At 44.7% G+C, this 72,089-nt stretch overlaps 1 protein-coding gene across 18 annotated transcripts; it reads right to left on the bottom strand.

Moving 5' to 3' along the window:
* Nucleotides 1-27,905: 27,905 nt before the first annotated feature.
* LOC123072814 (disease resistance protein RGA5) lies at nucleotides 27,906-46,562 on the bottom strand. 18 transcript variants are annotated; one of them, XM_044496465.1, is made up of 13 exons: nucleotides 46,403-46,562; nucleotides 45,855-45,995; nucleotides 45,357-45,446; nucleotides 38,208-38,376; nucleotides 37,800-38,067; nucleotides 37,193-37,409; nucleotides 36,970-37,093; nucleotides 36,098-36,120; nucleotides 35,926-36,016; nucleotides 34,352-34,777; nucleotides 34,184-34,270; nucleotides 33,160-34,100; nucleotides 27,906-30,066 (listed from the first exon to the last, which is right to left on the bottom strand). In XM_044496465.1, the coding sequence occupies exons 4-13, from the start codon at nucleotides 38,349-38,351 to the stop codon at nucleotides 28,101-28,103; spliced, it is 4,287 nt and encodes a 1,428-aa protein (XP_044352400.1). In that variant the 5' UTR covers nucleotides 38,352-38,376; nucleotides 45,357-45,446; nucleotides 45,855-45,995; nucleotides 46,403-46,562; the 3' UTR covers nucleotides 27,906-28,100. The 18 variants fall into 18 exon arrangements, with proteins under 18 accessions (XP_044352400.1, XP_044352402.1, XP_044352401.1 ...); XM_044496467.1 differs by having other exon boundaries at nucleotides 34,184-34,267; nucleotides 34,352-34,443; nucleotides 34,537-34,777; nucleotides 35,926-36,120; XM_044496466.1 differs by having other exon boundaries at nucleotides 34,352-34,443; nucleotides 34,537-34,777; nucleotides 35,926-36,120.
* Between the last annotated feature and the right edge of the window lie 25,527 nt (nucleotides 46,563-72,089).

Here is a 72,089-nt window from a genome sequence, read left to right on the forward strand (position 1 = left end):
GCTTGGCCTGCCGGGCGCGGCGAGGGTAGCTTGGCGCGTAGCTGAGAGAAGGGGAGCGCGTGGCGTGATGCTGCCGTGTGGGCCAAAGCCAGGGGGCTAGCGTGTCGGCTCGGGCGCGTGGCTGCAATATGCGTGCTCTGGGCGCGCCCAGTGCACGCACGGGACGTGCTCGACGAAATGCTATGGCATGTTAGGGGGCTCCAAACCACAAGAAAGTTAACAGGGTGGGGTTATAGTTTAAGGCAAAACCATTGGACATGCTGGTCTGGCCAGGGGATTAAGTCCATAGTGCAAACAAGGACTCATGTCAAAACTGATCATGCCCGAAAGGTGTTTGACAAAATGCCAAGGGCACTTAGGCATTTCTTGGAGTGGCGAAAAACTCCAGATCAGTGTCTCGGTGGATGAAAGAGAGAGTGGTGAGGTTATTTGGCTAAAAGCAGAAACTTGTTAGTGCAAGTTTACAAAACTTCAATTCTGGACAGGAAATAAATGACATTATTTCATGAACCAAAAATGATCCAAAAGGTGCATGCTCCTGGACTTAAGGGTTTAACATGGGGGACTACAAGTAGGAGAAATAATCAAGGGTTAAAGAGCAAGTAAAAACATGGTTGCTGTACAAACCATCAAGTTGGTCCAGAATGAAGATGAGGTTGATTCACTCAAATTTTTCAAAGGACATAAATAGGTTTTTGCACAAAGTGGAATAATAGGCTCCTACTGACCTCCCTTAATTTTGGTAGAAGTTTTAAAGAAATATTTAAATAGGTTGTAGTGCAAAATGCACTCTGGACCAGAGAAGAAAAATTGAGTGTAGGGCTCAAAATATTTCATGAATGAAATATATTTTAGCATAAAAGTGATTTAAAAACATCACATGACATCTCCAAATTTTTGTGGGAATTTTAAGTGAATTTATCAAATGGTTGTAGTTCAAATAAGGCCATTTAACCTTAAAAAACCATTTTCAAGAAAACAATGATCAAGCAACTAAATTAGTTAATTAGTTATACTGGATAAAGGAAAGTTTTCTTGAGAGGTTAAACAAGTCCAAAAACACATTTGAAAAGTTTTCTCTATGGGAAAAGCTCATAATAACAGGGAAGGAAATGATGAAAAAAATCAAAATGGAGCTCAAAAATTCAAAGTTTTAAATCCTGGCAAAATTTTATTCCCTTAAAACAAGGCCAAATTTTTGGGGTGTCACAGCGCGGCCCCCCTTTCCTTCTCCCTCTTCCCCTTTCCCCTTTTCCCTCTCCGTTGGTTGGAGGGGGCGAATCCTACTTGGACTAGGAATCCAAGTAGGATTCCCCCTTTCGGCATACCGAGGCGGGGGCACCCCAAAGGCACACCAAGAATTCTGTTAGCTGTTTGTGGTGCCCCCTCCACAGTTTAATCCTCCGATCATAGCGTCGCAGTGCTTAGGCGAAGCCCTGCGCGGATCACGTCATCAACACCGCGGCCTTGCCGCCGTGCTGACGGAGCTCTCCCTCGACCCTCTACTGGATAAAGAGTTCGAGGGACGTCATTGAGCTGAACGTGTGTTGAACACGGAGGTGCCATACGTTCGGTACTTGGATCGGTTGGATCATGAAGATGTTCAACTACATCAACCACGTTAACTAAACATCTGTTTTCGGTCTACGAAGTTACGTGGACACACTCGCCCCTCTCGTTCTATGCATCTCCTAGATAGATCTTGCGTGATCTTAGAGATTTTTTTGAAATTGCATGCTACGTTCCCCAACAATGGCATCCAAGCCAGGTCTATGCATAGATGATATGCACGAGTAGAACACAAAGAGTCGTGGGCGATAATAGTCATACTGCTTACCACCAATGTCTTACTTTGATTTAGCGGTATTGTTGGATGAAGCGGCTCAGACCAACATTACATGACCGCGTTCATCAGACTGGTTCTACCGACGTTCTTTGCACATAGGTGGCTGGCGGGTGTCTGTTTCTCCAACTTTAGTTGAATCGAGTTTGACTACGGCCGGTCCTTGTGGAAGGTTAAAACAGCACACTTGACGAAAAATCGTTGTGGTTTTGATGTGTAGGTAAGAACGGTTCTTGCTAGAAACCCATAGCAGCCACCTAAAACTTGCAAAAACAAAGTAGATGACGTCTAACTTGTTTTTGCAGGGCTTGTTGTGATGTGATATGGTCAAGACATGATGTAATATAAATTGTTCTATGAGATGATCATGTTTTGTAACAGAGTTATCGGCAACTGGCAGGAGCCATATGGTTGTCGCTTTATTGTATGAAATGCAATCGCCATGTAATTGCTTTACTTTATCACTAAGCGATAGCGATAGTCATAGTAGCAATAGTTGGCAAGATGACAACGATGCTATGACGGAGATCAAGGTGTCAAGCCGGTGACGATGGAGATCATGATAGTGCTTTGGAGATGGAGATCAAAGTCACAAGATGATGATGGCCATATCATGTCACATATTTTGATTGCATGTGATGTTTATCTTTTGTGCATCTTATTTTGCTTAGTATGGTGGTAGCATTATAAGATGATCCCTCACTAAATTTCAAGGTATAAGTGTTCTCCCTGAGTATGCACCGTTGCTACAATTCGTCGTGCCGAGACACCACGTGATGATCGGGTGTGATAAGCTCTATGTTCACATACAATGGGTGCAAGCCAGTTTTGCACGTGCATAATACTCGAGTTAAACTTGACGAGCCTAGCATATGCAGATATGGCCTCGGAACACTGAGACTGAAAGGTCGAACATGAATCATATAGTAGATATGATCAACATAGAGATGTTCACCATTGAACACTACTCCATCTCACATGATGATCGGACATGGTTTAGTTGATTTGGATCACGCGATCATTTAGATGACTAGAGGGATGTCTATCTAAGTGGGAGTTCTTTAGTAATATGATTAATTGAACTTTAATTTGTCATGAACTTAGTCCTGATAGTTTTTTGCATATCTATGTTGTTGTAGATCAATGGCCCGTGCTACCGTTCCCTTGAATTTTAATGCATTCCTAGAGAAAGCTAAGTTGAAAGATGATGGTAGCAATTACACGGACTGGTCCGTAACTTGAGGATTATCCTCATTGTTGCACAGAAGAATTACGTCCTGGAAGGACCGCTAGGTGCAAGGCCTGCTGCAGGAGCAGATGCTGACGTTATGAACGTCCGCAGACACGATCTGATGACTACTCGATAGTTCAGTGTGCCATGATTTACGGCTTAGAATCGAGACTTCTAAGACGTTTCGAACGTCATGGAGCATATGAGCTGTTCCAAGAGTTGAAGTTAATATTTCAAGCAAATGCCCGAGTTGAGAGATATGATGTCTCCAACAAGTTCTATAGCTGCAAAATGGAGGAGAATAATTCTGTCAGTGAACACATACTCAGAATGTCTGGGTACCATAACCACTTGACTCAGCTGGGAGTTAATCTTCCTGCTGATAGTGTCATTGACAGAGTTCTTCAATCACTGCCACCAAGCTATATATAAAGGCTTCATGATGAACTATAATATGCAAGGGATGCAAAAGACTATTCCCGAGCTCTTCGCAATGCTAAAGGCTGCGGGGGTAGAAATCAAGAAGGAGCATCAAGTGATGGTTAACAAGACCACTAGTTTCAAGAAAAAGGGCAAAGGGAAGAAGGGGAACTTCAAGAAGAATAGAAAGCAAGTTGCTACTACCGGGAAGAAGCCCAAGTCTGAACCTAAGCCTAAAACTGAGTGCTTCTACTGCAAAGGGACTGGTCACAGGAAGCGGAACTGCACCAAGTATTTTGCAGATAAGAAGGATGGCAAAGTGAAAGATATATTTGATATACATGTTGATGTGTACCTTACTAATGCTCGTAATAGGCTTGGGTATTTGATACTGGTTCTATTGCTCATATTTGCAACTCGAAACAGGGGCTACAGATTAAACGAAAATTGGCTAAGGACGAGGTGACGATGCGTGTCAGAAATTGTTCCAAGGTTGATGTGATTGCCGTCAGCATGCTACCTCTACATCTACCTTCAGGATTAGTTTTAGACCTGAATAATTGTTATTTGGTGCCAGCGTTGAGCATGAACAATATATCTGGATCTTGTTTGATGCGAGACGGTTATTCATTTATGATTATGAAATCTGGCAAATGGACGTCAAAACTGAATTCCTTAGTGGATTTCTTAAAGAAGAGTTGAAGATGATGCAACCAGAAGGTTTTTTCGATTCTAAAGGTTCTAATAGCAAAGTATGCAAGCTCAAGCGATCCATTTATGTACTGGTGCAATCATCTCGGAGTTGGAATATACGCTTTGATGAGGTGATCAAAGCATATGGTTTTATACAGACTTTTGTTGAAGCCTGTATTTACAAGAAAGTAAGTGGGAGCTTTGTAGCATTTCTAATATTATTTGTAGATGACATATTGTGGATTGGAAATGATATAGAATTTCTGGAAAGCATAAAAGGATACTTGAATAAGAGTTTTTCAATGAAAGACCTTGGTGAAGCTGCTTACGTATTGGGCATCAAGATCTATAGAGATAGACAAGACGCTTAATAGGACTTCCACAAAGCACATAATTTGATAAAGTTTTGCAGAAGTTCAAAATGGATTAGACAAAGAAAGGGTTCTTGCCTGTGTTATAAGGTGTGAAGTTGAGTCACACTCAATGCCCGACCACTGCAGAAGATAGAGAAAAAATGAAAGTCATTTCCTATGCCTCAGCTATAGGTTCTATCATGTATGCTATGCTGTGTACCAAACCTGATGTGTGCCTTGCCATAAGTCTGGCCGAGAGGTACCAAAGTAATCCAGGAGTGGATCACTGGACAGCGGTCAAGAACATCTTAAAGTACCTGAAAAAGACCAAGAATATGTGTTGGGGAACGTAGCACAAATTCAAAATTTTCTACGCAACACCAAGATCAATCTATGGAGATTCTAGCAACAAGAGAGGGAGAGGATGAGCATCTTCATACCTTTGAAGATCGCTAAGTGGAAGCGTTACAAGAATGCGGTTGATGGAGTCGTACTCGCGGCAATTCAAATCACGGAAGATCCGATCTAGCGCCGAATGGATGGCGCCTCCGCGTTCAACACACGTACAGCCCGGGGACGTCTCCTCCTTCTTGATCCAGCAAGGGGGGAGGATAAGCTGAGGGAGAACTCCGACAGCACTACGGCGTGGTGGTGGTGGAGCTCGTGGTTCTCCAGCAGGGCTTCGCCAAGCACTATGGAGGAGGATGAAGAGTTGGAGGAGGGAGGGGCTGCGCCAAGGGAAGGGGTGTGGCTGCCCTCCCACCCCCTCATTATATATAGGGGGAAGGGGCGAGGGGGCCGGCCCCTCTAGATGGATAGAGAGGAGGGGCGGCGGCCAGGGGAAACCCCAGATAGGTTTGGGCGCCCCCACCCCCTAGGAAATTTGCCCCCCAAGCCGGGAGGGGCGGCTGCCCTAGGGGTGGCGCCCCCACCTATCCATGTTACGTGAGATGGGGTGGGAGGGGCGCTCAGCCCCTTAGTGGGCTGATGTGCCCCCTCCCCTTGGTCCATCACATCATTCTCCTAATGATGTGATCCCGTTATCAATGACATCCAATGTCCATGGTCAGGAAACCATAACCATCTATTGATCAACGAGCTAGTCAACTAGAGGCTCACTAGGGACATGTTGTGGTCTATGTATTCACACATGTATTATGGTTTCCAGTTAATACAATTATAGCATGAACAATAGACAATTATCATGAACAAGGAAATACAATAATAATCATTTTATTATTGCCTCTAGGGCATATTTCCAACAGTCTCCCACTTGCACTAGAGTCAATAATCTAGTTCACATCACATGTGATTTTAACGAGTCCAACACCCATTGGGTTTGATCATATCTCGCTTGTGACAGAGGTTATTAGTCAATGGGTCTAAATCTTTCAGATCCGTGTGTGCTTTACAAATCTCTATGTCATCTCCTAGATGCAGCTACCACGCTCTATTTGGAGCTATTCCAAATAACTGTTCTACTATACGAATCCGATTTACTATTCAGAATAATCCGGATTAGTGTCAAAGTTTGCATCGGCGTAACCCTTTACGACAAACTCTTTTACCACCTCCATAATCGAGAAAATTCCTTAGCCCACTAGTTACTAAGGATAACTTTGACCGCTGTCTAGTGATCCATTCCTGGATCACTCTTGTACCCCTTGACTGACTCATGGCAAGGCACACTTCAGGTGTGTTACACAGCATAGCATACTGTAGAGCCTACGTCTAAAGCATAGGGACGACCTTCATCCTTTCTCTCTCTTCTGCCGTGGTCAGGTCTTGAGTCTTACCCAATACTCAAACATTATAACACAGCCAAGAACTCCTTCTTTGCCGATCTATTTTGAACTCCTTCAAAATCTTGTCACGGTATGTGTTCATTTGAAAGTACTATTAAGCGTTTTTTATCTATCCTTATAGATCTTTATGCTCAATGTTCAAGTAGCTTAATCCAGGGTTTCCACTGAAAACCACTTTTCAAATAACCATTTATGCTTTCCAGAAATTCTACATCATTTCTGATCAACAATATGTCAACAACATATACTCATCAGAAATGCTATAGTGCTCCCACTCACTTCTTTGGAAATACAAGTTTCTCATAAACTTTGTATAAACCCAAAATCTTTGATCATCTCATCAAAGCGTATATTCCAACTCCAAGATGCTTACTCCAGTCCTTAGAAGGATTGCTGGAGCTTTGCATACTTGTTAGCATCTTTCAGGATTGACAAAACCTTCTGGTTGTATCACATACAACCTTTCCTCAAGAATGTCGTCGAGGAAACAATGTTTTGACATCCTATCTGCAAGATTTCATAAATCATGCAGTAATTGCTAATATAATTCCAACAGACTCTTAGCATCGCTATGAGTGAGAAAGTCTCATCATAGTCAACTCCTTGAACTTGTCAGAAAACATCTTAGCGACAAGTTGAGCTTTCTTAATGGTGACACTTACCATCAGTGTCCATCTTCCCTTTTAAAATCCATCTGTACCCAACAGCCTTACGACCATCAAGTAGTTCTTCCAAAGTCTACACTTTGTTTTATACATGGATCCTCTCTCGGATTTTATGGCCTCGAGCCATTTGTTGGAATCCGGGCCGACCATCGCTTCTCCATAGCTCGTAGGTTCATTGTTGTCTAGCAACATGACCTCCAAGACAGGATTACGTACCACTCTGAAGTAGTGCGCATCCTTGTCGACCTACGAGGTTTGGTAGTGACTTGATCCGAAGTTCCATGATCACTATCATCAGCTTCCACTTCAATTGGTGTAGGCGCCACAGGAACAACTTCCTATGCCCTGCTACACACTAGTTGTAGTGACGGTTTAATAACCATATCAAGTCGCCACTATCCTCCCACTCAATACTTTCGAGAGAAACTTTTCCTCGAGAAAGGACCCGTTTCTAAAAACAATCACTTTTGCTACCGGATCTGAAATAGGAGGTATACCCAACTGTTTTGGGTGTCCTATGAAGATGTATTTATCCGCTTTGGGTTCGAGCTTATCAATATGAAACTTTTTCACATAAGCGTCGCAGCCCCAAACTTTCAAGAAACGACAGCTTAGGTTTCTCTAAACCATAGTTCATACAGTGTCATCTCAACGGAATTACGTGGTGCCCTATTTAAAGTGAATGCGGTTGTCTCTAATGCCTAACCCATGAACGATAGTGGTAATTCGATAAGAGACATCATGGTATGCCCCATATTCAATAGGGTGCATCTATGATGTTCGGACACACCATCACACTATGGTGTTCCAGGTGGTGTTAGATGTGAAACAATTTCCACAATGTCTTAATTGTGTACCAAACTCGCAACTCAGATATTCATCTCTATGATCATATCATAGATATTTTATCCTCTTGTCACGAAGATCTTTAACTTCACTCTAAAATTACTTGAACCTTTCAATAATTCAGACTTGTGTTTCATCAAGTAAATATACTCAGCATCTACTCAAATCATCTGTGAAGTAATAACATAACTATATCCACTCTGTGCCTCAGCACTCATTGGACTGCACACATCAGAATGTATTACTTCCAACAAGTTGCTTTCTTGTTCCATCTTACTGAAAACGAGGCTTTTCAGTCATCTTTCCCATGTGGTATGATTTGCATGTCTCAAGTGATTCAAAATCAAGTGAGTCCAAACGATCCATATCCATGGAGTTTCTTCATGCGTACAAACCAATAGACATGGTTCGCATGTCTCAAACTTTTCAAAAAAACGAGTGAGTCCAAAGATCCATCAACATGGAGCTTCTTCATGCGTTTTATACCAATATGACTTACATGGCAGTGCTGCAAGTAGGTGGTACTATCATTACTATCTTATATCTTTTGGCATGAACATGTGTATCACTACGATTGAGATTCAATAGACCATTCATTTTAGGTGCAAGACCATTGAAGGTATTATTCAAATAAACAGAGTAACCATTATTCTCCTTAAATGAATAACCGTATTGCGATAGACATAATCCAATCATGTCTATGCTCAACACAAACACCAAATAACAATTATTTAGGTTTAACACCGATCCCGATGGTAGAGGGAGCGTGCGATGTTTGATAACATCAACCTTGGAAATACTTCCAACACATATCGTCACCTCACCTCTAGCTAGTCTCTGTTTATTCCGTAGCCTTTTATTTCGATTTACTAACACTTAGCAACCGAAAAGGTATCTATTACCCTGGTGCTACTAGGAGTACTAGTAAAGTACACATTAATATAATGTATATCCAATATACTTCTGTCGACCTTGGCAGCCTTCTCATCTACCAAGTATCTAGGGTAATTCTGCTCTAGTGACCATTCCCCTTATTACAGAAGCACTTAGTCTCGGGTTTGGGTTCAACCTTGGGTTTCTTCACTAGAGCAGCAACGGTTTTGCCGTTTCATGAAGTATCCCTTCTTGCCCTTGCCCTTCTTGAAACTAGTGGTTTCACTAACCATCAAAAATTGATGCTCCTTCTTGATTTCTACTTTTGCGGTGTCAAACATCGCGAATAGCTCAAGGATCATCATATTTATCCCTGATATGTTATAGTTCATCACGAAGCTCTAGTAGCTTGGTGGCAGTGACTTTGGAGAAACATCACTATATCATCTGGAAGATTAACTCCCACTCGATTCAAGTGATTGTAGTACTCGGACAATTTGAGTACATGCTCAACAATTGAGCTTTTCTCCCTTAGTTCGTAGGCTAAGAAACTCGTCAGAGGTCTCATGCCTCTTGACGTGGGCACGAGCCTGAAATCCCAATTTCAGCCATTTGAACATCTCGTATGTTCCGTGACGTTTCAAAATCATCTTCGGTGCCCCAATTCTAAACCTTTAACATTACTGAACTATCACATACTCATCAAAACCTGTATGTCAGATGTTCGCAACATCCACAGACAACGTTTGAGGTTCAGCACACCGAGCGGTGCACTAAGGACATAAGCCTTCTACGCAGTAATGAGGACAATCCCCAGTTTACGGACCCAGTCCGCATAATTGCTACTATCAACTTTCAACTAAATTTTCTCTAGGAACATATCTAAAATAGTAGAAATAAAGTGCGAGCTATGACATAATTTGTAAAGACCTTTTGACTATGTTCATGATAATTAAGTTCGTCTAATCAAATTATTAATGAACTCCCACTCAGATAGACATCCCTCTAGTCATCTAAGTGATACATGATCCGAGTCAACTGGGCCATGTCCGATCATCACGTGAGACAGACTAGTCATCATCGGTGAACATCTTCATGTTGATCGAATCTACTATACGACTCATGTTCGACCTTTCGGTCTCTTGTGTTCCGAGGCCATGTCTGTACATGCTAGGCTCGTCAAGTCAACCTAAGTGTTTTGGATGTGTAAATCAGGCTTACACCCGTTGTATGTGAACGTTAGAATCTATCACACGCGATCATCACGTGGTGCTTCAAAACAACGAACTTTCACAATGGTGCACAGTTAGGGGGGACACTTTCTTGAAATTTTAGTGAGGGATCATCTTATTTATGCTACCGTCGTTCTAAACAAATAAGATGTAAACATGACAAACATCACATGCAAATCATAAAGTGACATGATATGGCCAATATCATCTTGCGCCTTTGATCTCCATCTTTGAGGCGCGACATGATCACCTTCGTCACCTGCATGACACCATGATCTCCATCATCGTGTCTTCATGAAGTTGTCTCGCCAACTATTACTTCTACTACTATGGCTAACGGTTAGCCATAAAGTAAAGTAATTACATGGCGTTTTTAATGACACACAGGTCATACAATAAATGAAGACAACTCCTATGGCTCCTGCCAGTTGTCATACTCATCGACATGCAAGTCGTGATTCCTATTACAAGAACATAATCAATCTCATACATCACATATCATTCATCACATTCTTTTTGCCATATCACATCACATAGCATACCCTGCAAAAACAAGTTAGACGTCCTCTAATTGTTGTTGCCTGTTTTACGTGGTGCTACGGGTTTCTAGCAAGAACGTTTCTTACCTACGCAAAGCCACAATGGTGATATGCCAATTGCTATTTACCCTTCATAAGGACCCTTTTCGTCGAATCTGATCCGACTAAAGTGGGAGAGACTGGCACCCTCTAGCCACCTTATGCAACAAGTGCATGTCAGTCGGTGGAACCTGTCTCACGTAAGTGTATGTGTAAGGTCGGTCCGGTCCGCTTCATCCCACAATACCGTCGAAACAAGATAGGACTAGTAACGGTAAGCATATTGAACAAATCATCGCCGACAACTACTTTTTGTTCTACTGGTGCATAGAATCTACACATAGACCTGGCTCATGATGCCACTGTTGGGGAACGTAGCACAAATTCAAAATTTTCTACGCAACACCAAGATTAATCTATGGAGATTCTAGCAACAAGAGAGGGAGAGGATGAGCATCTTCATACCTTTGAAGATCTCTAAGCGGAAGCGTTACAAGAACGCGGTTGATGGAGTCGTACTCGCGGCGATTCAAAACACGGAAGATCCGATCTAGCGCCGAACGGACGGCGCCTCCGCGTTCAACACACGTACAGCCTGGGGACGTCTCCTCCTTCTTGATCCAGCAAGGGGAGAGGAGAAGTTGAGGGAGAACTTCGACAACACGACGACGTGGTGGTGGTGGAGCTCGTGGTTCTCCAGCAGGGCTTCGCCAAGCACTATGGAGGAGGAGGAAGGGTTGGAGGAGGGAGGGGCTGCGCCAAGGGATGGGGTGTGGCTGCCTCCCACGCCCTCACTATATATAGGGGGAAGGGGAGAGGGGCCGGCCCCTCTAGATGGATCTAGAGGAGGGGCGGCGGCCAGGGGAAACCCTAGATGGGTTTGGGTGCCCCTACCCCCTAGGAAACTTGCCCCACAAGCCGGGAGGGGCGGCTGCCCTTGGGGTGGCGCCCCCACCTCTCCAGGTTACGTGAGATGGGGTGGGAGGGGCGCTCATCCCCTTAGTGGGCTGATGTGCCCCTCCCCTTGGCCCATAAGGCCCCCCCAACGCTTGTCGGGGCCTCCGAAACCCCTTTCGAACACGCTGGTCATCACCTGGTACCCCCGGAATAATTTCGGACTGCAATGCCGTTCGTCCAATATACCGATCTTCACCTCCGGACCATTCCGGAGCTCCTCGTCATGTCCGGGATCTCATCCGGGACTCCAAACAACCTTTGGTAACCACATACTATTTCCCATAAGAACTCTAGCGTCACCGAACCTTAAGTGTGTAGACCCTACGGGTTCGGGAACCATGCAGACATGACCGAGACGTTCTCCGGTGAATAACCAACAATGGGATCTGGATACCCATGTTGGCTCCGACATGTTCCACGATGATCTCATCGGATGAACCATGATGTCGGGGATTCAATCAATCCCGTATACAATTCCCTTTTTCCACCTGTATGTTACTTGCCCGAGATTCGATCGTCAGTATCCCAATACCTCGTTCAATCTCGTTACTGGCAAGTCACTTTACTTGGTCCGTAATGCATGATCCCGTGACTAACTACTTAGTCACATCGAGCTCATTATGATGATGCATCACCGAGTGGGCCCAAAGATACCTCTCCGTCATACGAAGTGACAAATCCCAGTCTCGATTCGTGCCAACCCAACAGACACTTTCGGAGATACCTGTAGTGCACCTTTATAGCCACCCAGTTACGTTGTGACGTTTGGTACACCCAAAGCATTCCTACGGTATCCGGGAGTTGCACAATCTCATGGTCTAAGGAAATGATACTTGACATTAGAAAAGCTCTTAGCAAACGAACTACACGATCTTGTGCTATGCTTAGGATTGGGTCTTGTCCATCACATCATTCTCCTAATGATGTGATCCCGTTATCAATGACATCCAATGTCCATGGTCAGGAAACCATAACCATCTATTGATCAACGAGCTAGTCAACTAGAGGCTCACTAGGGACATGTTGTGGTCTATGTATTCACACATGTATTACGGTTTCCAGTTAATACAATTATAGCATGAACAATAGACAATTATCATGAACAAGGAAATACAATAATAACCATTTTATTATTGCCTCTAGGGCATATTTCCAACAGTCTCCCACTTGCACTAGAGTCAATAATCTAGTTCACATCACTATGTGATTGTAATGAGTCCAACACCCATTGGGTTTGATCATATCTCGCTTGTGAGAGAGATTATTAGTCAACGGGTCTGAATCTTTCAGATCCGTGTGTGCTTTACAAATCTCTATGTCATCTCCTAGATGCAGCTACCACGCTCTATTTGGAGCTATTCCAAATAACTTTTCTACTATACGAATCCGATTTACTACTCAGAATAATCCGGATTAGTGTCAAAGTTTGCATCGGCGTAACCCTTTACGACAAACTCTTTTACCACCTCCATAATCGAAAAAATTCCTTAGCCCACTAGTTACTAAGGATAACTTTGACCGCTGTCGTGTGATCCATTACTGGATCACTCTTGTACCCCTTGACTGACTCATGGCAAGGCACACTTCAGGTGTGGTACACAACATAGCATACTGTAGAGCCTACGTCTAAAGCATAGGGACGACCTTCGTCCTTTCTCTCTCTTCTGCCGTGGTCAGGTCTTGAGTCTTACCCAATACTCACACCTTATAACACAGCCAAGAACTCCTTATTTGCCGATCTATTTTGAACTCCTTCAAAATCTTGTCACGGTATGTGTTCATTTGAAAGTACTATTAAGCGTTTTTGATCTATCCTTATAGATCTTGATGCTCAATGTTCAAGTAGCTTAATCCAGGGTTTCCATTGAAAAACACTTTTCAAATAACCCTTTATGCTTTCCAGAAATTCTACATCATTTCCGATCAACAATATGTCAACAACATATACTCATCAGAAATGCTATAGTGCTCCTACTCACTTCTTTGGAAATACAAGTTTCTCATAAACTTTGTATAAACCCAAAATCTTTGATCATCTCATCAAAGCGTATATTCCAATTCCGAGATGCTTACTCCAGTCCTTAGAAGGATTGCTGGAGCTTTGCATACTTGTTAGCATCTTTCAGGATTGACAAAACCTTCTGGTTGTATCACATACAACCTTTCCTCAAGAATATCGTCGAGGAAACAATGTTTTGACATCCTATCTGCAAGATTTCATAAATCATGCAGTAATTGCTAATATAATTCCAACAGACTCTTAGCATCGCTATGAGTGAGAAAGTCTCATCGTAGTCAACTCCTTGAACTTGTCGGAAAACATCTTAGCGACAAGTCAAGCTTTCTTAATGGTGACACTTACCATCATTGTCCATCTTCCCATTTAAAATCCATCTGTACCCAACAGCCTTACGACCATCAAGTAGTTCTTCCAAAGTCTACACTTTGTTTTATACATGGATCCTCTCTCGGATTTTATGGCCTCGAGCCATTTGTCGGAATCCAGGCCCACCATCGCTTCTCCACAGCTCGTAGGTTCATTGTTGTCTAGCAACATGACCTCCAAGACAGGATTACGTACCACTCTGAAGTAGTACGCATCCTTGTCGACCTACGAGGTTTGGTAGTGACTTGATCCGAATTTCCATGATCACTATCTCAGCTTCCACTTCAATTGGTGTAGGCACCACAGGAACAACTTCCTGTGCCCTGCTACACACTAGTTGTAGTGACGGTTTAATAACCATATCAAGTCTCCACTATCCTCCCACTCAATACTTTCGAGAGAAACTTTTCCTCGAGAAAGGACCCGTTTCTAGAAACAGTCACTTTTGCTTCCGGATCTGAAATAGGAGGTATACCCAACTGTTTTGGGTGTCCTATGAAGATGTATTTATCCGCTTTGGGTTCGAGCTTATCAATATGAAACTTTTTCACATAAGCGTCGCAGCCCCAAACTTTCAAGAAACGACAGCTTAGGTTTCTCTAAACCATAGTTCATACAGTGTCATCTCAACGGAATTACGTGGTGCCCTATTTAAAGTGAATGCGGTTGTCTCTAATGCCTAACCCATGAACGATAGTGGTAATTCGATAAGAGACATCATGGTATGCCCCATATTCAATAGGGTGCATCTATGATGTTCGGACACACCATCACACTATGGTGTTCCAGGCGGTGTTAGATGTGAAACAATTTCCACAATGTCTTAATTGTGTACCAAACTCGCAACTCAGATATTCATCTCTATGATCATATCATAGACATTTTATCCTCTTGTCACGAAGATCTTCAACTTCACTCTGAAATTACTTGAACCTTTCAATAATTCAGACTTGTGTTTCATCAAGTAAATATACTCAGCATCTACTCAAATCATCTGTGAAGTAAGAACATAACGATATCCACTGCGTGCCTCAGCACTCATTGGACTGCACACATCAAATGTATTACTTCCAACAAGTTGCTTTCTTGTTCCATCTTACTGAAAACGAGGCTTTTCAGTCATCTTGCCCATGTGGTATGATTTGCATGTCTCAAGTGATTCAAAATCAAGTGAGTCCAAACGATCCATCTGCATGGAGTTTTTTCATGCGTACATACCAATAGACATGGTTCGCATGTCTCAAACTTTTCAAAAAACGAGTGAGTCCAAAGATCCATCAACATGGAGCTTCTTCATGCGTTTTATACCAATATGACTCAATGGCAGTGCCACAAGTAGGTGGTACTATCATTACTATCTTATATCTTTTGGCATGAACATGTGTATCACTACGATCGAGATTCAATAAACCATTCATTTTAGGTGCAAGACCATTGAAGGTATTATTCAAATAAACAGAGTAACCATTATTCTCCTTAAATGAATAACCGTATTGCGATAGACATAATCCAATCATGTCTATGCTCAACGCAAACACCAAATAACAATTATTTAGGTTTAACACCGATCCCGATGGTAGAGGGAGCGTGCGATGTTTGATAACATCAACCTTGGAAATACTTCCAACACATATCGTCACCTCGCCTTTAGCTAGTCTCCGTTTATTCCGTAGCCTTTTATTTCGAGTTACTAACACTTAGCAACCGAACCGGTATCTATTACCCTGGTGCTACTAGGAGTACTAGTAAAGTACACATTAATATAATGTATATCCAATATACTTCTGTCGACCTTGCCAGCCTTCTCATCTACCAAGTATCTAGGGTAATTCTGCTCTAGTGACCATTCCCCTTATTACAGAAGCACTTAGTCTCGGGTTTGGGTTCAACCTTGGGTTTCTTCACTAGAGCAGCAACGGTTTTGCCGTTTCATGAAGTATCCCTTCTTGCCCTTGCCCTTCTTGAAACTAGTGGTTTCACTAACCATCAAAAATTGATGCTCCTTCTTGATTTCTACTTTCGCGGTGTCAAACATCGCGAATAGCTCAAGGATCATCATATTTATCCCTGATATGTTATAGTTCATCACGAAGCTCTAGTAGCTTGGTGGCAGTGACTTTGGAGAAACATCACTATCTCATCTGGAAGATTAACTCCCACTCGATTCAAGTGATTGTAGTACTCAGACAATCTGAGTACATGCTCAACAATTGAGCTTTTCTCCCTTAGTTTGTAGGCTAAGAAACTCGTCAGAGGTCTCATACCTCTTGACGTGGGCACGAGCCTGAAATCCCAATTTCAGCCTTTGAACATCTCGTATGTTCCGTGACGTTTCAAAATCATCTTCGGTGCCCCAATTCTAAACCTTTAACGTTACTGAACTATCACATACTCATCAAAACATGTATGTCAGATGTTCGCAACATCCACAGACAACGTTTGAGGTTCAGCACACCGAGCGGTGCACTAAGGACATAAGCCTTCTACGCAGTAATGAGGACAATCCCCAGTTTACGGACCTAGTCCACATAATTGCTACTATCAACTTTCAACTAAATTTTCTCTAGGAACATATCTAAAACAGTAGAAATAAAGTGCGAGCTATGACATAATTTTTAAAGACCTTTTGACTATGTTCATGATAATTAAGTTCGTCTAATCAAATTATTAATGAACTCCCACTCAGATAGACATCCCTCTAGTCATCTAAGTGATACATGATCCGAGTCAACTGGGCCGTGTCCGATCATCACGTGAGACAGACTAGTCATCATCGGTGAACATCTTCATGTTGATCGAATCTACTATACGACTCATGTTCGACCTTTCGGTCTCTTGTGTTCCGAGGCCATGTCTGTACATGCTAGGCTCGTCAAGTCAACCTAAGTGTTTTGCATGTGTAAATCTGGCTTACACCCGTTGTATGTGAACGTTAGAATCTATCACACGCGATCATCACGTGGTGCTTCAAAACAACGAACTTTCACAATGGTGCACAGTTAGGGGGGACACTTTCTTGAAATTTTAGTGAGGGATCATCTTATTTATGCTACCGTTGTTCTAAACAAATAAGATGTAAACATGACAAACATCACATGCAAATCATAAAGTGACATGATATGGCCAATATCATCTTGCGCCTTTGATCTCCATCTTTGAGGCGCGACATGATCACCTTCGTCACCGGCATGACACCATGATCTCCATCATCGTGTCTTCATGAAGTTGTCTCGCCAACTATTACTTCTACTACTATGGCTAACGGTTAGCAATAAAGTAAAGTAATTATATGGTGTTTTTAATGACACACAGGTCATACAATAAATTAAGACAACTCCTATGGCTCCTGCCAGTTGTCATACTCATCGACATGCAAGTCGTGATTCCTATTACAAGAACATAATCAATCTCATACATCACATATCATTCATCACATTCTTTTTGCCATATCACATCACATAGCATACCCTGCAAAACAAGTTAGACGTCCTCTAATTGTTGTTGCATGTTTTACGTGGTTGCTACGGGTTTCTAGCAAGAACGTTTCTTACCTACGCAAAGCCACAACGGTGATATGCCAATTGCTATTTACCCTTCATAAGGACCCTTTTCGTCGAATCTGATCCGACTAAAGTGGGAGAGACTGGCACCCGCTAGCCACCTTATGCAACAAGTGCATGTCAGTCGGTGGAACCTGTCTCACGTAAGTGTATGTGTAAGGTCGGTCCGGGCCGCTTCATCCCACAATACCGTCGAAACAAGATAGGACTAGTAACGGTAAGCATATTGAACAAATCATCGCCCACAACTACTTTTGTTCTACTCGTGCATAGAATCTACACATAGACCTGGCTCATGATGCCACTGTTGGGGAACGTAGCACAAATTCAAAATTTTCTACGCAACACCAAGATTAATCTATGGAGATTCTAGCAACAAGAGAGGGAGAGGATGAGCATCTTCATACCTTTGAAGATCTCTAAGCGGAAGCGTTACAAGAACGCGGTTGATGGAGTCGTACTCGCGGCGATTCAAAACACGGAAGATCCGATCTAGCGCCGAACGGACGGCGCCTCCGTGTTCAACACACGTACAGCCTGGGGACGTCTCCTCCTTCTTGATCCAGCAAGGGGAGAGGAGAAGTTGAGGGAGAACTTCGACAACACGACGACGTGGTGGTGGTGGAGCTCGTGGTTCTCCAGCAGGGCTTCGCCAAGCACTATGGAGGAGGAGGAAGGGTTGGAGGAGGGAGGGGCTGCGCCAAGGGATGGGGTGTGGCTGCCTCCCACGCCCTCACTATATATAGGGGGAAGGGGAGAGGGGTCGGCCCCTCTAGATGGATCTAGAGGAGGGGCGGCGGCCAGGGGAAACCCTAGATGGGTTTGGGTGCCCCTACCCCCTAGGAAACATGCCCCCCAAGCCGGGAGGGGCGGCTGCCCTTGGGGTGGCGCCCCCACCTCTCCAGGTTACGTGAGATGGGGTGGGAGGGGCGCTCATCCCCTTAGTGGGCTGATGTGCCCCTCCCCTTGGCCCATAAGGCCCCCCCAACGCTTGTCGGGGCCTCCGAAACCCCTTTCGAACACGCTGGTCATCACCTGGTACCCCCGGAATAATTCCGGACTGCAATGCCGTTCGTCCAATATACCGATCTTCACCTCCGGACCATTCCGGAGCTCCTCGTCATGTCCGGGATCTCATCCGGGACTCCGAACAACCTTCGGTAACCACATACTATTTCCCATAAGAACTCTAGCGTCACCGAACCTTAAGTGTGTAGACCCTACGGGTTCGGGAACCATGCAGACATGACCGAGACGTTCTCCGGTGAATAACCAACAATGGGATCTGGATACCCATGTTGGCTCCGACATGTTCCACGATGATCTCATCGGATGAACCATGATGTCGGGGATTCAATCAATCCCGTATACAATTCCCTTTTTCCACCTGTATGTTACTTGCCCGAGATTCGATCGTCAGTATCCCAATACCTCGTTCAATCTCGTTACTGGCAAGTCACTTTACTTGGTCCGTAATGCATGATCCCGTGACTAACTACTTAGTCACATCGAGCTCATTATGATGATGCATCACCGAGTGGGCCCAAAGATACCTCTCCGTCATACGGAGTGACAAATCCCAGTCTCGATTCGTGCCAACCCAACAGACACTTTCGGAGATACCTGTAGTGCACTTTTATAGCCACCCAGTTATGTTGTGACGTTTAGTACACCCAAAGCATTCCTATGGTATCCGGGAGTTGCACAATCTCATGGTCTAAGGAAATGATACTTGACATTAGAAAAGCTCTTAGCAAACGAACTACACGATCTTGTGCTATGCTTAGGATTGGGTCTTGTCCATCACATCATTCTCCTAATGATGTGATCCCGTTATCAATGACATCCAATGTCCATGGTCAGGAAACCATAACCATCTATTGATCAACGAGCTAGTCAACTAGAGGCTCACTAGGGACATGTTGTGGTCTATGTATTCACACATGTATTATGGTTTCCAGTTAATACAATTATAGCATGAACAATAGACAATTATCATGAACAAGGAAATACAATAATAATCATTTTATTATTGCCTCTAGGGCATATTTCCAACAGTCTCCCACTTATCACTAGAGTCAATAATCTAGTTCACATCACATGTGATTTTAACGAGTCCAACACCCATTGGGTTTGATCATATGTCGCTTGTGAGAGAGATTATTAGTCAACGGGTCTGAATCTTTCAGATCCGTGTGTGCTTTACAAATCTCTATGTCATCTCCTAGATGCAGCTACCACGCTCTATTTGGAGCTATTCCAAATAACTTTTCTACTATACAAATCCGATTTACTACTCAGAATAATCCGGATTAGTGTCAAAGTTTGCATCGGCGTAACCCTTTACGACAAACTCTTTTACCACCTCCATAATCGAGAAAATTCCTTAGCCCACTAGTTACTAAGGATAACTTTGACCGTTGTCGTGTGATCCATTACTGGATCACTCTTGTACCGCTTGACTGACTCATGGCAAGGCACACTTCAGGTGTGGTACACAACATAGCATACTGTAGATCCTACGTCTAAAGCATAGGGACGACCTTCGTCCTTTCTCTCTCTTCTACCGTGGTCATGTCTTGAGTCTTACCCAATACTCACACCTTATAACACAGCCAAGAACTCCTTATTTGCCAATCTATTTTGAACTCCTTCAAAATCTTGTCACGGTATGTGTTCATTTGAAAGTACTATTAAGCGTTTTTTATCTATCCTTATAGATCTTGATGCTCAATGTTCAAGTAGCTTAATCCAGGGTTTCCATTGAAAACCACTTTTCAAATAACCATTTATGCTTTCCAGAAATTCTACATCATTTCCGATCAACAATATGTCAACAAAATATACTCATCAGAAATGCTATAGTGTTCCCGCTCACTTCTTTGGAAATACAAGTTTCTCATAAACTTTGTATAAACCCAAAATCTTTGATCATCTCATCAAAGCGTATATTCCAACTCCAAGATGCTTACTCCAGTCCTTAGAAGGATTGCTGGAGCTTTGCATACTTGTTAGCATCTTTCAGGATTGACAAAACCTTCTGGTTGTATCACATACAACCTTTCCTCAAGAATGTCGTCGAGGAAACAATGTTTTGACATCCTATCTGCAAGATTTCATAAATCATGCAGTAATTGCTAATATAATTCCAACAGACTCTTAGCATCGCTATGAGTGAGAAAGTCTCATCATAGTCAACTCCTTGAACTTGTCGGAAAACATCTTAGCGACAAGTTGAGCTTTCTTAATGGTGACACTTACCATCAATGTCCATCTTCCCTTTTAAAATCCATTTGTACCCAACAGCCTTATGACCATCAAGTAGTTCTTCCAAAGTCTACACTTTGTTTTATACATGGATCTTCTCTCGGATTTTATGGCCTCGAGCCATTTGTTGGAATCCAGGCCCACCATCGCTTCTCCACAGCTCGTAGGTTCATTGTTGTCTAGCAACATGACCTCCAAGACAGGATTACGTACCACTCTGAAGTAGTACGCATCCTTGTCGACCTATGAGGTTTGGTAGTGACTTGATCCGAAGTTCCATGATCACTATCATCAACTTCCACTTCAATTGGTGTAGGCACCACAGGAACAACTTCCTGTGCCCTGCTACACACTAGTGGTAGTGACGGTTTAATAACCATATCAAGTCTCCACTATCCTCCCACTCAATACTTTCGAGAGAAACTTTTCCTCGAGAAAGGACCCGTTTCTAGAAACAGTCACTTTTGCTTCCGGATCTGAAATAGGAGGTATACCCAACTGTTTTGGGTGTCCTATGAAGATGTATTTATCCGCTTTGGGTTCGAGCTTATCAATATGAAACTTTTTCACATAAGCGTCGCAGCCCCAAACTTTCAAGAAACGACAGCTTAGGTTTCTCTAAACCATAGTTCATACAGTGTCATCTCAACGGAATTACGTGGTGCCCTATTTAAAGTGAATGCGGTTGTCTCTAATGCCTAACCCATGAACGATAGTGGCAATTCGATAAGAGACATCATGGTATGCCCCATATTCAATAGGGTGCATCTATGATGTTCGGACACACCATCACACTATGGTGTTCCAGGTGGTGTTAGATGTGAAACAATTTCCACAATGTCTTAATTGTGTACCAAACTCGCAACTCAGATATTCATCTCTATGATCATATCATAGATATTTTATCCTCTTGTCACGAAGATCTTTAACTTCACTCTAAAATTACTTGAACCTTTCAATAATTCAGACTTGTGTTTCATCAAGTAAATATACTCAGCATCTACTCAAATCATCTGTGAAGTAATAACATAACGATATCCACTGTGTGCCTCAGCACTCATTGGACTGCACACATCAGAATGTATTACTTCCAACAAGTTGCTTTCTTGTTCCATCTTACTGAAAACGAGGCTTTTCAGTCATCTTGCCCATATGGTATGATTTGCATGTCTCAAGTGATTCAAAATCAAGTGAGTCCAAACGATCCATATGCATGGAGTTTCTTCATGCGTACATACCAATAGACATGGTTCGCATGTCTCAAACTTTTCAGAAAACGAGTGAGTCCAAAGATCCATCAACATGGAGCTTCTTCATGCGTTTTATACCAATATGACTTGCATGGCAGTGCCGCAAGTAGGTGGTACTATCATTACTATCTTATATCTTTTGGCATGAACATGTGTATCACTACGATTGAGATTCAATAGACTATTCATTTTAGGTGCAAGACCATTGAAGGTATTATTCAAATAAACAGAGTAACCATTATTCTCCTTAAATGAATAACCGTATTGCGATAGACATAATCCAATCATGTGTATGCTCAACACAAACACCAAATAACAATTATTTAGGTTTAACACCGATCCCGATGGTAGAGGGAGCGTGCGATGTTTGATAACATCAACCTTGGAAATACTTCCAACACATATCGTCACCTCACCTCTAGCTAGTCTCCGTTTATTCCGTAGCCTTTTATTTCGATTTACTAACACTTAGCAACCGAAAAGGTATCTATTACCCTGGTGCTACTAGGAGTACTAGTAAAGTACACATTAATATAATGTATATCCAATATACTTCTGTCGACCTTGACAGCCTTCTCATCTACCAAGTATCTAGGGTAATTCTGCTCTAGTGACCATTCCCCTTATTACAGAAGCACTTAGTCTCGGGTTTCGGTTCAACCTTGGGTTTCTTCACTAGAGCAGCAACGGTTTTGCCGTTTCATGAAGTATCCCTTCTTGCCCTTGTCCTTCTTGAAACTAGTGGTTTCACTAACCATCAAAAATTGATGCTCCTTCTTGATTTCTAGTTTTGCGGTGTCAAACATCGCGAATAGCTCAAGGATCATCATATTTATCCCTGATATGTTATAGTTCATCACGAAGCTCTAGTAGCTTGGTGGCAGTGACTTTGGAGAAACATCACTATCTCATCTGGAAGATTAACTCCCACTCGATTCAAGTGATTGTAGTACTCAGACAATTTGAGTACATGCTCAACAATTGAGCTTTTCTCCCTTAGTTCGTAGGCTAAGAAACTCGTCAGAGGTCTCATACCTCTTGACGTGGGCACGAGCCTAAAATCCCAATTTCAGCCATTTGAACATCTCGTATGTTCCGTGACGTTTCAAAATCATCTTAGGCGCCCCAATTCTAAACCGTTTAATAATACTGAACTATCACATAGTCCTCAAAACCTGTATGTCAGATGTTCGCAACATCCACAGACAACGTTTGAGGTTCAGCACACCGAGCGGTGCATTAAGGACATAAGCCTTCTACGCAGTAATGAGGACAATCCCCACTTTACGGACCCAGTCCGCATAATTGCTACTATCAACTTTCAACTAAATTTTCTCTAGCAACATATCTAAAACAGTAGAACTAAAGTGCGAGCTATGACATAATTTGTAAAGACCATTTGACTATGTTCATGATAATTAAGTTCATCTAATCAAATTATTAATGAACTCCCACTCAGATAGACATCCCTCTAGTCATCTAAGTGATACATGATCCGAGTCAACTGGGCCGTGTCCGATCATCACGTGAGACAGACTAGCCATCATCGGTGAACATCTTCATGTTGATCGTATCTACTATACGAATCATGTTCGACCTTTCGGTCTCTTGTGTTCCGAGGCCATGTCTGTACAAGCTAGGCTCATCAAGTCAACCTAAGTGTTTTGGATGTGTAAATCTGGCTTACACCCGTTGTATGTGAACGTTAGAATCTATCACACCCGATCGTCACGTGGTGCTTCAAAACAACGCACTTTCACAATCGTGCACAGTTAGGGGGAACACTTTCTTGAAATTTTAGTGAGGGATCATCTTATTTATGCTACCGTCGTTCTAAACAAATAAGGTGTAAACATGACAAACATCACATGCAAATCATAAAGTGACATGATATGGCCAATATCATCTTGCGCCTTTGATCTCCATCTTTGAGGCGCGACATGATCACCTTCGTCACCGGCATGACACCATGATCTCCATCATCGTGTCTTCATGAAGTTGTCTCGCCAACTATTACTTCTAGTACTATGGCTAACGGCTAGCAATAAAGTAGAGTAATTACATGGCGTTTTTAATGACACACGGGTCATACAATAAATTAAGACAACTCCTATGGCTCCTGCCAGTTGTCATACTCATCTACATGCAAGTCGTGATTCCTATTACAAGAACATAATCAATCTCATACATCACATATCATTCATCACATTCTTTTGGCCATATCACATCACATAGCATACCCTGCAAAATCAAATTAGACGTCCTCTAATTGTTGTTGCATGTTTTACGTGGTTGCTACGGGTTTCTAGCAAGAACGTTTCTTACCTACGCAAAGCCACAACGGTGATATGCCAATTGCTTTTTACCCTTCATAAGGACCCTTTTCATCGAATCCGATCCGACTAAAGTGGGAGAGACTGGCACCCGCTAGCCACCTTATGCAACAAGTGCATGTCAGTCGGTGGAACCTGTCTCACGTAAGTGTACGTGTAAGGTCGGTCCGGTCCGCTTCATCCCACAATACCGTCGAAACAAGATAGGACTAGTAACGGTAAGCATATTGAACAAATCATCGCCCACAACTACTTTGTGTTCTACTGGTGCATAGAATCTACGCATAGACCTAGCTCATGATGCCACTGTTGGGGAACGTAGCACAAATTCAAAATTTTCTATGCAACACCAAGATCAATCTATGGTGATTCTAGCAACAAGAGAGGGAGAGGATGAGAATCTTCATACCTTTGAAGATCTCTAAGCGGAAGCGTTACAAGAACGCGGTTGATGGAGTCGTACTCGCGGCGATTCAAATCACGGAAGATCCGATCTAGCGCCGAACGGACGGCGCCTCCGCGTTCAACACACGTACATCCCTGGGACGTCTCCTCCTTCTTGATCCAGCAAGGGGAGAGGAGAAGTTGAGGGAGAACTCCGACAGCACGACGGCGTGGTGGTGGTGGAGCTCGTGGTTCTCCAGCAGTGCTTCGTCAAGCACTATGGAGGAGGAGGAAGGGTTGGAGGAGGGAGGGGCTGCGCCAAGAGATGGGGTGTGGCTGCCTCCCACCCCCTCACTATATATAAGGGGAAGGGGAGAGGGGGCCGGCCCCTCTAGATGGATCTAGAGGAGCGGCGGCGGCCAGGGGAAACCCTAGATTGGTTTGGGTGCCCCCACCCCCTAGGAAACTTGCCCCCCAAGCCGGGAGGGGCGGCTGCCCTAGGGGTGGCGCCCCCACCTCTCCAGGTTACGTGAGATGGGGTGGGAGGGGCGCTCAGCCCCTTAGTGGGCTGATGTGCCCCCTCCCCTTGGCCCATAAGGCACCCCCAACACTTGGCGGGGCCTCCGAAACCCCTTTCGAACATGCTGGTCATCACCTGGTACCCCCGGAATAATTCTGGACTGCAATACCGTTCGTCCAATATACCGATCTTCAGCTCCGAACCATTCCGAAGCTCCTCATCATGTCCGGGATCTCATCCGGGACTCCGGACAACCTTCGGTAACCACATACTATTTCCCATAACAACTCTAGCGTCACCGAACCTTAAGTGTGTAGACCCTACGGGTTCGGGAACCATGCAGACATGACTGAGACGTTCTCCGGTCAATAACCAACAATGGGATTTGGATACCCATGTTGGCTCCGACATGTTCCACGATGATCTCATCGGATGAACCATGATGTCAGGGATTCAATCAATCCCGTATACAATTCCCTTTGTCCACATGTATGTTACTTGCCCGAGATTCGATCGTCAATATCCCAGTACCTCGTTCAATCTCGTTACGGCAAGTCACTTTACTCGTTCCGTAATGCATGATCCCGTGACTAACTACTTAGTCACATTGAGCTCATTATGATGATGCATCACCGAGTGGTCCCAAAGATACCTCTCCATCATACGGAGTGACAAATCCCAGTCTCGATTCGTGCCAACCCAACAGACACTTTCGGAAATACCTGTAGTGCACCTTTATAGCCACCCAGTTTTGTTGTGACGTTTAGTACACCCAAAGCATTCCTACGGTATCCGGGAGTTGCACAATCTCATGGTCTAAGGAAATTATACTTGACATTAGAAAAGCTCTTAGCAAACGAACTACACGATCTTGTGCTATGCTTAGGATTGGGTCTTGTCCATCACATCATTCTCCTAATGATGTGATCCCGTTATCAATGGCATCCAATGTCCATGGTCAGGAAACCATAACCATCTATTGATCAACGAGCTAGTCAACTAGAGGCTCACTAGGGACATGTTGTGGTCTATGTATTCACACATGTATTACGGTTTCAGTTAATACAATTATAGCATGAACAATAGAAAATTATCATGAACAAGGAAATACAATAATAATCATTTTATTATTGCCTCTAGGGCATATTTCCAACAATATGTTTCTCATTTTTGGAGGTGACAAAGAGCTCGTGGTAAATGGTTACGTCGATGCTAGCTTTGACACAGATCCGGATGTCTCTAAGTCACAAACCGGATACGTATTTATATTGAATGGTGGAGCTATCAGTTGGTGCAGTTCCAAGCAGAGCATCGTGGCAGGATCTACGTGTGAAGCGGAGTATATAGCTACTTCAGAAGCAGCAAATGAAGGAGTCTGGATGAAGGAGTTCATATCAGATCTGGGTGTAATACCTAGTGCATCGGGTCCAATGAAAATCTTTTGTGACAACACTGGAGCAATTGACTTGGCGAAGAAATCTAGGTTTCACAAGAGAACCAAGCACATCAAGAGACACTTCAACTCCATTCGTGAACAAGTTAAGGATGGAGACATAGAAATTTGCAAGATACATATGAATCTGAATGTGGCAGACCCGTTGACTAAGCCCCTTCCGCGAGCAAAACATGATCAGCACCAAGACTCCATGGGTGTTAGATTCATTACTATGTAATCTAGATTATTGACTCTAGTGCAAGTGGGAGACTGAAGGAAATATGCCCTAGAGGCAATAATAAAGTTGTTATTTTATATTTCCTTATTCATGATAAAGATTATTATTCATGCTTGAATTGTATTAATTGGGAACCTTAATACATGTGTGAATACATAAACAAACATAGTGTCCCTAGTAAGCCTCTACTAGACTAGCTCGTTGATCAAAGATGGTTAAGGTTGAAGGAAATATGCCCTAAAGGCAATAATAAAGTGTTATTTTATATTTTCTTATTGCATGATAAATGTTTATTATTCATGCTAGAATTGTATTAACCGGAAACTTGATACATGTGTGGATACATAGACAAAATACCGTGTTCCTAGTAAGCCTCTACTAGACTAGCTCGTTGATCAAAGATGGTTAAGCCATGCCGGAATTGCACCACCACCATCTCCATCATGCCGTCGTGCTGGTTGAGATCCCATATACTTCTCCTCTCTTGCTTGCTGAATCAAGAAGAAGAAGACGTCATCGAGACTCACGTGTGCTGAACGCGGAGGTGCCGTTCGTTTGCACTAGATCGGATTGGATCATAATTGGATCGCGAAGAGTACGACTACTTCAACCGCGTTATATGTGCTTCCGCTTTCGGTCTACAAGGGTATGTAGACACACTCCCCTCTCGTTGCTATACATATCCTAGATTCGACCTTTGGTGTTTCGTTGGAAATTTTTTGATTTTCATGCTTTGTTCCCCATCACAGATAATGTATGTCCTCGGTGCCTTGGTCACAAAGCACACATCATGGTGGATGAGCCAAGCCTCGTCGAGCCAACCTCTCGTTCGTCCAGCACCGGTCCTGCTTGGCGAGCCAGAGGAATAGCTTGGCGTCGGTGCGAGCCCAACCCTTCCAAGTCAGCCTCCAGTCCATGTCCTCAATGGAGCCTTGGAAGAGAGCTCTGTAGCATGACGTGGCGGAGTAAGAGCTACTGTTGGTCCATCGCCAGCATGTACAACATAATTATGAAGATCAGTCAGAAAGAAAGAAAAAAGAATTAAAATCATGTTCCATTATATTTAGTGACCATCATGCTAAATCTTTGATCAATAATCAAGCAATATATTACATCGGCCATATCGAATATCTAGAAAAATATTCTTACAGTTGCAGACCGGAACTCCGAGTAGCTACTTAAGAGTTTTGGCCAAGGACTTGAAGGATGTGAGATTCACTATTTGACAAAATCACAACCTAAACTCCGAAAGAAATTCAATGGTGATGTTAGCAGAAGGATGATGTGGCCAAAATGATCTCATCAACTGCGACCTCACAGCTGCTTTGTCATTGTAGTCGCCGTTATCGTCGTCACCATGACCTCCAAAACAATCAGCCACCACTAAACGAATCTCACGAAGAGTGCCAGATGGCAAGTTCTCAATGCCAACCGGTACGAATTCGGCAGAAATGTGGTAACGGCATCGCATCAAAAGCGTCTCTAGCTTGGGCAGAGCCCCCACTTGGAAGACCAGCGACAGATATGGACATTCCAAATTCATGTGCTTGAGTGCTCTGAATTCCCTGCCGGAGATGATTACCCTTTCTTCCCTTTTGTCAACCGAACGTATATATAGTCTTAGGTAGGCAAGGGAAGGCAACCCTGCAACAATACTGACACCATCAGCAGCCTCCCTGACGGAAAGAGTTAAACTGTCAAGCTCGTGGAGCTGAGCAATCCATTGGGGGATTTTTTGGAATTCACATCTATACAGATCAAGCTTATGAAGACGACGAGGTGGGGTTAGTGTGCTGCTCCAGCCATCGACCCATAGGTCTTGAAGGCATTTGGACCCAATACTAAGGCTCCTGAGACTGCAAGAAAGCTTTCCAATGGAAGAGCACAAGGCATCAACACGCATGTTGACCGCTCCCTTAACAAATTTCCAAGCCATCTCAAGTTCCCTTAAGTTTGTCAGCTCACCAAGGCCCTTGATATTTTCTACCGAGCTTTGAATGAAATCAACACCTCGCAAGGTGTGAAGAGATTTCAACCTTCCGATTTCGTCAGGCAACAACACATGATTTGAATAACTGAGATGTGACAACCGAGGCAAAGTAACAATATCTGATGGAAGAAATGTTCGCCCTTTAATTTCTATTGTCTCCAATTGCTGCAACTCCCCAATTTTACTAGGTATGATCAAATCTTTCCTGACACAAATCTTCAGATATCTTAGTAGAAACAACCAACGAATATCGGTGAGATCTAGTCTCTCACATCTCCAATCTATAATGTAAAGAACTCGGATAAACTTCAGCACCAGAAAAGAATGCACAAGAGACCCTCTTAAAAGTAAGACTGACCGGACATGTGATAGTGACCCATTGATTGCTGCCAGTATTCCGCCATCGTCTTCACCATTGTACTGAATGGAGACTCGACGGACCCTTCTTTGTTCTCCTGTCACAACTTCTGGCCCATCAATAACAAGATTAAAATTCTCTTCAGCAGCCTTGGATCTAATGAGATCAAGCATTATATCATGTACTCTGCAAGACAACACCTCATCATTGTAGTCTATCTCCACGGGTTGGATCATGCTCATGTTGATGAGCTTATAGAAGTAGTCTTCTGCGACATCCTCTGCATCACGCAGACGAGTTTTACTCACAAAGCCTTGAGCTGTCCACTGCCTCAACAAATCCTCTTTTTTTATCTCGCTATCCTCTAGATACTTACCAATATCAAGCAGGCATGTCTTAAGATGGTAAGATAGATGCGTGTAGCTAAGATCCAATACTTGCTCCATATTTTTAAGATCATCATGATTTCCATCAAACACGGACACCAAAGAATTCCTTACAGAATCCCATCTTGACCTTGGGTTATGAACCAGAAGGCTTGCTATACTGATAATAGCAAGTGGCAAGCCACCACATTTTTTCAGAATATCACTTGAAATATCATCTGGTACATAAGGATGAGCTTCTTTGGAACCAAATATTCTACTAACAAGTAGTTTTCTTGAGTCTTGGGGACTTAGTGGTTCCATCTCATGAACATATCCTTTGCTATGTCTGCAACAGTCATGTGCAACATTGTGAATCCTGGTAGTTGTTACCACAATACTGCCACAATCGTCTTTTGTAAAAGCACATTTAATAACATTCCACGTCGGGGAATCCCATATATCATCGATTACTATGAAGTACCTGCAAATAAAGTCACATATATAAAATAAAAACAGAGCCATAACGTAGTATGTTCAAACCTACAAAATGGTGTCACCCACGGGTATCCATGCCACATTGCTCACAGTCACCCGGTCAAGCACGCAGCCATTCCAACCCTAATACCTCCCACACACGCAAGCAGCCAGTCCTACCGGCCTCCCGGCATGTACACACAGAATGAGGGCGCCGTGCTGGTGGCGGCCAGCTGGACTCATCATGGCGCGTCAGTGGCAAGTACTTCCTCCGTAAAGAAATATAAGAGCGTTTAGATCACTCTTATATATCTTTTCAGAGGTAGCACATTAATCCGTGTGGGCTTGAGCTTGCACATGCGAGACAACTACATGCCAAGATGGGAAGAGTGGGGTTCCACCAATCTCTGTGGTGCATATTAGACATGAGTAGTGAGCACCGCCGCCATGGGATCCATTTTGCCAACAAGGGCGATGGGAGGAGAGAGATGGGGGTTGCAACAGCGGCTAGTCATTTGGCCCATAGCACCACCCCATGGGAGGCTTCGCAAGGGATACGTGGGTACGAGGACAAGTGCTTCACTAGTTTATTGATGAAGACAAATACTAATTATTGGTGAGGACAAGTCACTTGCCTATTGGTGAAGACAAATACTTCACTTAGGGTATCTCCAACAGCAATCCGCAAATTTCTTCCCGCATGTGTCCACGCACAGAGGAGGCCAGTCCACGGACATGGATGTCGGAGGCTATCATCCAACCGTAGCCACATACATTTTAAACACTTTTTCAACAAGCCGGATGAAACTCATGCAAACACGGTCAGGTTTCATATAAACACGATGGATTTCATATAAACCAGACGAAAACGTTTACATTTTGGACATATTCTAAGTAAAAAGGTAAAACTATATGCACATACGGTCGCGTGGACCTCCACTACCACGACACGGATACATTACACTAGTCTACGGCTGCCCGCAGTGGACCCCTTTGTCTTCCCCATGTCCAGCAGCCCGCTCACCGGACTGTCGAGAGCCCCGGAGGTATAGCTTCAGCTCAGACGGTGGCTCGCTTCCCCACAGCTCATTAGAGTGGAACCGACGGCTGATGCTTCAGCCGAAGGAGAAGGGGGGTGCCTCCCCTTCCGTGGAGCCAGGTATGGGTCAACGATGGTCTGCGCTGAATAACCGGGCAAGTCACTGGCCATGCAAGCTGGCGACACGCCGACAGCGGCCTTCCTATGACCGAAGTGACAGCGGTGTCCCGTGTTCTACTTTTTCTCTATGTTGACGGCAAACGCGGATGCGCTGGCCACCGACTCGTCGATCTCCACACATGTGACTTCTTTCTCTACCAGCAGGGCGCGGTTACGCGACACGGCGTCGTCGATGGCAACGGCGATGCCCATGTCGCCGTGCCGACCTGGAGCAACTCGCCACTCCTCTGCGAGCTGTCTAGGAGCGGCGAGATGTTGAACCATGCACCGGCTTGGGGCTTGGGTGGCAACTTGCTCTATCGGGATAGGAGAGAGAGGAGGAGGATCGAGCTGCCTCGCTCGTATCCTGTTGGCTCGGTTAGCCACCCTGCCCACTTTTTATGCTGAAGAACTGCTCTTGTCCGTCGGATGCCATCGAAATGGTGGAGAAAATGATGGAAGGAGGAGATGGGGAGCGGCGAAGTGGTGTGGTTCTTGCTCGGTGTCTATCCTCGTTTAAATAGAGTGCAAATGGGAGGAGCTTGCCTGGTGTTGCTTTTAATGCCGACCCGCTCGTCAACAGATGTGTGGCCGGAGTAGGTTTCTCAGAGGCTTTCAAATGCGGCGAGGAGGCGTGTTTAGGCCGGTCATGCAGCGGTCTGCGAGCCACTTCAATGGCGGAGGCACTGAGAGGTTGCGTCCGTCCTAAGCCGTCTTTAATGTGGAGCTGGCACCTGGCGGGAAGCACCCGCGGGAGGGAGGAGGGGTTTTGGGTTGCCAAGGCGGTCAGAAGTAGGCGTGGTAGCGGTCCGGACTTCCGCAACCCCCCCCCCCCCCCAACGTTTGTCTTCGATTTGGGGGAGAAAGTACGCCCGAACTGCGCCGTGGACCAATACAGGCCCACTTTGAAACATTTTCGCTGTCCGGACAGCACGGTCCGGACGGATGCGGGCGTGTTGATGATCAGCGTTGGAGATGCCCTGATAGAGCAAAGTTTATGCAACACAAATTCTTCCTGCAGTTCCGAAACATTGAAATGTGTATTTTAAACTTCTAGACTAAAATCCAGGAAAAACAGATTGCTGGCTTCTTAGCCACTGGAGAACGTAACCATACTTTAAACATCTTCTTATGCGCATTAGACCCTGAACAAACCAATAGTGTGAGATACATTGCAAGCGTGCATGGTATGAAGAGCTTCTGATTTTTGCAAAGTCTCCAATCTAGCCGAGTGTTTCCCAAAACATGTGCATGAGATTGGTATTTTCTAAAACTGAAATTGACATCATCTTCCATGTCCGTGATTGATTTTACAATAATTCGTATTGGTCTTTGTTTCTCCATCCCTCTAATCTAATCAAACTTGCAAACAAATACACGCCTGTAAATCATCTTGAGGAATGTATTATTTTAAAATAAATAACTAAGTATCATCTCAATTACTAGATGACATGCCATGCAGTTGAGGTAAAAGTGCTAGAAGGATTGGCAGATGAAAGGAATTGAGGGAGATAATAGAGGTGGTTTTCTAAAGTGACTGCTGATGGCACATGAAAGACGACCAGATCAAAACCACTATGGAACCGACAGGAACAGTGTAGAGGATACTAGAGCACCAAATGGTTAGAGGTTTTGAAATCGAAGTTATTTTCATGCCCCCACGCACTTGGCCCCTGCCATGGCTTGTCCAAAACTAGTGGGTAGTTGCAGTATTGCTTAAGGTGGTATGTTGACCGTTGGGTTGGGTGCATATACAAAAGAGTTCGGTGATAGGACCTTGAAAAATAGCACAAAGTAAAATGGGCAACGAGTAACCAAGAAAATATTGCATTAGGATTCTTCAATTTGATGTAGTTTACTTAATTAATTACTGCTCCAAGTCTAATGGTTGACAGTGTATACCTGTCGTTCTGAAGCAATCTTCGCATTTTGTCGATGAGCTGCATTTCGTTTAACTTTGCTTCCTTGGAACCATAGCCAAATTTATCTAGAATATGCTCAAAAAGTTTCTTCACATTAGGATTCCGACCCACTGAAACAAAAGCTCTATGTTGGAATTGGGATTGAAGCTCGTCATACACTGCCTTGGCAAGTGTTGTCTTGCCCAATCCTCCAAATCCGACGATCGAAACTATCTTGAGTTGCGGTTTTGAGACATTCCCATCCCCATCCTTATTAGAGAGCCACCTGATTAGCTTGTTTCTTGGCTCTTTGATGCCAACGAGCTCCTTTGGATCTTTGTATATAGCCAAAATGCGAGGATCAAAGGTAATAGTGTCAGCTACATTAGCCATGACTTCATCAACCTTGCATCTTTCACGTCTATCAGCCACAACCTGAACTTGTTTCTTGATGTCTTTGATAGCGTCTTCAATCGGATTGTGAGTCTTGCCCCACGTGAAGAGGTTGAACATCCTATGCATGAGCCCCATGAAGAGGCCCATGTCAGAGGCATGCCCAATGTGTACCAGGAATCCATCAACAACATCCTCAATGTCATATGACATCTCCCTGACACTGTCAGCCCAGCGCTTGACCTTGTCATCGAGGTAGTCCCGATGTACCTCCGACACCTTGCACAAGGCTAGCTGCATCTCCCTCAGCTCTTCTGATAAAGACTCTATGTCTATCTTCACGCTTATCTCTAGATTGTACTCTTTGTTGAGGAGATCGCCAAGCTTGTGGCGCAGGCTGCCCATGGCCCCGGTTGCAAGATCCACAATTCTGTTGCTCATATTGCTGTGTTGGTTGCCCAAAATACTTGGAGTTGTGTGGAAGCTAAGGCACTCTAGTTGCTTGGGAAATTGTCGTCGTGTATCTTTGTAGCTAATAGAATTGTTGCCCTTGCACGCAGAATAGTGAGGTATTTAGATTAAATAAACTAATTTCTTAAAAGATGCAAGTTGGATTATTTGAAAAAGCTCACCATCGGAACTGCCTCTTCTTGATGAGTTGCATTGATGTTGGGTTTGATCTCGCTAAAAGCATACTCAACAATCTTATTCTTTTTCTTCTAACAACATACACATTTTGTTAAGAAAATAAACGGAGACAAAAAGAGAGAAGATACATATACAAGTGTCAAACCGGTCACCTTGGTGTCATCTCGAATCTTCATATCTCCCCTAGGTTCCTCGGGATCATATACCACAACCGTCAAATTCACCTCATCTAGTCCATCCGGCTCTATAATGAACATGTGTTCAGTGATATCCTCGGCTTTGACCTCCCTGTTGACTTTTGTGCTCTGCACAAGAAACACGTCGGTGTATGGCATACCGTGTGGTGTATTCTCCCGTGCTTGCATTGTTATTTGGATAGCAAACTTGGATTGTGGTGACACAATGCCTTTGTTTGGTTGTGTGCAGTATTGTCGGCTTGGCGTATCGATGTTGAAGGCGTAGTAACCTTTTGTCTTGTTGATTAGCTCAACTATGGATGATATTGACTTATGAAGCTCAAAAGGAAACCGTAGTTCGAGCGGCATAATTCCAAGCATGTCATCCGAGTAAAGGTGTATCTGCGAGAGAAAAGCGAGATACATTATATACTCCATCCATACCATAATTGTAAGTTGTATTGTACTTTCCTTGTGATGCCTATTATAAGTTGGTGATGCATCAAATGTGTTGTATACTCCATCCCTCAACTGAGTGAATGCACACGGTTACATCCTAGAAGGGTGATGTTAAACTCATTGAATTTACGGAGAAGGGCGACGTACGAGAGCATCTCGGCTCACCTATCTTTATGGTGCAGGGCACTCAGATTACTTTCATAGAGCCAGATTCCGAGGAGCAGAACTCTTACCCTAAGACCTTTCAAGACACCCTAGATGCTAGGGACGACACATATGAAACGGTAGACCTACTGCAGATGTTGGCGCCAAACCTGGCAGCGCCGCTTCTTCTTCCACCTCACAATCTCTCTACATACTCTCTTGTTTCTCTTGAACACACAAGCACACATGTGAAAACTGAAGAAAACACACACGCACGCACCCACGCACATAACCAAGAAAGATGACCAGATGCTTTGCCCAGAACACTTCCTGGGTGAACACAAATAGTACATTGTTTCTTCTGCCAACACGGCTGCTTTTCTCATTCCTTTTCTTGACTTAAATAGGCAGTATAAGATAAGGACTCACAGATCTGCTGATCCTAAACTTAAGCCAAGGCCATGCACCCCTGGAATCTCTCCACGATGCAGAAGACTCGGCCACCACACACACACGTACACACCTAACCAGCTAACCCATGCACTAACTAATCCCTAACTACACGCACACGCACAGTACTTGCGCAGCGTCTACTCAACGGCCAGCATACACATGCACATGGCTAGCTAACAAACTCCATCCGTGACTAAATCAACTAACTATGCTGATCCACTACTACTAGCTTGCATGCACACACATGATCTGACCTTTACGTGAGTACACAGGCGCAGCCTAGTGGATCGACACGACTACATGCATGAATGGAAAAAAACAGGAAACAATCTAAACCTAGCACTAATAACAAGATTAGTTCCAACATATTGCAGAAAAAAATTGGAATCCAAAATTCTCACTTAAAATGATACATGCGTCTCTCTGCTCACATTAAATGATGCATGCGTCTTAAACAATGCACTTATTTAACTGAATGGCACAATCTGGCTTACCTGGTCAATGTGCTCATTCATGTTTTCTTCAGTTTCATTGAGAATACAAATTATATCCAATATAAAAGGTCTATTTGATGGTTCTTTTTTCCTGCAGTGTGCCGCAATTTTCAAACATTTAGTTACTTGCTGGTATTGGGACAGCACCGTATCTTTCGGTGATTTATCCCACCTGTGTATCCACCTTCGAAGCACCTGCATTTCCCAAATGACACTTTCTATGTTAATTAGATGACACTAGCCCGGTAGTGTGTGTCCTCAAAGAGTGCATCGGCTCACCTCATACCACAACATAAATCCATATATATATAACCAAAACTAGAATGTTTTTCTTTCAAGTTTGCGAACATGTATTATTCTACTACTTTGGATCCATTGCAAATGCACGGGCACATTGCTAGTCATATTTAAACAGTCGACACTCAAATGTATTGTGTGTGTGCGCGCGCGTGGAGTAGATGAAGCTTTGACAAAGAGTAGTGGATTTATGTTGTGGTATGAGGTGAGCCGATGCACTCTTTAGTGTGTGTGTGTGTGTGTGTGTGTGTGTGTGTGTGTGTGTGTGTGTGTGTGTGTGTGTGTGTGTGTGTGTGTGTGTGTGTGTGTGTGTTACGTTTCACTCAAAATATATTCATCGGGGTGCTTTGATGAGGTGAGGGAGAGGGATGTGGTCAGTTTCAAGATACTAAGGGGTTTTATGCAAATTGGAGCAGAGAACTGGGGTATTTTTGCAAAAATGTCGTAAATGACCTCACAACCATTAGATGCAGATCTGATGGTTAGAAATAACAAATGGCAGACAGACCATCATCACTAACTGAGTCTTCTATAGGAGTAGAGATTTTATCGAGCTACCAATATATTATTCATATAAGGGGTGATATGTCAATTCAATATTGTGGGATGCAAAATAAGTCCTTCATCTAAACAAATGTAAGCAAATTATGCAGTACCCACGAAAAGAGAATCAAAATAAAGTGCAAAACTTTGGCATATATAGTTTTAAAAATGGAACATCTGCATAATGAGATAGTTGGCTCTTACATTAACATTATTTGGATCACCCCTACATCCCGTTACCAGTTCCGTGATTATAACACCCAAACTATACATGTCAGCCTTTTTTGACGTCTTGCCACCATTCACGTATTCTGGAGCACAGTATCCCCTACAGAAGAAATGCCATATTGATGCATTATATCATCAAGAGACTTGTAAACTGTAAATTCCACAAAAAGACAATATGTTATATTGATGCATGGCTTACTGTGTTATAAAACGGGCACCACTGGTGTGTGTGTGTTTATCAAGTCTTGATAGACCAAAATCTGTTATCTTTGGCACCATATCATCATTTATCATTATATTGCTAGGTTTGAGGTCCATATGGATAATATTATTTTCCTCGTGAAGGTAATGCAAACCATGACAAATTCCTTTAATTATTTCATACCGTATACTCCATTTAAGTCCTCTTAATTCATCTGAACATGAAAAGGGGGGAAGTGAAGTAGGAAGAATAAAATATTCAAACAGACATGCTAAACTGTATACTAAGGAGTGTAGAACATTTTAATGGAAGTATGTCCATAAGAATTTTTCAACCCATGGAATTAAATGTACTAGTAAGCAATGTTGAGGAAATCGTTAACTCGTAGCTGCTCGGTTGGCCGGTAAGTAAGGGATTAATAGGCTAATCGGCAAATTAATCCATTAATTGGATGATTTATTAGTTTATCGGCCACTCGGTGACCCTACAAGTAGGGATTAACGACAAGTTAATTGGTTAATCAGACAAATTCTTGAAGAGCGCTAGTAAGAGAGAGAAATTATGAACTAAATGAAGATCTGCATGAAATGTATCTTTGTCATACCTGTAATATGTTTATCAAGGCTTCCATTGCTGATATACTCAAAACAAAGTAATCTTTCTCTTATCTGGGCCATAACCAATTCTGTTGATCCTGCCTCTTTTATCGCTTCACGATGTGTATTTGAACAAAAGCCAAGAAAGCGGACTACATTTCGATGGCTAATAATCTTCATCAAGCTTTTAACCTCACGATCAAATAACCTGTCGTTGATTGTGTGTTCACTCATAATTATCCTCTTCACGGCAACAATCCTACTGTGGAGCACACCCTATCCGTAAGCATTTAAATGTGGTCATTCTCAGCCCCCTCACGCCAAAACAAAGACCTATTGCACTTATTAATGGAAGTAGTAATATTTTATCAACTTCAGATCTTTAATAACATACTCCCCCCAAAACAAAATCTTACCTTGTAAACCACCCCAAATCCGCCCTCGCCAATTTTTCTCATTTCAGAGAAATTTTCTGTAATCTCCTGTAAAAGTGCTAATGCCAGATTGGTTGGTTTCTCAGATCCGGAGAGTATGCGCTCCAGGACAATTCCATCCCCCATTTTAAGTGCAAGGTGCTCTTGAAAACTAGAAAAAGCACAAATTAGTCTCCTTGAGACATGCTTGCACTGCATAAATATACAATAAGTAATTACTTACTGTTGGCTTTATAAGCTAGGATCAAACTCACGTGTAAGTATGATCCTCGGCTACACGGGCGCGTACTACTCCAGGAAGAAGTCATGGTTCCAAGGCAAACAAGTCCGGCAACGGCGGTTCCAAGACAAACAAGAATGGCGACAAGGTGAAGAAGGGTGGCAAATCAGCGACTATTGGTGGAGGAATGAGAGAAGCGCCAAATTATCATCGCACTGCAACATCCCCATCTAGAACCCGATGTTGACCTACACCAACTGTGGCGTGTGGCAGGGAAGATGAAAATTATTCTCTGAACCCTACAAGTGTAGCAGGCAATCATGGACAACGACGTAACCCAGTCTGTGTTGATGACATTGGCGGAGTTCGTGGCGGCAAGAGAGACGTCGGACACATGCATGAGAATTGGAGAAGATCGCGTCATGAAGGTTCTGGCACAAGTACTCAAGAGGCAATTTCACAAGCTACAGATGGAGGAAACTGAATCCATGAACGACTATGCCATGTGTCTCATTACCTTGGTGGGAACGATCCGCACGTTTGGTGGAAAGCTCGAGGTCGGGATTGTGGAGAAATTTTTATGTTCAACGACTGATAAATTCACATACATCATCTGCATGCTCGAGCAGCTATACGACATCGCGGACATGTCCATAATGGAGGTGACTGGACACCTATGGACATGCAAAGAGATGCACGTGGTTGTCGAAAAGGTAAGGGAGAAGGTGTTGACCAACTCCTATACTAGTGCACAGATTGGGAGTCGCCAAGTAGCAAATGAAAGCATGACAGCTGCGAAGGCTCAAGTAACACAAAGCACGACAGATAGACCAGAAAAGGCAAGCCACAAGGTTGTGGTAAGGCGTGCTGATCTAATGAGCGAGAGCCACGTGACTTGGATATGTCCAAGGTCGAGCGCTATCACTTCAACGAGATGATGAGTCACTTTGCGAACGATTGTCCGTAGCCTAACAATAGGGAGATCAAGAAAATTTGGTGTAGCGGAAAGATGAACTTTTAGGTCTTCTCATGGCTGACGTTTTCGACCTTGCCCAATCCGTGTTTGTGAAACCAAACCAGAACGTGCCACTTCATCACAAGAAAATAATACCAAAATTATCCAAAAACTAGAACACGTTGGGTAACTACACGGGTGATAGTAATCACATGACGGGGTGCAATGAAAAATTCCTCGAGCTAGAATACGATGGTGAAGGATATGTAAAATTCAGTGATGGTTTGGTTGTGGAGATTTGCGATAAAGGTTCTGTCCTCTTCGAGGGTCTCACAGGCAAACATCGCATACTCACCTGAGTATACTACATCCCTGGGTTCGCAACAACATCATCTCTGTCAGAAAACTTGAAGAGAATGGATGCCAAGGTGGATATTTAGAACAAAGTAATGACGATCTTTGATAAGGTCCGACACGTGCTAGCACGTGTAAATCGCACGTGGAACAGGTTCTACATCCTCAATCTTGCTCAATCTCAACCGTAGTGTTGGTTCATCAAGAGTGATGATGACTCCTGGTTATGGCATGCTAGATTTTGACACGTTGACTTTTACGCCTTGAAGAAGATGTAGAAAATGAAGATGGTACATGTGATGCCATTTATCGACATGTTGATCGAGTATGTGACGGGTGCTTGGTTGGAAAACAACATCGAAACAGTTCCCTGCCTAGTCTACCTATCGTGCGAGTGTTGCACTTGACCTGCTCCATGATGATCTATGTGGCCCTATCACCCCAGTAACTCACACAGGAAAGAAGTATTTCTTTTTTTTTTGATAGATGACTATTTGAGATACATGTGGATCATTCTCGTACGACCTAAAGATGAGGGGTTTGAAGCTTTCAAGAAGGTGAAGGCTACAACAGTGATGGAGCACAAGTTGATGGTTCAAGCTCTACGCACATATCACGATGGGGAATTTATGTCTGGATGATTTCAACGAGACAACGACTACTGTGATAAGATTGGAATAAAAGATTCCACACGGCACCTTATATGCCACAGCGGAATAGTGTAATCATGCGTGTGTAGTACAACCAAAAAGTTGTGGTAGCACCCGGGGGTCCCGACCCCCTTTATCTGGTCTGTTGAGCCTTGATGAGATTCGTGGATGGGTCTGTCGAACAGCATAACATTTGCTGGGGCAGCGAATTAATCCAGTCCATTCTGACTGAGCTAAGAGCATCTACAGTTGCCATGGACATATCCGGTCCCTCAAATGCTCGCGGACCTGTCCGGGCGCGTCCTGGTACAGTAACCAGTCACGCCTTAAATAATGCAATCCATATCCAGACTTCTCAATTATCATATTTCAAATACATACAAACTCATGCAACTACGTCGATGCATTTTACACACATCGTCCGGCCACACCGTCAGTACTAACATGCCATCGGACTACTAAAATTTGGCATGTTTGGGTATGGTGGAGATCATCCACGACTGCCCTTGCCCTTCCCGGAGCCCTTGCCGTCCTTCTCGCGAAAGTGTCGGTCGAAGTCACAGTAGGGATCGAGCCGAATCTGCTCGTCGTTGGAGTTGTCCTTGTCGTCGTTGTCCTCCTTCCCCTCCTTCGGTGGTAGTCCGGCCTTGGCATGGACCGCCCGATTCTGCTCTCAGGTGAGGGCATGCATGTTCCTCCGTTGTCATTTCTTCACAATACAGACGCGGATGGCTTCCTCTGCTGCGGCCGCCCATGCCGCCGTATCAGCCGCCTCCACTGCCGCCATTTCCGCCGAGATACGGGCCTCGGCGACCCTTATCCTCTCCTTCCTACAGTGGGCTGTCGTTCCCGGTTGGACTCATAGTCTGCCCGACGGGTGATGGGGAAGGAGAGATTTTTCGGCTGCCGGGACCGCGATGATCCAGCCCTAGAGGAATCGAGCACCCGTTGAGCCCACGATGTGGAGTCGCGAAAGATCCGTCCGTCGGCCGCGCAGTGTCCTCCCGGGAGCGGGGAGTGCAATGCAGACCACCATTGCCTCCTCCAACCCGCATGGGATGACACCCCAGTCGACGGATCCAGATTGGTCGGAATCAGATCTGTTGTCCGTCATGTCGGAGACGGCCGGAAATCACTGAAGGTGAGCTCGGGTGGCGGAGAGAGTGGAGGGGAGAGGAGTGTGAAGTGGGTAGGCTTTGGTCCGATGAGCAGATGGATACGAATATATATGAGGTTGGGTGGGCTAGCATGGGCCGGATCCGACATGCCGGATGCGCATGGGCGCGTCCGGGAGGTTCATATCCGCTCATATTTTGGTTGGATATAAGAGGTGCCGGTCAGTCTGTGCGTTTGTGGCGTACGTCTGGGTCAAAATTTTATGGCTGGTCTGAAATGGGGCAAGCCGCTTAAACGTTTGAGGAGGGTTCAAGGCGCCCGGCTGTAGATGTTCTAACAGCGCTGCTCCTAGCGACAAGTAGGGCATAGGGGTGGCAGGTATATAGCAGGTCTGCCGATTACTGTTCAGAAGACCACTCATTGTTTTCGTAAAGGAGAAATGACCACTCAGAGGCGCTGCATGTGAGAGGATAATATCAGGTTGAGCGAGTGGCCTGAGATGTTTGATTTTGACATACAGATTCCCACGGCGAGCTCAGTATTTTTAGCTATCCTCCTAGAGAAGTATGGATACTCGATGTAACAACTGAGTGTATCGAACTTTGCAATTTTGTGAGATGTTTGAATTCTATCTAAGATATACTTCCTCATCAATTTTTTGCATTCTCTCTATGTGAATAGCATCGATAGATAGGCGTTAATTGTAGGCCAAATTCTTGAGAGATTAAACTTAGGTCGGTATTGAAGTCCTACTGTCCTAGAGAATCAGGTGCATACGGAAATATATTAAACTAAATGGTCACTTCGGCGGATTGAACCACGGGCCGACAGGTCAGTCCTGATATCGACATGAGCCACAGGCCCGACGGGTGACACATGCAGGGGATTCCGCCGGCACACGAACAGTGCTACGCTAGGCTCAGTTGTATTTAAAATACTGTCATGCTCACGCGCTTAGAGAATATACATCTTCAAAGCCGAAGAAACCTCCTGTAATCGATAATGTAGATGACAAAACTTTACGTCTCCATCTTTAGAAGATCTGAATACAACACCTGGGGTTCTAAATTTGCATCACCTCCAGGAGATGTAAAACTAACTAGCGCGCGCCAACCGCCTTACCGCTTTCAGTTTTGTTCTGCCCGCCGCCTCCTCGGCTGCAGCCGCCCACCCCGCCACGGCCTTCACTGGGTGACCACCATCCCCAATCCTGCCGCCGTCGCAGCAGTTTTGCCCCACCCCGTCCGGTGGCCGTCGCGGCTGCGCCGCCAGCGGGTCGGCAATCCGCGGTGGAGGGGTGAAGCGGTCGGCGACGCGCTACCAGGCGGAGAACCCATCTCGGCTGACCAAGAAATCAAAGGCGGCCGCGGCTCCGTCGGTCGATTCACCGCTGTTGATGGTCGCGGCATCTGCATCCGATCAAGGAACCCCTACTCCACTCGCCGTCGGCCATGGAGGAATACGTGGTCACACCCACGGTCACCGCATCCAACATGTTCGACGAAATGTCCAACAATGGTGACAGAAATGTCCAACAGTGGATGTACAGTAGCCGCGCAGCCGTCGGCCGGTTTTACATCTTCATTTGCAGCATTTATTGGAGTTGGTGTTTTACATCACCAATATTCATCGTCTGTTGGAGTTGCCTCCTTTTTGGAGATGTAAAATGCACTTTTTGAAGATATAAATTTACGTCTTCTAGTTTCATATCTCCAAATTTGTATCATCTATTGGAGATGCTCTTAGTATTGCAGTAGTCTGCTAAGGGCATTTCTGACAGCGACCCGTAAATTTTCTCCCGCATCTGTCCACGGACAAGGGATCAGTCCAAGGACATGGATGAGGGAGGCCGTCATCAATGCTGCCCGGATATATTTCAGCCACAATCCAAGGCACGAAATTTGTTCAAACACGAAGGGTTCCGTTAAAATTCAGACATAATTTGCATAAAAAGGTTGATATTTAATCGTTTAACTAAAATACAAAACAAACCTAAGCTCTATAACATGCAACAACCTCGTACGCGTGGCCGCCCTGCCCTGCCGAACCACCGTCGTCGTCCCTATCATTATCACCGTCGTCGTCGTCCCTGTCGTTATCGTCATCGCCGTCGTGGGCCCTCCAGCGACCGTACGACGCCGAGGGCCACGACAGCCTTATCCAGCTGTTGTATGCCGCTTGCAGAGGAGCCTCTCTGCCTCCTGCTGCACTGCATGGAGTGCCACCGCGGTCTCTGCTGACAAAGCCTTCTGAGCCTTGGCGGTGGCCATGTCGTGACCGGCATTGGCGGAGCCGTCGTTAAGCGACCACTCCTCGCCGATCTTGGCGAGCTTGCCGTGAAGGCGACGGCGGTGCCGGGCGGCCGTCTCCAAGGTGGTGACAGAGCGATCGAGCGCCCACGTGGCGGTGAAGTCAGGGACCCATTCCGGCACCACGTCTGACTTTGCGAACACGGAGCGACGATCGACATTGCACGCCGTCGTACCTCACATGCCTCCTCGGAAACCACGTCCCAAGATCCGGAGGCACTGGCGTAACCGCATCCATCGAGGTAGTGGAGGATGCGGCCCTGCGCCTTCGTGATCGCCGCGGCCTCCGAGAGGAGGCGAGGCCGCTGCGGTGGCGGCTCCTCCGGCGACTACTGTGGCGGCTGGTCTGGAAGAGATGACGATCTCCTTCTTGGTGAAGGAGCCGGCCGCCGCAGATGCCGGAGGGCCCAGAGAGTGATGGCGGCGGCGCCAAGAACCACCGGAGGAATTAGAGCTTTCGTCCCCGCCTCCTGCCGATGCGGAGCACCATTACTTCGGCATCACCACTGGGTTCGAAGAGTAGGAAGGGCTCAGCGAGGTGGGTGGCGGGTAGGCGGAGGCCATCGATAATCGGGGAGGGGGGTTGCGACTCTGTGTTTTGTCGGAGCACGACTTATATAGCCGCTGCCAGGCCAGGCCAGGCGATAGGGCGGTCAGCCCGCTTCAATGCGATGCAGCGGCCGGAGTTGGTTCTCAAGAAGCTGCGTCCGCATTGAAGCGGGGCCTGCCGAGAGGTCGCGTCGGTTAGTGCTGCCCTACCTCCGGTCACATCGCACGGCATCAATGCCGATCGTTGCGTGCTCTGGGCCAGCAGGAATGCGACGTGGTAAGTGACGTGTGCATCGGCAGGAAAAGCGTGAGAGAGACGGATTGAGGGTTTGGGATGGGCCAGTGTGATCAGAAGCGGGCTTAGGATTGATCCGGACGCCCGCGAAGCTTCCCCACGTTTGTCTACTGTTTGCGAGAGAAAGTACGTCCGGACCATGCCGCGGACCGATACAGGTCCGAGTTGAACTCCGTCCACGGTTCGAAGGGCGCGGTCTGAACGTATGCGTTTGAGGATCGCCGTTGGACATGCCCTGATCCAACCGGCGGTCAAAGGACATGGCACGTATCCACGTGCAAGATAATGCACGGGCGGCTAAGATAACCGGCATTACAGGCCTCCGGGTGCGGATAGGCCAGACTCAAACGAGAATAACCGAACAAATGATAAAAAATATATTAAAAAGAAAAAAAATATACATAAGTCTTAAAGAAGATATGCCGGTCTGTTTCTCAGACATACACCAGATGTATGTTAGAAAATTTGTACTCTCTCTATCCCATAATATAAGACGTTTTTTATATTAAACTAGCTTGCAAAAACATCTTACATTATGAGATGGAATAGTACTATATATGCATCAATGGGGTAACCGAGATATTTGACTGTTGTTCAAAGGTAAAATTTCAATCTTGAGCTAATCTACATAGCTGGACACGGAAAAAACTTCAAACAGAAATCCATAGCAAGGAAGTGCGTACCTAGTGGAGAACGGGCCGGTACCCCTATGTGTGGTCTACAAAGTACAAACTCAAATTGCACTGCAGATGTCCAAGCGATTTGGTCATTACCTGCAATAAAGAAGATTCGAAAAATGGTTTTAAGATGTACGTCAATGTATCATTCGCAAAAAAAGAAAGAAAGATGTACTCCCTTTGTCCGGAAATACTTGTCCTCGAAATGATTGTATCTAGACTTAATTTAGTTATAGATACATCCATTTTATCCATTTCTAGGACAAGTATTTCCGGACGGAGGAAGTACATCAATGTATAAAGGAAAATGAAACAAGATATGATGCTTGTCGAACTGAGATGACAATAGAAATTTTCCTAGTCACCAAGTTAAGTCTAATTTGTTGTCACTGCCTATGAGATTGCCAACACAGGAATTTGCTTAAATAGTTGTTTGATGGCAGCACAGGAACTCAAATCATGAACACACTGCTGGTTTATCAATAACACAGTTCAGAGCAATACGTAATTCTTGATGAGGCCCTGCAGTCCTATCATCAATCTCGGTATCAATTGTCCCGTGACTGCAAATGACGGCCTCTTCACTGTAACAAACAGAGTAGACCCGCCACGTCTATCACATAGGCATCACGGCAATCTCTCTTCCTGTACGAAACCAAAAAGATCTAAAACAAGTTAATCGAGTGAACCAGCTTCAGGAAGAGAAAGAAAAGAGTTGCGAAACAGGTTAATCGTGTGAACCAGATACAGGGAGAGAAGGAAAAGTGTTGTAAGACAAGTTAATCGTGTGAACCAGATACAGGAAGAGAAGGAAAAGTGTTTTCTCTTCATCAAATCTCTGTTGATTCTCTGTAGGTTTAGGAATCCCCAAATCAACCAAAACATGCGCAGTGCGTGAGATGTACATGGTACCTTCAAGATTCAGGGCAAAGGCTCATGGTAACAAAGGAAGAAAATTTGCACGGGGGAAGAGAGAGAGAGAGAGAGAGAGAGAGAGAGAGAGAGAGAGAGAGAGAGAGAGAGAGAGAGAGAGAGAGAGAGACGGCACCAACCTGGCTTTTGGAGATGAAGGGATTGTGGAGGAGATGCGAAGCAAGGCGCACGAAACCGTTCTGCTATGTGGCCATGGAGCAGTAGGAGTGCGCCATCGGCTTCAACAAAGCGTCAATGGAGGAACGTGAGGAAGACGGCATTCTGTCCCCCACATTAAAGCTCGTCCTGTTCGTAGGACCACTAGAGCAAAAGCCTAACCATCTTATCTTTAAAAAAAGAAAAAGAGAACTTCAACAAAAAAAAAAAAAAACGTAAGAGCACCTCTACCTCATATCTGTCCGATCAGCACTTCTCATTTCTAGCCTTCCTTTAGTCATATCCCCACTTCATATGAGATGACAGTGGTTAGGCATGGGTTTATGCAGTCTAGCTATTCGGGTTCAATTCTAATAATTGACACGCGATGCACATGAGTTTTCATCTATTTATTGATGATCAATCTTGGTGTGGTAGGACCACTTATTAAGATACAAATTTGGTAATCATTAAAAATATTCTGTGAGAACCATGCTTATCTTGGCATTCATATAAAAAGGTTGTGTGCATGTCTAGTTTGGGCAGTGGATGGAGATTGAAATTCTCTCCAAAACTTTAGAAGCCGAATGGATGGTCGGGGCTCCCGCTCCCGCTAGGCTGTGGCGGTCGTGGCTGGTGTGGCTGCTACGCCTAGATCCAGATGCATTGCTGCGCTACTGTGAACTTTTGGCGGTGGCGCGACAAAACAGTTGAGGTGCGATAATATGCGAGCTCGGGGCGGGCGTAGTGCCTCGGTTAGGAGACGCAACATTGATCTGTTGGTTGTGCGCTCCTAATCTAATGGAGGGCGTGCAACGATCGTGATATGCCTTTCATGCTTCAACTTCAGCCATGTCATCCCCTGGATGGACGAGCCTGGACAGGGCTTTATCTAACGAGGTGGTGGTCGATGATGGTGTACTCCGCCATCGGTGTTGGTCCTTGTGGTGACCACTCCGTCCCATGGCTGTGGACTCACTGCGGATTCGGTGACCATCGGAAGGTCTTTGTGAGGGTTTCTCTTTTGAGACCTGGTGCTTGTCTTACATAGGGAGATGCAAACTATGAACGACGACTTGGTGCAGAGGAATGATTGTGAAGCGGCCGCATATCGCATGTAGCTGCTAGGATCAAGAAAAAGTGGTGACGACAACACATAAAAGATGTCGATGGTGGTGCTACTCGAGCACCCGGTATGTCGGTTTCTCGTTTTTTAGACTTTTTGTGTTTGACTGTTTGCATCTTCGTTACGCAGAGACTTGGTGTTACTGATCATGATTTGTATCCATTTAATGCTATATTTTTAGTTAATAGAAGTGCCCCGGAAAGAAAATCTGCCCAAAAACAAAAATCACACTCCAATCATCCAACTTCTAATGAGAACCTTGAATTTAGCGATGACGACTTGATGCAACGAATGGTCCACTACGAATCTTGGTGGCAAGGAGCGGTCCAATAATGATGCCCGGTGAATGCAGGTACTACAGTAAGGGCATGGCCAATGCTCCACGGTGGACAGCTGCCCTAGCTATCCACCTAGGCTTGGGTGGTCCAAAATGACGCATGGTGTCGCTTGAAGAGCCAAACCGGCTCCTGCAGAAGAGACGGGCTCCTCCTTGACAAAAGTGGAAAAAGTAGAGAAGTAGGAAGAAAAGTATAGACATGCAAGGGCTCTCTAGGGTGTGTGACTTTCATACATGGTTTGGAATTGATTAAAAGATGGAGGAAGAGAGATTAAGCGTGGGCCTAGTGAGGCAGCTATGCATTGGGTGATTACAATTTCATACTACTGCTCTAACACATTTATCTATGTGGAAAGGCTAGGGCAGCATCAAAGTGATGCTTCCATTGTACATGCCCTAACGGCCAAGAGACATCACTGTGCAGCTGTCAGTGTCAGCTGCCCGAAAGGACTTTGACAATGCCAAAGCTGGACACAGAGCATTCAATTCTCAGTACACACCATGTGCAGCCACAGTTCATTTTTTGACGGAACCTCAAGAGCCAGGAGTTCCTAAAGATTAAAGAAAAATAAAGTTAGCCGTTTATAAAGAATTAGGACCAAAACCACATGATTACTTGATTGATTTAGGGGCATAAATAAAAACTATGACCACGAGCACAAAATTAACACAATGAGGCCGCAACCGGCCCACTCAACCTCCACGTCTACGTTTAGATAAATTAGCAAACTTTTAATTGATTTAATCTAAAATAAATCATGATGATAACATTAGCAGTATTTATTCATACTGATGTTGAAACATGCAATGTGATCCAACCCGTGATTGGATGATTAGGAGCATAGTGGTATCCTCAACTCATCAGAGTTAAAGTCCTAGATCTGACGTTGGTGCTTGCATTTTTGAATTATTTTAGGCCTTTTCGGCAATGTGCATTCAGTGAGATGAGAGCTCTCATCGACTACGACAGCGTCTATGACGACTTCGTGAATCTCAAGATGATTTGTCAGCTCAGTCTCTCGGGGGTGCTCATAGGATAGGGTTTGCATGTGTGTTCATAGGGGTGAATGTATATGCGTATGTATGAGCGTCTGCGCCTGTACTGTGTTAAAAAAACAATATTCAAATTGTTAGGAATAGCAGCTTGTATTAGCAGGAGGCGAAAGCCGACATATATGCATGTCTAAGAGAATTTCAAAAGACGAGAATATAGAAGGCCAAAAGACATCATCAATATAACTCTAACACTCCCTCAAACTCATGGTGGATCCACAACACTGAGTTTGAAGAGGTGAAATTCATGTTGCGCTCTAGTCTGTGCCTTCGTGAAGAAGTCTGGTAATTGTAACTTGGAAGACACATATTGAAGAGCAATAATACGATCCTGCACAGTAGCGCACATAAAAAAGTTTCAACACCAATGTGCTTGGTAAGCTCATGATTCACGGGGTCCCCCGCAATACTGATAGCACCTATACTGTCGGACAAGAGGATGGTAGGTGTAGTAACAGAAACACCAAAATACTCCAGCAACCATCATAACCAAGTCACCTCTACCATCAGAAGAGCCATAGCTCGCAATTCGGCCTCCGCACTCGAGCGGAAAATTGTAGTCGGTTTCTTCGTCTTTCAAGCAATGAGAGAACCACCAAGAAAGACATAGTAAACAGAAAGTGAACAATGATCCAAAGGATCACTGCTAGCCCACGTAGCATGCATCCGAATAGGCCTAGAGCTGCAACGGGAAAAAAAAGAGACGATGAGAGATCATGCCACGTAGATATCATAGAACACGACGAAGGTGACTATAATAAATTGAAGTGGGGTAGAAACAAACTGACTTAGAATATGAACATGATAGGAGATATCCAGATGAGTGACAGCAAGGTATACAAGACTCCTAGTAAGATGACGATAACACGTCGGATCAGACAAGAGATCACCATCAGAAGCATGAAGGTGTGAACTCCATAGGAGTCTCAACAGTGCGTCATCACTAAGTGCCGCATTATCAAAAATATCCTTGATATAATTTTTGGGAAATAAAAAGCCATCAGAGGTGGAGAAAACCTCAATCCCAAGAAAATAACTAAGACGACCAAGATCAGACATAAGAAATTGCTCGCCGAGATGGGCCTTGACAAAGGCAATGTACTCAGAATCGTCGCCAGTGATGATCATGTCATCGACATATAGGAGAAGAAGAAGAAGAGTCCTACCACGAGCAGAATGATGGACAAACGACACTAGATCATGAACACTAGGTGAAAAACCAGCGATAGTCATCATAGAGGTGAAGCGCTCAAACTAGGCACGAGGGGCTTGCTTAAAGCCATAGAGAGACCGGCGAAGATGACAAACCATGACCTCAGGGACATAATACCCAGGTGGTGGTTGTATATAAATCTCCTATGCAACTTACCATTTAGAAAGGCATTCTTCATATCAAGCTGAGACACAGACCAATGGCAAACAGAGGCCATGACAAGAAATGTGCGGATAGTGGTCATATGGGCCATGATGAGTGATATTTTTACACTCATTCGCCCTTTCTTTAAACCGAGATATTTCACTTAAATAAAGATATTCGCTCTGATATTACTACTAATGATTAATGAATGCAAAGGATTGCACAAATCCTCTCTTTGATCTGTTTCCAGAAGAAATTGGCTAAATATGAACGAAATCAAGTGAGAACAAGGAAAAACGTGAAGTAGGACGTATGAGAAATCAGGAGGAGCTGCACCACAAGCCACAGAGCAAAAGATGGCGTTCATATTTTCTAATTCATTAACAAAATTTAAAAACGCAAACACTTTTTGGATTTGTGAACAAAATTTTAAATGTGAATATTTTTTAAAAAAATTGAACAAATTTTGAAGATGGGAACATATTCCTTATATCGAACATTTTTTAGTTTGTGAACAAACTTTAAAAATATGAACACTTCTTGAAATTTGAGCATTTTTTGAAAAAAAACAAATTTTGATATTCTAAACTTTTAAAAAATGTGAAAACAGGAATTTTTTCTGAAAACCTGAAAAATTCAATTTTTAAAAAATTTCTGAACATTCGTTGAAAATAGAAAAAAACTGCAAAAAGAAAAGACCAAGAAGAAAGAAAAAGAATAAACCAGTTCAGGAACCTTCTAAAAGGTTCCCAAAACAGGAAAACACCAGGCCAAGAACATTCATATATGGTCCCAAAAACCAATAGGGTTGGAACGCTTAACAGGCCGGGCCACCCTGCAGCGCTCAGTCGATAGGCAGTGCGAAATCCTGACTGTTTGCCGCATATCACGGCAAATAGGGATTTTCCTCGCGTTCGCATCGAGGCAGCTGCAAGTGGGCCGGCTCAGGTTCGCTGGAGGGCACATTCTAAGTTTTATTTATACGTTTTCTGTTTTTTCTTCTTTTACTTTTCTACTATTTTTTATACTTGAAAATATTCTAAATGTATATATTACGGAAAACATTCTTCCAAAAACATTTGAAAAATATTGAACGTGTATTTAAAAAATGTTACACATGTATTTGAAAAAATGGTGTACACGTATTTGAAGAAATGTTGATCATGCACATAAAAATAGTGAATAAGTGTTTGTAAAATGTTGAAAAAATATTTAGAAAATAATGAAAAATTATTTAAAATATGTTGTAAATATTGGGAAAAACTATTGATCATTTATATAAGTATGTTGAGAAAATATTTGAAATTATTGAACAAGTATTTGAAAAATGTTGACAGTTATTTGAAAACATGTTGATTATTTATATAAAAATGTTGAACAAGTATTTAAAAAATGTTGAACAAGTATTTACAGGATATAAACCGAATAAGAAACAAAAACCCGAAGAAGAAGAAACAAAAGAAAGCAAAAAATGGAAAAGGAAAAAAGGAAACTAAACAAAAAGTGGATAAGAAAAAAAAACAAAGAAAAAAAATGTTAAAACAAATGGAAACCCGGCTTCCCTCGCCTTAACTATGAAACGCGTCTCAAAAATATCACTAGCGAAACTTGGGCGGAGTGGCTAGCAGCGCTAGCTCTCCCCAAGGAGACCAGCGGCGACTATCACCTTCGAGTCAAGGCAGGGGCTGGCTCAGTTAACAACCGAGATCATCATCCTTCCCACCTGCGACACCGGAACCTCGTTCGCCTCATTGGCTATTGTCGGCACAAGAAAGAGCTTCTCATGGTCTACGAGCGCATGCCCAACGGCAACTTGGACGGCTACCTGCAAGCCCAGCCCAGACCAGGCCCGCCACGCTCTCCTAGACGCAGAGGCTTCACATTATCAAAGGCGTCGCGTCCAGGCTCCTGTACTATTAGGTCATTTTTTTGTGTTTTGGTGATGATGACAACTCACTTTGTGGCCTCGGAAAACACCCTACTATTATTGGGTTCCGCATTGACGTCTCCAATATGATAACATGTTGTGTCGCCTAACCAACAAACATAACAAGGAAAAGGCATGTGAAAAATTATAGGCATTAAATCTCCTTGCATAAACTAATGAATTATTCATGGAGTTGCCCATAATAGGGTCGCCGGCAGTGGCAAGTCTACTAGGTGGTCATCAGGCCTACCCTCCACAAACATATTTCAGCTAACTATACCACTTAACAATTATATTTATGTGCTTTACATGCAAGAATCACAATGCAATTGCTAATTAGGCTTAGAACTTGATGTTTGAGCCTACCCTTCATTTTTATGCTAGATTCGCCACTGGTCGCCGGTATGTATTTTATATGCGCACACGAAAACGTATATATAAATGGACCTGTGATGAGCTGCTAGTAGCTTAAACATACCGTATGTATACCTATATATACATACCGCAGTAGCTTAGCGAGCAAAAGAGCATCCCATCCTATCCCTCCTATCATCAGCTTTTGGCAAAACGTGGTTAACGCAAGTCAAGACGACGAACCTGATCACACACACATAGTATGTGGCACTCCCAAGTACGTTGAGATTCAAACACATCTCGGTTGCTGCCTTTCTTCGTTCACTGGAGCAAGGCAACGCAAACACATGCATGGAGATGCATGGAGGGTCATCATTAAACACCAACATATGAGTAGAGCACTACACTAGCTTGAGGCAGAGTAAATTAGGGTGCGTTTGGTTGTATTCTCATCTCGGCATAGTTGTTCCCTCTTCATGCATGCTCATCTCACCACCCCCTCTTCATGCATGCTCTCCTCATGCATGTTCCTAGTGTATTTGTGTTAAACTAGCGTGGACTCATGCATAGGTATGTAAACGGATCAGATCGGATAATGCCTTTACCATATCCTTTACCATATTTTTTTGTCAAATTCGAAGCGGAGCGGATATTGATCGGATGCGGATTATATCGGACTACGGATTCGGAATGGACTCCGACCGGAAACGAACAAAAAATATCCGGTGATATGTACAAAGAAACATGAACTTATTTATACTTTGCAAACAATATGAAAACATGTTTTTATCCAACCACATTACACTAGAGAGTGGCCAAGCTTTTAAAAGTCACAACTCACACCAATATCGCAACAACAAACATTACTGGTCGTACTTAAGAAATGCTTAATCCAAAAGTCTATTGAAATTTTTATTTCTTATAAAAGGCAAGTAGTCGATCAAGTAGAAGCCCATAACACGTCCTTGAATTCTCTTTAAGGTGGTGTTTCAACCAGTCCACTTGCAACACCCTGTGAGAATGATATAAGATATTTAGATGCCGCACTTGATAATCAAAGAAATATTTTCTAATTAGTTGTGGTGAACTAAGTAGTTCAAACACACACACATTAATTCTGAGGTAGTGAGGTGTATGCGTACACATGATTCAATATGCAAAATTTTAGTGTGTGTGTGTATATATAGAGAGAAGAGAAACATGAGGCATCACATATTGTATGCGTACACATGTATTGATGTATGCGCACAACATGCATGTACTTATGGCTTTTATATTCGCTTTCTCACGTGGAACAAAAACTAGCACAAGAGTATGCATGGACAATTAAATTATAGTATTAGTATAAAATATGATCGATAACTAGCAACGCACATATTCAAGGAACAAGTAGATCATATATTAGTAAAATTAATCTATATGTGCAAAGAAGATAGAAGCTAGGTAAGTATATACTAATATACATTGGCGAATTGCTGGTATAACTGCATAACTAAATTACTTGCTCCTGAAGTAGTTGATCAGCCACTTATTCAATATCTGTTCCTTGATTGTCCTATGTACCAACAGAATGGAAATTTGTGAAAAAAATTGTTGTCACTTTACATAAATAAAATACCAGTAATGACCAAGAGGAATCAAACATACTTTATTTCTCTATGCATCTTAATATGGTTCAAGAAGACTGATGTTCCATTCTTGCTATTTCTCTTTGCTTCATAAGTGCAGTACTTGCATTTGGCCCATGCTTCCTTAATTTTCTGTCCATTTGTCACCACCGTCTTGTAAGAGCGAGCCGGCGCTACTTCGGCCCCTGGGGCGGCCTAGCTCCCAGCCACGCCCCCCCCCCCCCAGCCTTGGCAAATTCAAACGTAGTTCTTTCCCACGCCCAAAAATAAACGCCACAATCCGGCGATCAAGCGGTGATCGGCGATCGGTGAAAAGTTCGGCGTACAAAAATCAGAACGGAAACGCGCATCAGACGGCGAGGTCGGCCTCCGGCGTTGGCGGAGTAGGCGTGTGCGGGCTTGACGGGGTCTCTGTGCTTGGCGGCGTGGCTTCTGCGCTGCGGGCAGTCTCGGCGGCATCATCAGTCGGGCTTGGCGGCGGCGTCAGCGTGTGCGTGGGCGTGGGCGGCGTCGTCATGGGCGTGGGCGTGGGCGTCGTCGTCGAGGGGAGCTAGTCCAGGATGAGGCCGACATGCGCCCTGTACCACGCCTTGACTGCCTCGTCGGTGTTCTGGAGCATGTCCGCCCCGCCCAGCAGGAAAGCCAGGTCGGCGTTCCTCTTCTTCGCGACGATGTTGGCCCGGAGTAGGTCGAGCATGACGGCGCTTGTCGACATCAACGCCGACCACCGGGCCTCGGTATTCTCTTCACGAAGGACGGCCTGGGCCTGTGTGTCGGCGAGGCAGTGCTGGATGGATTCCTGCATGCGAGCGGTGGCCGCGTCGGCGTGTTTCCCCTTCTTGGCACCTTTGTTGCCGTCCGAACACCCTTCAGACGCGCCCGGAGCCGGCGCGTCCAGCTTGTATGTCTCCTTGGCCTTCTCGAGGGTGCGCCGGACTTCCGCCCACTTGTCACACTTGTCAATGCCTTGTAGACGTGGAGTTACTTGAACTCGGCGTCGTTGTTGCTCGGCCTATACAGGCCGAACATGCGAAGCAACTGCGCAGGGACAAATAAACAGTTGGCCGGTGCGCACACACGGCGAAGAGAGACGGAAGGCCGGCGTGGCATACCTGATCCTCAATGCTGGCGCCGCTCTCCGGGCGAGCGGCCACCTCCTCGACGACACCATGCCATTTGTTGCACGCCCCTGGATGCGCCGCCAATGGTTCGCCATCGCCTTCGACCAGCGCTGCATGTAGACGCCTTTGAAGTAGGGGTCGACGAGCGCACCTTGATGCGCTCCCAGTACGTCTCGATGATCTGGTTCGCGCCGGTTGTCGGGTCGAGGCAGACGACTTTCCATGCCTCAGCGAGGCATTCCTCCTCCTTGGACGCCCACTTGATGCGCGGCTCGGCTGACCTGGCCGTCCGCTTCTTCTTCTTGCGCCTCCTCGCCAGCTCCTCCTCGTCCTCGTCCTCCTCCTCTTCCTTTTCCTCCTGCTCCTCATGTTCCTCGTCGCCGTAGACGTAGCCGAGCTCGCCGTCCATGCCGCCGCTGAGATCGACCGCCTCATTCGCGGTGAACCCGGAGACGAGGCGGCCGCAGCCGATCCTTCCGCGATAATGTCGTCCATGTCGGCCTCGGTCTCGTCGGCGTCGCCGAGGTGCGAGAAGGGCAGTGCGCAACGGCGGAGAGGAGGCGTCGGGGAGGAGGCGTACGCGGGCGGTGAGTAGTTGTATGGAGGGTACTGCATGCCGGTGAAGGCGGGCGAGGGCGTGCGCTGGGCCGGGTGTCCATGGGGAACGTGACATTTGGGTTGAACCCACCGTGCACGTCCCTGTCGGCGTAGCACGACGATTCCCATGGCTGCGGCGTCGGAGACCCGACACCTTGTTGGCCCCATGGCGCATACTGTGCGTGGTTGCCGGGGGGATTCATCATCCCCACGCGTGCCGCCTCGGCCTCGGCCTGGTCCGCGGAAGCGGCAGCGGCAGCGGCACCCGCAGCCGCGCGTGCCGCGTTGTCACGGGCCTTCTTGGCGAGGGACCTGTTCCGCCAGTCGGCGGTGACGGCCTCCCGTCGCTGTACTTCCACCCTCCAATCGGCGTTTGTCATGCCCGGCGGCTTTGACGGCGGCGCCCTCGGCTTCCTCTGCTTCGGCTGGGCGACGGAGGCGGTCGCGGTCGCCGCGGCGCGGGGAACGACGTACTTCTTCGTGCCATGGCGGCCGGCTGGGAGGCGAGCGGGAGAGAAAATGGCGGGAGGAAAGGAGAAAATGAAAGGGAACCGGGGAAAAGCGGGGAGAAACGACAGGAAGAGGCGCTCGGCTCGCCACAGGGCGGACCCACGCGCGCCTTTTCGCTTGTGCCGGCGCCCCAGGCGCCCCCCAGGGCGCCGGGTTCTGTCTGGGTCCGCCGGCACCAAATTCGGCCCGAGCCGGGCAAAACGGGCTTCGGGGAGGGGGGGGGGGGGTGACTGGGCCGTTTTTCGGCGCCGGCGCGGCAAAAACGCCTGGGGAGGGCCTGTTGGGGGCGCGGCTGGAGATGCTCTAAGTTTTATCAAAATGGTCCCAACATTCAGATGTGAGATTTTCTTCGGTTTCTTACTTGCAGGCTCATCTACTATTTCATCCTGATTCTCACCCTCCAGATCAATCACTTCATTTGCAACTTGATTTTCACTGCCCAAATTCAGAGGCTCTTCATTTTGACTTCCAGCATGGGGTGATACAACCATACTTTGGACTGCACTTGCACTTATTCTTGTAGATGTAGATCTTTTCCCCTATATCTTTCTCAGAGAATCTAAAAAGAATACAATGCATGAGTAATCTATCACTTTTTACTGATCTAAGGAATTAATATATTAGAAGCTGCAGCAAGTAAGACATTAAACATCATAAATTCATAGTGTTTAAGTTTGCCTGCAACTGAAGCCAACTTACGCATGTGCCACAATATTTTTCTATCCTGCTGAGTTGAACCAGCTGGGTGTGTCGGTTCAGTGTTTAAGTCGGGTTCTGTTGGCAACTAGATCTTGTATAAATGTTAAGGACTTTGTTGTACAGAAAAGGCTAACTGAAAATAGAAGAAGAAAAGGGCATGTGTTGCCCGGAACCAAATACTACTGTCTCTGGCTGTCTCCCCTGTTTTTCTCTGAAACTCTAAAGCAGACAATCCTTCTGAATCACAGCATGTGTGTGAGTCCAAAGAAAACAGACAGAGACGAGAGAGACTGAGGGTCTGACCATAGCTACATCGATTCGGCGAGACGTGTAAGCGCAAGAAGCTAACCCAAGACCCTAGCAAGCAAGAAGTTGGATTGATTTTTTGAGCTAGCTACTAGATTCGTTGCTTTCAATCTGGTGAGTTTAGAGGAGTACGTGGTACGTGCTAGTAGTAAAGTTCCTATCGGAGTTACGGCCGAGTTGACAAAAACCCATGTCAGATCCATGGCAGACCACTGTCCTGACGTACGTGCGTCGCACAGGCTGACGCTACTCATAGTCGTGTCCGGGTTGCCGACCATGGCTGTAAGAAGCGCCGGCCACGCACGTCGAGGCTCTACGATGTTGGTGTCCGTGGTGTCGTGCTATGGGCGGGCGGCTGCTCACGACGTCCACTGACAGCTGGACTCTGCATCACAGATCATCGGTGCTCTAAACTTGCGCAGGACTTTGCATCTACGAATTCACTTACCTCCATTGTTGGGACCAACTGGTTGGCCACGGGTATCTTTGACCATTGTTGAACCACTATTAGAGAGATTGGGATGCAACTTTTGCTCTCATGCACCCTTCATATACTCTACCACACACACGCTTACATTACATGCATGCTACAAAGTCGTTTAACAACTATCGTAGTATAAGTCATCTGAATGGAATGAGTCAAGTTGTTCAACAGTCAGTTTTTTTTCTTTTGTAAGGAAATGCCATCATGACTAGCTTTATTGAGTAGAAAAAAAATAACCAAACGGTCAGGACGCTTATCCAATCAACTAAGAGAGTACTTATTACAAAAACTAAAATTCACTAGCACATAAGCTGCTTGATTACAAGAACGTAAACAATGCTTAAAGACAACCTTTTCGGCAGCTACAACTCAAACCTAAATGTCATCTAAGCTACACCTCTGTTTCCGATCGAATCAGATGGACCACCAACATTCTCGATGCATACTTTCTTTCGAAGAGACACACATCTCCTAACTTTAGGCGGTCGCCCTTAACAAACATCTCGCACTTGTCGTAAATCCAACTTGTTCCGTCGTTTTTTTAGCGTACTTGAACTTGACAGGATATGGCTCTGTTTCGCCCGCTACTTGAAGGCCAATTTCTGTGTCAAAGTTGGGAGACATTTGGAATTAATTTCTTGGCAAAAGATCTGTTCAGAAATGCATAAGTTCATGGTTAATTTGAATAAGATCATTACAACACTTCTCACAAATGGTTAATTTGCATAACCAACAACAAAGTACAAATAAAGCCGAGAATGTGGCTGGATAAATGATTACGTAAACTCACCGCAACAAGACATGTTTCACTTCTCTATCACGCATTAGGTGTCAGTCATAGAGGATATGTTCATTGTTTTGACATAAATAGAAAAATGAGGCGGAATTTCTCCAACTTCTCCGCAACTCTATTTTTCATTTCCGTAAGTAGAATAGTCCTCTTAGCTAAAATATAGGTATGCTCACGTCCTAAAAAACATAGAATATGATATTCTCATGCGTATTAAAATTTGTCGACATACTTCTTGTCATTACGTGCTCACCATATTGTATGTTTTGTAGGACACGAGCATACCTATATTTTAGCTAAGAGGGATATTCTACCTACGAAAATGAAAAATAGAGTTGAGGAGAAGGTCGGAGAAATTGCATCTCATTTTCCTATCTATGTCAAAACAATGACCATATCCTTTACGACTGGCGTGATAGAGAAAGTAAAACATGTTCTGTTGCGTGAGTTTACGTACTCATTTTTTATCCAGCCACATTCTCGGCTTTATTTGTAATTTTTTATTGGTTATGCAAATTAACAATTTGTTAGAAGTGTCATAATGATCTCCTTCAAATTAACTGTGAACTTGTGCATTTCTGAACAGACCTTTTGCCAACAATTTACTTCGAAATTTCTCCCCTACTTTGACACAGAAATTGGCCTTCAGGTAGCAAACAAAACTGAGCCGTATCCTGTCCAGTTCAAGTACGCTAAAAAAACAATGAAACGAGTTGGATTTACGACAAGTGGGAGATATTTGTAAGAGCAACCGCCTGAAGTTAGGAGACGTGTGTCTCTTTGAAAAGAAGTATGGCCCAAGGATGTCGGTGGTCCATCCGATTCGGTCGGAAACAGAGGTGTAGCTTAGACGACATTTAGATTTGAGGTGTAGCTGCCGAAAAGGTTGTCTTTAAGCATTGTTTACGTTCTTGTAATGAAGCAGCTCATGTGCTAGCGAATTTTAGTTTATGTAACATGTACTCTCTTAGTTGGTTGGATGAGCCTCCTGACCGTTTTGTTATTTTTTTTTCTACTCAATAACGCTAGTCAACTCCTTCTATGTTGTCTCAACATAGCCGGTCCCAAGTCCGGGTAAAGGAGGAGGGTTCTGATAGGCTTGGCGAGCCAACGTAAAAACTCAGCCACTCTTATGGAGATGAAAGCCAAAAGATTTTCGTTGGGGCATAACCCTCTCAGTGACACGCCACATCGAAACCCGGGTGTGGTGGAAAATGGGCAAGGGTCGAGCCGTCATCCCCTAGTGGCGCACCGTATCTTGATCCGGATACGGTGGCAAGCGAGCGAGGATCGGGTCGTCGCATCTTAGTGGCGCGCTACATCGGCGCCCGGATGGAGTGGAAAATGAGCAAGGGTAGCAAGGGTCTTCGCATTTGAATCGACTAGTGCGAAGGGTAAGGAAGCTAGCCGAGCGTACGAAGATTCACTTAGGTAGCTGGAACATAGGGTCTCTGACAGGGAAGCTTCAGGAGCTAGTTGATGTAGCGGTGAGGAGAGGTGTTGATATCCTTTGCGTCCAAGAAACCAAATGGAGGAGACATAAGGCGAAGGAGGTGGAGGATACCGGCTTCAAGCTGTGGTACACGGGGACGGCTGCAAACAGAAATGGCGTAGGCATCTTGATCAACAAGAGCCTCAAGTATGGAGTGATAGACGTCAAGAGACGTGGGGACGAGATTTTCCTGGTCAAGCTGGTAGTTGGATACTTAGTTCTCAATGTTATCAGCGCGTATGCCCCATAAGTAGGCCACAGTGAGAACACCAAGAGGGAGTTCTGGGAAGGCCTGGAAGACGTGGTTAGGAGTGTACCGATTGGCGAGAAGCTCTTCATAGGAGGAGACCTCAATAGCCACGTAGGTACATCTAACACAGGTTTTGAAGGGGCGCATGGGGCTTTGGCTATGGCATCACGAATCAAGAAGGAGAAGATGTCTTAAGCTTTGCTCTAGGCTACGACATGATTGTAGCTAACACCCTCTTTAGAAAGAGAGAATCACATCTGGTGACTTTTAGTAGTGGCCAACACTCTAGCCAGATTGATTTCATCCTCTCGACAAGAGAAGATAGGCGTGCATGCCTAGACTATAAGGTAATACCTGAAGAGAGTTTTGTACCTCAACATAAGCTGGTGGTTGCTGACTTCCGCTTTCGGATTCGTGTCCAGCGGGATAAGCGTGCCAAAGTCGCTAGAACAAAGTGGTGAAAGCTAAAGGGGGGAGGTAGCTCAGGCGTTCAAGGAGAGGGTCATTAAGGAGGGCCCTTGGGAGGAAGGAGGGGATGCATACAATGTGCAGATGAAGATGGCGACTTGCATTCGTAAGGTGACCTCGGGGGAGTTTGGAGTGTCCAGGGGAAGGAGAAGCGAAGATAAGGATACCTGGTGGTGGAATGATGATGTCCAAACGGTGATTAAAGAGAAAAAAGATTGCTTCAGACGCTTATACCTAGATAGGATTGCAGACAACATAGAGAAGTACAAGATGACGAAGAAGACCGCAAAGCGAGCTGTGAGTGAAGCAAGGGGTCGGGCATATGAGGACATCTACCAACGGTTAGGCACGAAGGAAGGCCAAAGGGACATCTATAAGATGGCCAAGATCCGAGAGAGGAACACGAGGGATATTGGTCAAGTCAAATGCATCAAGGATGGAGCAGGTCAACTCTTGCTGAAGGACGAGGAGATTAAGCATAGATGGCGGGTGTACTTCGACAAGCTGTTCAATGGGGAGAATGAGAGTTCTATCATTGAACTAGATGACTCCTTTGATGAGACCAGCATGCGTTTTGTGTGGAGAATCCAGGAGTCTGAGGTGATGGAGGCTTTAAAAATGATGAAAGGAGGCAAGGCGATGGGCCCTGATTGTATCCCCATTGAGGTGTGGAAAGGCCCCGGGGACATAGTGATAGTATGGCTAACCAAGTTTTTCAGCCTTATTTTTGGGCAAACAAGATGCCAAAAGAATGGAGACGAAGTATATTAGTACCAATTTTCAATACAAAGGGGATATTCAGAATTGTACTAATTACCATGGAATTAAGCTGATGAGCCATACAATGAAGCTATGGGGAGAGTCATTGAGCACCTCTTAAGAAGAATGACAACCATGGCCGAAAATCGATTTGGTTTCATGCCTGGAAGGTTGACCATGGAAGCCATTTTCTTGGTATGACAACTTATGGAGAGATACAAGGAGCAAAAGGACTTGTATATGATGTTCATTGACTTGGAGAAGGCCTATGATAAGATACCGAGGAATGTCATGTGGTGGGCCTTGGAGAAACACAAAGTCCCAACAAAGTACATTTCCTCATAAAGGACATGTACAATAACGTTGTGACAAGTGTTCGAACAAGTGATGTCAATACTGATGACTTCCAGATTAAGATAGGACTACATCAGGGGTGCTGCAACCAAAGTTAATTAATCATCCATAAACGTGTTGGGCTAAGTCCCTCCACATGGAGGTGTGTTGGCAGCCCAACATCAGCCCATAAGTCCAACACATGTCAGCCGTTGATCTGCGCTGCATCCAACGGTTGAGAGCGCTTCCAAGGGAAGTGAAGCAAGAAGAAAACCCTAGCCACTCCACCCCTGGCTTGTGGTGGCTGCCATTCGTGAGAGTGAGAGAGAGAGAGCACACAAGTGAAAACACAACTTGAGAGAGAGGAAGAATAAGAAGTAGAGATTCTGTCCAGATTTGCTGCATCTGACTAGACAGTGTTCAAGCTGGTGATTGGAGGCTCAAACGTGCTTGGATCGACCCCAAACTTAGTGAGCTCGTTCCTTACTTTGAGTACTCGATTTGGTTAGCTGGTTTGAGGATTGGGTCAGTGGAGCATCAGATTTGAGAGTGGTTTTCTCAGCTCTGACTGCTGCAGTTTCAGAACAGAGTAGTTTTGGGAGACGAACAGTTTGGGTTGGCAAACGATGTCCGATTGAGCTGAAATTTGGAGGGGATCTCAGGAACTCGTGTGTCTACTTGTCTGCCAAATTTGGTGCTGTTTGGTTCAGCGGTTTAAGAGCAATTTGCAAAACGCTAGAGGGTACAGACGTTGTGTAAACTCTGCTTTGCTGAAATCTTACTTCTTGTGGTTGTTGTGGCTGTTGCCGGTTGGCAACACGGAGAGTGTGTTGTAAATCTCTCTAGAGGTTCTAGAGAAGACTTTGTACTCATCATTCTCATAGTGAAGTTGTGTGGACCGGTCGGTCCACAGCCGTGGTTTTTTACTCCTCAAGTTGAGGAGGTTTTTCCACGTTAAATCTTGTGTCACTTGTGCATGTTGTTTGTGTTATTCCGCTGCTTACTTGTTTGTAGAAGCTGTCATCAAAGTTCATCACAAGTAGAGGGGACTATGTAGTGCGCATATTTGCCGTGCCGATGAATTTGTGCAGCGCATTGTTGCTGTCCAGCCCCAACAAAGTGGCATCAGAGCCTTGGTTTGCTTGTGCAAATTGCTGAGTTTCTTGTGGTGAAAGATGGAAGTGAATACCAGCAGGATGATATCTTTGAATGGTACAAATTATCAAGCATGGAAGGGCAAGATGGAGGAATTATTGTATGTGAAAGAATACTGGAAGCCAGTGTTCTCCACTGAGATGCCGGAGGGCATTGAGGAAGGTCAGTGGAAGGTACTTCATCGCCAGGCTTGTGGGTTTATTCGGCAATGGGTCGATGACAATGTTTTGAACCATATCATTGATGAGACACATGCACGCACCTTATGGCAGAAATTGGAAGAGTTGTTTGCCCGAAAAGAAGGTACAAACAAGATGTTCTTGATCAAACAATTGATGTGCTTGAGGTTCAAAGAGGGCACTCTAATTGCAGATCATGTGAATACATTCCAAGGCATTATAAATTAGCTTTCTTCAATGGGAATAACATTTGAAGATGAAGTAAGAGCTTTGCTGCTACTAGGCTTATTACCGGACAGCTGGGAGACCTTTAAGGTCAAGGTTTGCAATTAAGCACCTAATGGAGTTGTCACTTGGAATCTTGTGAAAACCAGGGTACTAAATGAAGAGTTCAGAAAGGTGGCTGAAGCCACTTCTTCCTCACATTCAGAGGTGCTAGTCACTCAGTCCAGGGGGAGAAGAAAGAGCAGAGGTCCAGGTAAAGGGGCGGAAAGAGGTAGAAGCAAATCAAAAAGTAAGTATGCTAATTATGAGTGTCATCACTGCCATCAGAAGGGCCACATTAAGTGGCAATGTGACAAGTGGAAGAAAGACAAAAAGAAAAAGAAGAAACAAGATCAGAAGCAAGTTGACAGTGATAGTGACACAGAGGGCAACCGAGTTACTGTAGTAGAAGAGGACATCATGCTTTTTATGCATGAAGAAAATGAGGGCAGATTTGGTTCCACTGTTGAGGAGAGGATCACTGTTGTTTCTGATGAAACCGTCAACCTTGTGGATGGTGACGAGATGATCTGGATACCGGACAGCGGTGCTACCCAACCTTGTGGATGGTGACGAGATGATCTGGATACCAGACAGCGGTGCTACCATTCATGCTACATCTCGCAGAGAGCTCTTCACTAACTATATATCAGGTGATTTTGGTGTTGTGAAGATGGGGAACAATGATAGAGCAGCCATCATTGGAAAAGGAGATGTGCATTTGGAGACCGCAAATGATACAAGGTTAGTCCTCAAATCTGTGAGGCATGTTGAGGCACTTCGTCTCAATATTATCTCGGTTGGTTTGCTTGATGCAGATGATTACTTGAGCAGTTTTGGAAAAGGGCAGTACAAGCTCACCAAAGGCAACATGATTGTTGCAAGAGGTAAAATGGTCTCAGTTTTGTATCATGTTCATGCTAAGCTCTTTAGTGCTTCTGTCAATGCACTAGAGAAGGATGATCATTGTGCTTTATGGCACAAGAGACTTGGGCACATGAGTGAGAAGGGGATGACAGTGCTTGTGAAGAAAAAATTGTTGAAGGGTGTGAAAGGAGTTCACATCAAGAAATGTTCAGATTGTCTAGCAGGGAAGCAACACCGAGTTGCCTTCAAGACTCTACCTCCTCACAAGAAGCCCCAGAAGCTGGACTTGATACATTCCGATGTTTGCAAAATGTCGGTAAGATCTCTTGGTGGTGCTAAGTACTTTGTGACTTTTATTGATGACTTTTCCAGGAAGGTTTGGGCCTTCACTTTGAGGACCAAAGATCAAGTACTAGGTTTATTCAAGCAATTCCAAGCCTCGGTTGAGAGAGAAACTGAGAAGAAGATCAAGTGCATTCGCACTGATAATGGAGGAGAGTACATTGGGCCATTTGATGCATATTGCAAGCAGCAAGGTATTAGGCATCAATTTACTCCCTCGAAGACACCACAGCTAAATGGTCTTGCTGAGAGGATGAACAGGACAATTGTGGAGAGAGTTAGATGCTTGTTGTCAAGTGCAAAGCTACGTAAACACTTTTGGGGTGAGGCTTTAATGACTGCAGTTTATCTTATTAATCTCTCACCAAGTTATCCTTTGCAGGGAGATGTTCCTAACAGGGTTTGATGTGACAAGGACGTCTCATATGACCACCTGAAGGTTTTTGGGTGCAAGGCCTTTGTTCATATTCCTCAAGATGAAAGGTCAAAGCTTGATTCGAAGACACGACAATGTATCTTTCTTGATTATGGTGGTGATGAGTTTGGCTACAAGCTGTTTGACCCTATAGCAAGGAAAGTTGTGAGAAGTCGTGATGTTGTGTTTGTTGAAGACCAAACAATTGAGGATATTGTGAAGACAAAGGGGCAGGTTCCTCCTCAGCAGCAGCAAGACATGATTGATTCTGACCCAGTTCCTGCAGCTCCAGCTCCTGTGCAAGTTGAAGCAGATGCAAAAGATGTACAAGATGATGTACATGGTGGTGCAGGTGAAGAAGATGCTCCCCAGCAGCAGCAACAAGAGTATGATGCTGAAGTTGATGATCCGGATCAGCAGGAAGCACCAACACCAGAAAGTCCACCAGCTGCTCCACTCAGAAGATCCAACAGGGGTCGAATTCCCAGCAGGTATCCCTTAGATCAATACGTGGTGTTATTATCTGACGGTTCAGAACCTGAATGCTTTGCAGATGCAATGGAAGATGAGCACAAGAAGGAGTGGAAAAAGGCTATGCAAGAAGAGATGGATTCCTTGCATAAGAATCACACTTATGAGTTGGTGAAGTTGCCCAAGGGCAAGAAAATTTTGAAGAACAAGTGAGTCTACAGAATCAAGCAAGAAGAGCACACATCACATCCAAGGTACAAAGCCAGGCTAGTTGTAAAAGGATTCGGCCAGAGGAAAGGCATTGACTATGATGAGATCTTTTCTCCGGTTGTGAAGATGACATCCATAAGAGTAATCCTTGGCATGGCAGCAAGTCTCAACTTGGAGGTTGAGCAAATGGATGTGAAGACTGCATTCCTTCATGGTGAGTTGGAGGAAGAAATATACATGGAGCAACCTGAGGGGTTTCTTGTGAAAGGCATAGAAGACTATGTGTGCAAGCTGAAGAAAAGTCTCTATGGCCTGAAACAAGCACCAAGACAATGGTACATGAAGTTTGAAACTGTCATGGGGGAGCAAGGCTACAAGAAGTGTAGCTCAGACCATTGTGTGTTTATTCAGAGGTTCTCAGGTGATGATTTCATCATATTATTGCTCTATGTTGATGATATCCTGATTGTTGGCAAGAATGTCTCTAGGATTGCTAAGTTGAAGAAGGAGTTGAGCAAATGTTTTGCCATGAAAGACTTAGGTCCAGCAAAGAACATTCTCGGAATGAGAATTGAGCGAGACAGAAATTGCAACAAGTTGTACTTGTCTCAAGAGAAGTATATTGAGAAGGTACTTCAAAAGTTCAGGATGGAAAATGCTAAAGTTGTGAGTTGTCCACTAGCAGCCCATTTCAAGTTGAGCAGAAAGCAATGTCCTACCACTGATGAGCAGAAAAAGGAAATGCATCATGTTCCTTATGCTTCAGCGGTTGGGAGTTTGATGTATGCTATGGTGTGTACAAGGCCTGACATTGCTCACGCGGTTAGTACTGTGAGCAGATTTATATCCAATCCAGGAAGACCTCACTGGGAAGCCGTGAAGTGGATTTTGAGATATCTTCGGGGCAGCACAAATCTGAAACTTTGCTTCGGTGACGGTGAGGCCAAGCTGATTGCTTTTTCAGATTCTAACATGGCTGGAGATGTTGATAGAAGGAAGTCTACTTCAGGTTACTTGGTTACCTATGCAGGGGGAGCGGTGTCATGGCAAAGCAGGCTGCAGAAGTGTGTGGCATTGAATACAACTGAAGTTGAATTCATTGCTCTAACAGAGGCGAGCAAGGAGCTATTGTGGCTGAAACGGTTGGCTTGTGAGCTTGGTTTTAAGCAAGACAAGTATGTGTTGTTTTGTGACAACCAAAGTGCTATCCACATGAGTAAGAATGCAAATTTTCATTCAAGGTCTAAGAATATAGAAGTCCGTTATCATTGGATTTGAGATGTGTTGTATTCCAAGAAAATGCAACTCCCGATGACAATGGGGCTGATATGTTGACTAAAGTGGTGACAAGGACGAAGCTCGAAGTATGCCGCCGGCTCGCTGGCATGGCTGCCGGAAGGCAGTAAGACCCTCCATGATGTCGGGAGGGGGAGTTTGTTGGGCTAAGTCCCTCCACATGGAGGTGTGTTGGCAACCCAACATCAGTCCATAAGTCCAACACATGTCAGCCGTTGATCTGCGCTGCATCCAACGGTTGAGAGCGCTTCCAAGGAAAGTGAAGCAAGAAGAAAACCCTAGCCACTCCACCCCTGGCTTGTGGTGGCTGCCATTTGTGAGAGTGAGAGAGAGAGCACACGAGAGAAAACACAACCTGAGAGAGAGGAAGAAGAAGAAGCAGATGTTCTGTCCAGATTTGCTGCATCTGACTAGACAGTGTTCAAGCTGGTGATTGGAGGCTCAAACGTGCTTGGATCGACCCCAAACTTGGTGAGCTTGTTCCTTACTTTGAGTACTCGATTTGGTTAGCTGGTTTGAGGATTGGGTCAGTGGAGCATCAGATTTGAGAGTGGTTTTGTCAGCTCTGACTGCTGCAGTTTCAGAACAGAGTAATTTTGGGAGACAAACAGTTTGGGTAGGTAAACGATGTCCAATTGAGCTGAAATTTGGAGGGGATCTCAGGAACTCGTGTGTCTACTTGTCTGCCAAATTTGGTGCTGTTTGGTTCAGCGGTTTAAGAGCAGTTTGCAAAACACTGGAGGGTACAGAAGTTGTGTAAACTCTGCTTTGCTGAAATCTTACTTCTTGTGGTTGTTGTTGCTGTTGCCGGTTGGCAACGCGGAGAGTGTGTTGTAAATCTCTCTAGAGGTTCTAGAAAAGACTTTGTACTCATCATTCTCATAGTGAAGTTGTGTGGACCGGTCGGTCCACAGCCGTGGTTTTTTACTCCTCAAGTTGAGGAGGTTTTTCCACGCTAAATCCTGTGTCACTTGTGCATGTTGTTTGTGTTATTCCGCTGCTTACTTGTTGGTAGAAGCTGTCCTCAAAGTTCATCACAAGTAGAGGGGCAGTGTAGTGCGCATATTTGCCGTGCCGATGAATTTGTGCAGCGCATTGTTGTTGTCCAGCCCCAACAAAACGAGCTGAGATTCTCAAATTACTTGACAGATATTTACAAAAACGCTCAAAGATAAGTGGACTGAGCTAATATCAAAAGGAAATGTTTCAAGGCATGCAGATTTTAGGTTGTACGTTCATTCAGAATAATTATGTTGGCATCAGCATAATCACAAAAACTTTGAAGGCAAATATATTGGATCTAGGAGCTCACGAGAACCCCTCAGGCTGGACTATTTGGCCGTATATCTATCATCAAACCCGATTGAAGCACTTTTGACTAGCTATTCAGTTTACACTTTACACGTGAGGTGAGATAATAGAATGACACTTTGAATTGTGGTACTAGAACCGTGACTCAGATTGTACTGTATTAGTGTATTTGTGTTTACCTTGAAGCTGATGCATTATGACATTTGTAAACTCATTTGTCCTAGCCCACTGATCCAAGAGCAAGCTCCTGAGCTGCGGTCGTTATAGTGACCAGCATTCAAAATCAACTCGCTGGTTGGTGAGTTGACATTCCAATCCTGTCTTTATTAGTTGGCCTGCAGAGATAGTTTACAAGAATTCAACATTGCATGGAATAGAAACAGAAGACATAGAGAACAATATGAAATCAAACATTGGTCGCATAGTTCATGAACTGACCATTCATCATAAGAAAAAGTAGGTACAGTATAACATACATATATCCCATTTCTGCAAAGTGAACAAAGGTGTTAAGCTTTGTCGTCATCGAAAAGTGGACAGACAGGACAGGTCGGTAAGACTATCACGTTCAGTTTTAACAACAGATGGTGCTGCAACCCAAGTTAACTAATCGACCAAAAACAAGCTGAGATTTTCAAAGTACTAGACAGAGATTTGCAAAACCACCCATAAGCTAATTCATTTGACTGAGCTGAATAGCTAAAACATGGTACTGTGTAGCGTAACCTTGAGACATTGCTTACGTGTGTGCATCAAAAGGAAATGTATCAAGGCATGTAGATTTCAGGTTGTGCGTTCAATCAAAATAATAATGTTGGCGTCCGCATAAGCAGAACAACTTCAAGGGCAGAATATAATAGATCTAGGAGCTCAAAAGTGTGCGATGCGGTAAACGTCTTACCGATCCTGGTAGACGTGTTGCGTGTTATATTGAGGGGTTGCGAGCCCAATCACGCGTACAAGGTTGTTAGGAGATTTACATCTTGGAGAGGAAGAAAAGCTAGAGATAAGAAGATAAAGGATACAAAATATTCATCTAACTAACTAACTCTTCGGTGGTGAACACCTCCTTGTATACGTCATGTAGCCCGCAACATATCATGTTTGACACCCTCCCTTAATCACAACCTCATTAGGTTGAGATTATGCTTGAAGTCTTCAAAACTTCTTGTAGGCAATGCTTTGGTAAAACCATCAGCAACTTGGTCTTGAGAATGAATGAACCGAATATCCAAGAGCTTATTTGCAACTCTTTCTCGAACAAAGTGAAAATCTATTTCAATGTGCTTGGTCCTAGCATGAAAGACTGGATTTACTGACAGATAGGTAGCTCCTAGATTGTCACACCACAAACATGGAGCTCTAGTGCTTCTTATACCAAGTTCCTTTAAAATTGACTGTACCCATATGATCTCTGCTGTTGCATTAGCCAATGGTTTGTACTCTGCCTCTGTACTGGATCTTGAAAGTGTAGCTTGCTTTCTGGCACTCCAAGATATCAAATTGGGTCCAAAGAATACCGCAAAACCACCAGTTGAGCGTCTATCATCTAGACACCCAGCCCAGTTTAAGTCAGAAAAGGCACTGACAAGTGTAGAGGATGACTTGCTGAAGTTTAGACCAATACTCAAAGTGCTTTTCACATATCTTACTATACGTTTTGCAGCAGTCATATGAACAGTGGTAGGTGCATGAAGAAACTGGCATACTTTATTGACAGCAAAAGAAATATCTGGTCTAGTCAATGTTAAGTATTGAAGTGCACCTACCAAGCTCCTATATTTCGTACCATTTTCTGAATTCAGAGGCTCTCCTTCAGCAAGAGACAATTTTTCTGTGCTAGACAAAGGAGTGGGTGCAGACTTACAACTTTGCAAACCAGCCTTTTTTACCAAGTCTGTTGCATACTTTTCTTGAGAGAGGTGAAGACCATCCTTGTGTTGCTTGACCTCAATACCAAGAAAGTAATGCAAATCTCCTAGATCCTTTAGAGCAAATTCTGCACTTAAATCCTTCAACAGTGCTGTTATTGCTTCATCAGATAAGCTTGTTACAATTATATCATCAACATAAATGAGAACAAATATGGATACTCTTGACTTGTTATAGATAAATAACGAAGTGTTAGACTTTGAGGGAACAAAACCAAGTGTTTGCATCTTTTTACTGAGACGAGAATACCATGCTCTTGGGGCCTGTTTCAGTCCATACAAGGCCTTGTCAAGTTTGCACACATGAAGTGGTGCCTGTGCACTTACAAACCCAGGAGGTTGTTTCATGTAAACCTCTTCTTCCAGAACACCATGGAGGAACGCGTTCTGAACATCTAGCTATCGTAGACTCCATCCCCTAGACACAACAATGGACAAGACAAGGCGTATGGTAGAAGCTTTAACAACTGGACTAAATGTGTCCTCATAGTCAATACCATACCTTTGTTTGAACCCCTTTGCAACGAGTCTAGCTTTGTAACGATCAATGGTTCCATCAGCTTTTCTTTTTATCTAAAAACCCACTTGCAGTCAATAAGATTTTTACCTTTCCTTGAGGGAACCAAGTGCCATGTTTTATTTTTCCTTGGTGCCACAATTTCATCATGCATTGCCTTTCTCCAATTAGCATCACCAAGCGCCTCTTCAAGAGTGTTGGGTTCTCCTGGTTCACCTGTTGAACAAATCATCCCATATTTTGTAATATGTCTATAATCAATAGGTTTAATTTTGCCTTGTTGTAGCCGTGTGCGACGTGGAGTAGTAGCCGGAGCCGCTACAGAGAGCCCCGGCGCAGAGGATCCCACGCCTGGATCATCCTCCCCCGATCCCAAGGAGGATCCTGCCGCAGCTGCATCGGCAGCAGCAGGTTGGTCGGGATCTTCTGCGGTCGTTCGCTGCGGCGCAAGCAGCAAACTAGCCACAGAAGATCTGGGCCGAGCAGCATCATCATTGCCTCGTGATTGCCTGGGCCCTGCTTCGTCAGAGTCTGCCCCCGCCTCAGGCAAGCGAATCGCTGCCCGCCGCTTGTAGACGAGCGGTTGGGCCTCAAGCCGGCGCGGCCCAGGCCAGTGCCGGCCTGCCAGTTGTCGGACGGCGATTGACGCGCGTGAGGAGAGTCGCCGCGGCCGTCCAGGTTCTGCCGCGTGGCGGGTGGGTCGGCGCGCCCACATGCAGCCGTCGCGGTCGCACGCGTGCCTGCGGCTGTCGGGGATCCGCTTCAGGCCACCGATCCCGAGGCTGATTCACTGCGCTGCAGCTCCTGGGCGGATCCTGAGGAAGATTTGCTCCCCAGCGGCGGACACATGAAATAAGGGCCGTTTTCCTGGCCGTTTTCTTTATTATTTCCCGCAATTTTTGCGTTGTTTCCTGCATCACCACAAAGCTCATGGGGGCCATTAGTAGGGTTAGTCATATGATCATCACAATTTGTAATACCCCCTTGATCATAACCGGAGAGATGAGAAGGTAAGAGCAAGATTTCCTTGCGAAGGAGGGCACCAGCGTTGGGATGAAGATCCGCAAAGGGAAATCTTGTCTCATCGAAAACAACGTCACGTGAGATATACACCCTACCAGT

The sequence above is a fragment of the Triticum aestivum genome, chromosome 3B (assembly GCF_018294505.1).
Source record: "Triticum aestivum cultivar Chinese Spring chromosome 3B, IWGSC CS RefSeq v2.1, whole genome shotgun sequence".
In the NCBI taxonomy this organism is placed as follows: Eukaryota; Viridiplantae; Streptophyta; class Magnoliopsida; order Poales; family Poaceae; genus Triticum; species Triticum aestivum.

Coding starts and splice junctions, on each gene's coding strand:
- LOC123072814 (XM_044496460.1), bottom strand. CDS start 38,351: ATGGGGGATGGAATTGTCCTGGAGCGCATACTCTCCGGATCTGAGAAA. Junction 34,271..34,351: donor AGATTCGAGATGACACCAAG/GTGACCGGTTTG, acceptor GTATGTTGTTAG/AAGAAAAAGAATAAGATTGT. Junction 34,101..34,183: donor AAGAAGAGGCAGTTCCGATG/GTGAGCTTTTTC, acceptor TCTGCGTGCAAG/GGCAACAATTCTATTAGCTA.